General features: G+C 32.0%; 1 protein-coding gene across 1 annotated transcript; it reads right to left on the reverse strand.

Moving 5' to 3' along the window:
• Nucleotides 1-32,423: 32,423 nt before the first annotated feature.
• On the reverse strand, nucleotides 32,424-34,758 carry LOC101250709 (cation/calcium exchanger 4-like). The gene has a single exon (XM_004243654.5). The coding sequence runs from the start codon at nucleotides 34,492-34,494 to the stop codon at nucleotides 32,623-32,625; it is 1,872 nt and encodes a 623-aa protein (XP_004243702.1). The 5' UTR covers nucleotides 34,495-34,758; the 3' UTR covers nucleotides 32,424-32,622.
• Nucleotides 34,759-72,089: the final 37,331 nt, after the last annotated feature.

Below are 72,089 nucleotides of genomic sequence, written 5' to 3' on the forward strand. Positions count from 1 at the left end.
AGTGACTATGCTACACAAACAGAGTGAAGCCGAACTTTTTACGTACAGTTAATCAAGAGGCTCAAAAAGTTAGAGCGATTTCATGGTAACTAGGGTGACTTTGGGGAAGGCAATTGTTACCCAGAGACACTACCACCTTGCATAAAAGTTACTTTAAAGGGAAGTAATTTGCCATGCCCAATGATCTACCGGAGTACTTTCCTTCAAGCAGTGACAATGAGATTTTAGGTTATTTTTAAAATGAATTAAGTTTTTCGTCTCTGTCTTGTTCTAATTTTACTATTTTCTGTATATCTTTTATTTTGTTAGGTTGAGGCTGACTGTCTTTGTGGGAATAAACAAGTATCATCACGTCTGTTTTAAGACCATGACACTCTATGTCCCCCACTCTTTTCCATTTTTTTCGTTCCTTTTCATATAAAGGTATAATAGAGGGTAATAGCATTGTCATGGATAAAAAAAGATTGTTTTGCATGATATGAATTGTAAAAATTACTGATCTGGATATAAATCATATTTTCTTAAATGACTTTATAATATCACATCCCTTTTAGCGAAAAGAGTATTTATGAGTATATTTTAATTACCAAATACATTATTTGTATATTATTAATTTTAACGATTATAGTTAAATATAAATTAGTTATTTATAATATTCATTTGAACCTTAACAGTGGTTTGATACTTGGTTTGAAAGTGAGTAATGCATGTATTAGATTCTGCATAAGTAATACCACATTTGTTAGTTTGATAGAAGATAAGTAATTCATTATATTTTTAACGATTCCTTCCAGTCTTTATGTGTAGAAAAATGGTGAAAGAATTAGGCCAAAACTTTTTTGACTAGTAACTTGAAAATCTTAGCCTAGGCCAGTCTCAAATAGAATCTGAGTAAGGCTAGATCTAGGGAAATTCAGAAAGTGGTTGGAGATAACGTCTAAGTTTCTATTGGATATTCTAGTAGCTCGTACGTTAAGGAACTCATAGGGCTTTACAAAGATGAATTCTAGTGAGTAGAACTTCCGATATCAAATTTGAATTGAAAGAATTATTTAGAACGTCAAGTACTTCGAGGACGTGTTGCGAAATGTAGGATTTGAGAAAGAATGTGAGATTCTCCGTGCAAGCCGCTATAACGGAAGACATTCTGTTATGGCAGAGCCAATATAGTTGACATATTACGATGTAATGTAAAGAAAGTCTCAAAATCGTTTATTATTATGCAACTTCATTCTTCGAAAAAAAGAGAGATTTGGGGCTATTTTCCATTTTTTCATCAATCTCTTTACTAGAGGTATGTTAATTGTTACGCTAACCTGTAATTCGATTTTTAAGCCTTAAAATATATGATTGTACTTTCAAAGGCTTGTTTGAGGTAGGTGATGATTGTTTGTTTCTAATGTATGTAATGTTTACATGTTAAATATTTTATAGTATTTTGGTTGTGTAATACTGGCGGGAAAAACATAAGGGATGAATATGAAATGACATCATATTGATAATCGCATGCAATTAACCTGTTTGATTTACTTATGTCTACAAGTTTGGTTGTTCATTGTAAGTGTGATTGTGCATGTTGCTTGTGATTGCTAATTGGCTCAGGTACCATGTCAACATAGATTCTCTAATGGTTGGCTCGGATACCACGACTAGTGTAAATTACTAATGATCGACTCGGGCACCACGCCTTGTATGGGATATCATTTGGTTCACTCGGGTATCACGTCGGTACACTAACAATTAGTGTGTGGGTTCCATGAGAGAATTATTATACGTTATTATGATCATGTGATACTGGCTTTATGTGTTTGTTAAGTCAAGATTAGTGACTAAGAGTCTATATCTATTATGACCTTTTGATATATGTGTTTACTTGTATTGCTATATTTTGATTTAATGTTTACATTTATATCTTAAAATTGGTCATATGATTCAATTAGTGCACTGTAGTTGTGTATTGGTGTTGCTTTTACTCTTTTCTTGTTGAGTACAAAGCATATTCAGGCGGCTGATACGAGACATTGCCTGTGAGACCAGCGAAATCTGAATCCAAAGGTGAGCTACTTCCAAGCTGCTATGAATTCCTCCCAGTCTCTTTGCTCATCTATTCGGGCTCACACATCTCATAGTCCTTAGTTTATTGTTTTCGTCGTTGGGGTTTCGTCTATTTGCTTTAGACACTTTAGAACTTTGGTACTTTGACTTTAAGTTTCTAGGGGTTGTTTCTGCATATTATTTTAATGATAATTGAATAAATTTCTAGAAACTTTACCTTTTTCCATTGAAGCTATTTTTTTTAGTGTTATACATAATAATCTTGCTCCTTAAAATGGTTTGATGGCTTAAGATTAGGGTAGAAATTGATTCTCCCACTAGATCAATGTGGGTGTCATTCATGATTCTTTGGAACATGACATTTATGTATAAAATTTAATATGGTATTTAATTCATAGTTTAGAAACTCACATAAAAGATATATATGCATAAGTTATTAGAAAATCTATAAATTATTTTATGCGAGATAAAAGATGGAATAACTAATACTTGAAAAATTAAATCCTGAAAAACTAATGATTGCATAAAATAAGACATAAATTCTCTCATAACTAATTTATGTATATATTAATACCTCCATAAATCAAACAACCACTTAGGAGTCGTTTGGTAGCTCGTTTGGAGGTGAGATATGCAGGTATTAAATTCTGCACAAGTAATATCATGTTTACTAGTTGGTTAGAAATTAATGTAATCATGTATAAAATTCATATGATTTGATTCAATTTTAAAACCCGCATAACTAATGCATGTATAAATGATAAGAGAATCGGTATATTATGTAACACCCCAGAAAATTTTTGAGCTAATACTCCAACCGTCCTTCATAGTGAGAAAGTGTTTTTTAATGAATTAAAAATTTGCCACTATATGTAGCATCTTGAGTTCTAAAAGAACTAAATTGAAAGTAACAAAAATCTTAAATTTGGAGGGTTAAGCTAAGTGTAAATTTTGGGTCAAATTCGAACAATCATAACTAGCACAGGATGATTTAGGTGTTCTACAGGTTACCTTAGGAATGGTATTCAAATTATTTTTCCAAAGTCACCGAGTTTTTCAAGTTTCGAGTTCAGATGAGTGAGATATGACCTTTTGACATTAGGCTATTCAGTTAAGGAAAGTTAGCCGGAAATTGTGAAGGGCGTTTTGATTTTTTCCTTATCCAATCAGATTTATTTCCTTTTTAGTAATATTTTAGGGGTATAATCCTATTAGGTTCAGTTTCATAATCTTAATATACGCCTAGGGTTTTTTGAGAGATTAAGAAGAGAAAAGAAGAGAAAAAGGGGAGAAAAGAGGAAAGGATCAAGCATTCATTGATGTTCTTGCGTCTTTTTGCAAAATTTTGCCATGGGTTTAATCCTTAAGAGTATATAAGCTTCCATAATGTTGGATTTGTTCACCCACATGCCAAACACGATATTTTCAATAAAATTTCATTTTTGAAATTGAAATATTAGAGTTCTTGATGAGTTCTAGATAGGTGTTCTTGAGGTTCATTCTAAATTTTATTGTATTGGGTTTTTTGATGATTTCTTGAGATGAAATTTAGTGATTTGATTGTTGTGTTATTAGAGTGTGATTATGTTAAGTAATCTATCCAAGATATTGGGGAAAAAATCGTTTGATTTTGGGCAAATTAGGGTGAGAAAATGAGCAAAGAATTTTGTCCAGTCGTATGGGTTGGGGACTCGAGCTCCCCAAAGTATGCTCTAAAATTTAGGGCTGGATCCCGGCACCACCATAGCCCCAGGGTCGCCTGTCCCGTCCAGTTTACAATAAGTTGCTTTGTTTGAGATCTTTCCAAGGGTAGCTTCACTTTTTTTTTATTCTAACTATCTAAGCTACTTCTAAGCACCTGAAATCATTCCTAACATGATTATAAACTTGATTTCATAATTCAAATTCAAAGTAGAATTGAGAGTTATGTTTTGAAAATTCTTTCGAACGTTCTAAGAAAGTCTTGTGAGTCCTTTTATGGAGTCTTCTACAACTTCTAGTAACTCGTTTCAAGACTCGAGCAAGTGAGCATGAGAGTGAGGAAAATGTATTCATGAGTCTAATTTGTTCACATCATGAACCATAACTCTTGAATTCACAATTCACTTTCAAGACAGAGTTAAAGTAGAGTTCAAGAAAGGTTTTGAGTTCAATTGTGAATCCTTTGAGATCAACTATCAATTTGAGATAAGTTTTGAGAAAGTAGGTATGAGAATGAGAAGAGTCATATAAATGATTTCCCTATTTATTTTTTTACCCTTTAGTCGAGTCATTCATGCGTATACTTCCGCATGAACTCCACCAGTTGAGTACCTTTGAGATTAGTAGCATCTTCAAGTGCTAAGTCTTGAGTAATAAGTTTCTAACATATTTGAGTTTATATTTATAATCATGGTACTATTATATGTTACCCATGAAGTTCTTGAGTTGAATTATTCATGCCCATAATTTCGCATGAACCCGATAAGTCGAATAATCTTGAGATGAAAAGTGACTTTGAGTCCTGAAGTGGAGTAGTTCAGACTCATAATTCCGAGTAGAAAATCATGAAATAATCCATAGACATGAGATCATGAACCTTGAATACATACTTCAATTCAAGGAGAGTTAAGAGTCAAGTCTAGAATTTAAGGAGCAAGTCACAGAGACGTTTATAAAATTTTCAAAAGTCTTTCACAAATGTTTTAACTTTGTTTTAAGACTTAAAATTCAAGTTGAGTAAAGAGTAAAGAGTAAAGAGTAATGATTGAAGTTCATTTTCTTCAAAAAGTATATGCGGACTATGTATTCCCAAAGAGTTTCAAAATATCTTCACATTTGAGCAAGAAAGATAACATCGATTACAAGAGAGCTTTTAAGCTAAGTTTTAAGTAATTACCTCAAACTAAAGAAAGAAGTTTGTTTTAAAAACTTATGAGCTAAGTATATTTTGGGAGTAATATTAAGTGTTCTATATGACGACAAAGTATAGGACAATTCTGACATCGTGGACAAGACGTTGTATTACCACTTAGGCTCATAGTGATAGTTGTCGGTTAGAAACCCCCCCCCCCCCCACACACACACAGAAAGTATATTACTTTATTATACAAGTAAAATCTAGTTTGTTATTGCATTTCTTTAACAAACTAAGTTGTTTTCTACTGTTTTAAATTTTTTATATATATTGCATGTGTTTTATTGTTTTATATTGAGTTAAGTTATTCATGAGTTCATAAGAGACAAGGTAAATGTTTCTTTCAGATTCTCTTCAAGCTTATATTTATGCTTTAGAATTTTCCTTACATACTCATATATTCCATGTACTGAGTCATTGGGCTTGCATCTTTTTATGATGCGGTCATAAGTATTCAGAATCATCAACATGAGTTTCATTGATATGTCTGGGAGTTCGAGTTAGGTATGTGAGTTTTCTTGTTTCCGGTGAATTTCATTTACTTTTCTGTTTTGTCAGGATGTCATGAGTCTTGTCCCGACTTCCATCTTTGTCATTTAAAGGCTTCATAGATAGTTATTATAGTTGAGAAGTCTGTATATTTATTTTATTAAATTTTCTAAAGACTTAAGTTGCATATTTTATGGTGAGTTGAATACTTTATTTTATTCAGATTTTTCTTGTGAGTTAAAGCTTGTATTTAAGCTTTTCATGGATTTTTATTCTGTTTTAAGCTTTGTATGCTTAAGTTTGTCTTCTGTTTGTAGTTATCCATGATGAGGGTTCGCTTGGGAACTAACAATACTTTTTAAGAATCGGTCACGTCCAGGATGTAGGCTCGGGCTATGACATATTAGTTTATGCAAGATAAAGGATGAAATAACCAATACATGAATAACTAATCATGCAACTTACCTACGTACAAACTAGTACCTAAGCACTAGTTTGTAATATTACGAATCTACCCAAATTTTGATGTGTACAGATACATGTATCTCTTTATACACGAGGTCAAAATTAGATGCAAATTGTTATAAATACATAGTATCCAAGTGGATTCACATGTATCTAGAATACACAGATAAATCTCGTTTGCTTCCCATTCGCTCACTACTTTGATATCTCACTCGCGTATCTGGTATCCTAGGTACCTGTGAATCACATGAGATCCAATATACACATTTGATATCTCACTCACCTCTCTCCTCTCTCATATCTCGTTAACGTATCTGCTATCTCAGATACATAAGAACAACACTAGATACATGTATATAGTACGCATATAGTGTGATTTACATGTATCTGAAATACATAGATAAATTTTATTTCTTTCCTCTCATCTTACTCGTCACTCTCATATCTTACTTGTGTATATTGACTCTCAGTTACATGTGAATCATACCACATACATGTATATCATTTGTATCTAATGTGATTTACATGTATCTGACTTGAAATCTGATATGAAATTATTAAATAATGAAATAAAATGTAATTATTTCAAATTATAGACAAAATCAAAAAATATGGTCAAAATGTTTACGTAATTAGGTAGTTTCTCCTAATTAATAACTACATAAAATAATATATATAAATTCACTTATAACAAAATCTATATATTACTATCACGGTAATACCTACCTAACTCACAACCTCTTGATACTCATCGGCTACTTTTCATTTAACTAAATTAAATTGCCACTAAATGATTAGTTAGGTTAAGTTAATGGAATAATTGTAGGTAACATTGAATGGGGTAGTTGGCGTTTTTGTTGGACCACCATAATATCTCTTCATCAATCAAATCTTAGCTAAATTGGTTTTTTCTCGACAATGTGTAGTTGTTATTTGTGATCTTGGCTCAAAAACTTGCTTCTATTAGTCACTTCAATACGTCTTTTGTTCCAAGATAAGTGAACATGAAAAGAATGCTCATAGCTTATCTACGTTACGTCTTTCGTATAATTCCGAGACAATATGCTAAGACAAGACTAGAGGATCAAACATTATTCGGTTTCTCAATTTTATTAACAGTTAAGAGGATTATATTATGTCCAAATTGTTTTAGATCGTTAATATCCCTATTACTTGTGGGTCAAGTGTAGGTATTGTTTTAGGCATAAATCTCATAATATTAAGAGTTATTATATGATTTTTCTACTCTTTTAAAAATTACATAAATTCCTTAAAATTTGGATACAAAACTTCTGAATACATGAGACATCCGGATACGTATGTATCCAAGACCAAGAGACCACTCGTATTCCGGTAACTGCATTGAAATTCAATTATTTTGTATTTGCACCGGACCCCATTCAAGGGAAAGCGCTCCCTACCAACTATTTTTTTATATCAAGACTCAAACTCAAAACCTGTGATTAAGACAAGAACAATCCCACAACATATATGGTTATGTTATACATTTTCTTTTCATCAATCAAAACATATTTCAATAAATATTATGTTGATAAAAAAAAATCTTACATACGTACTAGACTTGGGCCAGAATAAAAGCAATACTTTGAGCAAGAAGTCGTATAATTTTAGACGGTCATAGACAAAAAAAGTTTAACAACTAATAACCATCAAATAAAGAATGATACGTAGCTGATTATTTTAAACATAATTAATAGTAAAAAGCAAAGTTATATATAAATATAAACAGATCCTATTTGATAGTATTACTTGGTAGATGAAATTGACGATCCATTTGATAATAATATTGTCCCCTCTGAGTTAGTAAAAAATAACACATTGGTTGAGGATGATCATCATTGTTCTGATCTAACATCATCATCCCTTGCATTCCTCCTAGTTGATTTTCAACAACATTTTTATTGTTATAAACATGACGAGTACTGTTGATCATCATCATCTCCGCGGGGAAATTCATCGTTGGTGGCACTAATTGCTGCTGTTGTTCTTCAATTATTTCGAGTTGTAAGCTGTTTTTCCTAACCAAACTTTGCATTAAGCATGGTTGAGGAGTTGTTATTGCTTGCTTTCCAACATATAGAATGACTCATTGCGTGCATCTCTTCTAACGATATTCCCTTCAACTATTCCATCCTGAAAACATTGTTTAACAAGTACTTAATATTTAGGACCATGGAGATCCATCTTAATAATAATCTGTGACACTGAAATTTGAACTTAACACGTTTGTCTGTTTTGATCATACCATATTTGAAAATTGAAATGAATCATATGACACATTTTCACATGATATATGGTGTGAATTCGAGTCTCAATGACCATACAACATGAAGATATAAAATAACAAGTTAAAATACTTCTAGATGATTATTATTATTAGTATTTATTTTTAAATAAGATTTAAATCTGGAGTGTTTAAAAAGTTGTCTAGGAAAAGTCTTTGTCCATTAAATAATAATAATAATGTATTAGGAGAGTCGGGTATACATAAATCTTATCACTAATTTAAGAGGTAGAGATTGACACAAGAAAAAATAGTTCAAACAATCATGACAAATTATTACTACTAGTACAAACTATGGAACAACATACCCTTTGCTTCATCATCAACATCTTTACCGCACCGCAACATTTGTAGCAACAACTACAGAAGACCAACCGAGGTTTTGCATAACCAAGTTTCCCAACATCAACACATTTCGTCAACATGTCTGCCGGGTTCTTTGCACCCTCTATCTTCTCCAAGCACATATCACCATCCTCCACTGCCCTGCGAGTGAAATGGTATCGCCTTCTGATGTGCTTTGTCTTCGAATGATAGACTGGATGTTTCACCAACTGTATGACACTTTGGCTATCTAAGTAAAGAATTTTCTCGCTCTGCTTCTTGCCCAATTCCTCCAAATAATCTGCCAGTCATATCATCTCTTTCCCAGCTTCAGCTATTACCACATACTCAACTTCAATAGGTGAAAGAGAAACACACTTCTGAAGCCTGGACATCCAACTCACTGTTGTTCCACCTATGGTGTAAATGTACCCGGATTTACTCTTGCTCGAGTCCACATCCCCACCAAGATCAGCATCCACAAAACCCTGTAGAGTCACCTTGCCTTTGCCAAAACAAAGTGAAGTACTGGATGTACCTCTCAGAAGCCACTTCATAGCTTCCCAATGCTTTTTCCCCGGGTTTGCCATGTACCTGCTAACAACTCCCACTGCATGTGCTATATCAGGTCTAGTGCAGACCATAGCATACATCAAACTCCCAACTGCTGAAACATATGGAACAAGTGCCATATGATCACGATCCTCGACAGTCTTGGGTGACTGCTCCTTTGACAATTTAAAGTGATTTGCCAATGGAGTAGTCCTGGGTTTAGCATTATTAACCCTGAATCTGCTCAGCACCTTCTCAATGTACAACTCCTGAGATAGATATAAAGTGCCAGCCAATCAATCTCGAGAAATCTTCATCCCCAAAATCTGCTTCGTTGGATCCAAATTTTTCATCTCAAACTCTGCAGACAACCTTGTCGTCAGATTGTTAATCTCCCATACTAGATCCAACAATCAACATATCATCCACATACAAAAGTAGAAAGACATATGAATTAGTTTATTTCTTGAAGTAACAACAAGGATCCTTTTCAGCTTTGCAGAATCCACTCTTGATCATGAAGGAGTCAAACTTCTTGTACCACTGCCTTGGTGCTTGCTTTAGTCCATATAAGCTCCCGGTGAGCTTGCACACCATGTGTTCCTTGCCTGAAAACAAAAATCCTTCCGGTTGTTGCATATAGATCTCTTTGTCCAGATCTCCATGTAAAAATGTTGTTTTTACATCCATTTGCTCCAGATGCAAATTCTCCGATGCAACAATACTCAACAAAATTCGAATAGAGGTTAACTTCACAATAGGAGAAAATATTTCAGCATAATCAATACCTTTCCTTTGTGAATATCCTTTAACCACTAAACGAGCCTTGAACCTTCTTTTGTCTTCTGGTTCAGTCTTGATTATGAACATCCACTTGTTCAGCAAAGCTCTCTTCCCTGCAAGTAACTCAGTCAACACCCATGTGTCGTTCTTCTCAAGTGACCTCATCTCATCATCCATGGCATGCTCCCACTTGATTGAATCCTCCATCTGTAGGGCCTCATCAAAAGACTCTGGTTACCCCTCATCAGTGAGCAATAGATTGTGTAATGTAGGTGAATACCTATCTGGTGCCCTGATGATTCTGGATGATCTCCTTAACACCTGCTCAGGTGTAACTTGCTCCACTTCAGATTCTTCAGTAGGAGTTGGTTGAGTATCTGCTTCGACATCTGTGGAGTTACTCTTCTCCAACTCAACCTCAACTCCCACTTGCTTTGTAATCTTTAGAACCTTCTGCTCTCTGTCCTTGTACAGGACAAACTTATCAAATGTCACGTTACAATGTCTCAGGATATTTCTGTTCTTGTCATCCCAAAACCTGTAACCAAACAAATCATAACCATAGCCTATGATGTAACACTTCACAGCCTTGACATCAAACGTGTCTCTCTTTTCTGGATCAACATGAACATAAGCAGTGCAACCAAAAGTCTTCAAGTGTGAGTACTTGAGTTCTTTCCCTGTCCACACCTCCTCTGGAATTTTGAACCCTAAAGGAACTGATGGTCCCCTGTTGATCAAGTATGCAGTTGTGCTCACAGCATCCACCCAAAATGTTTTGGGCAGCCCACAGTGTATCCTCATACTCCTTGCACGCTCATTCAATGTTCTGTTCACCTTCTCAAAAATTCCATTTTGTCTTGCCTTACCAGGAACTGTTCTCATCAATCTGATTCCCTCAGCTGCACAGAATGCCTTGAACTCCGATTTGTCATACTCTTCTCCATTGTCAGACCTTAGGCATTTGACTTTCAAACCATTCTGATTCTGAACTTCAGCTTTCTACTTCTTGAAAGTTGCAAACACATCTGACTTATGCTTCAAGAAGTAAACCCATACCTTCTTGCTTAAATCATCAATGAAGGTAACATAGAATCTGGATCCTCCAAGTAATGATACTGGAGATGGTCCCCAAACATCTGTATGGACCATTTCCAACCGCACTTTCTTTGGCTCTCTAGAAGTCTTTGTGAAGCTTACTTTTTTCTGTTTGCCCATAACACAGCTCTCGCAAAGACCCATATCAACAAGCTTCATGCCCTCTAATTCTCCTTTTGCAACCAGCATCTTCATTCCTTTAGCACTCATGTGTCCAAGTCTGTTGTGCCATAGACATGAACCAGAAGCACCTTCAGCAACAACGGCCATATTAATACACCCTGTAGTGGTGTACAAGGTTCCAGATTTGGTTCCACGAGATACTACCATAACACCTTTCACAATCTTCCACGAACCTTTCCCAAACTGTGATGCATATCCTGTGCTATCCAACTGACCAACAGAAATTAGATTTTTCTTGAGCCCACGTATATATCTGACATCCTCCAATGTCCACTGGTTTTCCGAGGTGGTCTTTATGCAAACATCCCTCTTTCCTTCAATCTCTAAGGCTTTATTGTCAGCAAGATACACCTTTTCAAATTTTCCAGATTTGAAATTTTGGAACAACTCCTTGCTTGGAGACAAATGGAAAGATGCACCAGAATTCAAAATTCATGATTCAACCGGGCTGTTTACACTAAGGATTAGAGCATCCTCAATGTCCTCTGCTGAATTTATAGAATCATTGTCATCTCCAGATTTTTGATTCTGTTTCTTTTTTGGCTTTGTACAGTTCGTCCGAAAGTGCCCTTTTTCTCCACAGTTCAAACAAGTCACGTTTGATCTGCTTGGAGATTTTCCTCGATTTTTTGATTTTCATCGACCATGTTGATTTTGGCCTTTCGTCTTACTTCTTCCCCTTTGGTCAACACTGAAAGCACTGCCCGATGAATCTCCCACTTCTCGTTTGCGAATACTTTCGCTAAGAACGACATCACGGATTTCATCAAACTTCAGTTTCTCATATCCACGGGAACTGCTAATTGCAACAACAACAGTATCTCAAGACTCGGGTAGAGATGACATCAAAATCAATGCCTTAATTTCATCTTCGAAATTAATATTCACAGAATTGAGTTAACTCACAATCATATTGAACTCGTTTATATGATCAGAAACAGATCCATTCTCAGACATCTGTAAATTGAACAATCTATGCATCAACTATGCATTGATCATTGCCGATGATTTTTCATACATGTTTGACAGTGCTTTAAACAGATCAGACGATGTTGAATGCCACATTTTTTTGACAAATTCAACCGGATCAACTCTAGAGCCTAACGATTCTTGAGCTTCCACTTCTCCTCCGTCATGGATTCCAGCTTCACCCCGGTCAACGGTTCGTGAAGATCTTTCTGATACAGATAATCTTCCATCTACATTTTCCAAAAACTGAAATCAGATCCATGAAAATTCTCGATTCCAAGCTTCCAACTAGCCATCTTCAGTGATCGTGTTGAATCTCTTAAGCTCTAATACCAGTTGTTAGGATCGAATCCACACACACACTTGATGATTTAAGAACACAAGAACTTTCAAGAAAAAGAGATAAGAGATCTAGAGAGAGAAACCAATATTTCGTGGTAACACCCCGTGAGTAAACTTCCACGGCGGTGGGGTATATATATTAATAAATCAGAATATTTTTGGTTACAGAGAATAAATGGAGAATATATAGTCCAGCCTAAAATTTAGGCCGGCGCTGCCCCGAACCCTTCCTTCGGATGAGGGGATCCCACCCCCATAACCCCCTGGCAACCTCACCGCTGAGGTTAAACCACGTAAACAGTAATATATGACAGTACATCAAATATTAATCAGGCTCCACAACCTAACAATAAGTTCCATAACAAATTTCCTTCGACCCATCTGACAATTAATACGTTCACAATATTTATACAAAAAAAAAAGGTTGGATAGTTCAGTATTCAATTTACATTGTAGAGAAAACTATAAGGAATTTGTGGTGCACAATTTCAAGATTTATTTTTTGCAAGGGGTAGTCTTTAAAACTCAATCTCTTATCGTTAGAATTCAACAAAATGACACTGAAGAAAATGTAGCAACTAATTAACAAAATAATAACAATATCAAAAAATATTGCTATGAGCGAAAATATAATAGACAACAAATGGTAATAAAAAAAATAGTGATACACTTAAAGAATAGGGTTAATACTTCGTACGACAAATAACCACTCCACTACTCTAATCTCATATTGTTAGAATAATTACGTATTTTAATGATTAAATAATACTCTAGCACCCAATTAGGCACGTTCAAGGGGTAAAAGAATATTGAGACATTTTCTTGAATAATAAACTCATAGTAATTAATATGCAAACATATAAATCAAGAAATTAATTAATTACCTGTTTGTTAATTAATCTCAACACCACACAAGGGTAGTCAGAGAAGTTTGCAGTTAGTAGAGAAAAGTAGACAAAAAGTTTGGTATTGTTATAAAATCAAACTTATAAGAATATAATCATAAAGAGAAAGAAGGCAAGAGAAGTAGATAGAAGAAGAGGAATTTTCTTTTTATTCAAGTATGTGCGAGTCTCGTATGTATATCATACACTAGTGAATGAACAATCCTATTTATAAGTTGAGAAATCACTCCAAAAGTCACCATATTAAGTATCATAATAAATAGATACATTCTTATTCAAAAAGGTTCATGAAACCTAGTGAATATGGATAGTTGTTCATGTACTTACTTTATGAACTATCCACTCATTCAATAGATTTATAACACTCCCCCTTGGATGTCCATAGATATTGTGTCTCGTTAAAATCTTACTAGAAAAAACTCTGTGGGAAAAAATTCTAGTGAAGAAAAAAGAGTACACATATCTTTTGATACGTATGATTTGTTGCCTCATTAAAAACCTTTACAGGAAAATCCAGTGGGACAAAACCTCGGTCAAGAAAAAAAGATTACAACGCGTATTATACTCCCCATGATTAAAAAATCACTTAATTTCTTGCGATGATGTCTCCAATCTTCGTACATTGTGGTTGGTATATTCTTTTTCAAAGAAAAAACACACATTTTCTGAATATGATGTGTCATTGATCTCAACCAGACGCACTCTCGACTTGCTTCATGGAGGGCTTTTATTTCTGCATAGCAACATTTGCTTCATTGATCACTAGGATATTATTGTACCTCCATATACAAACAAATAGTGTGTTTGAGCTCGTGCTTTATTCAGATCAGATAAATATTCTGCACCTGCGTAACCAATCAGCTCTGTCTATGGTCCTTCAAAGATATTCACATATATACATTACACCATTTCAATGTCCTTTTGTTGGGGAGGAACCGAATCTTGCCAGTAAATTTACTGCAAAACAGATATCTGATCGAGTGTTGTTAGCAAGATGTATTAGTACCCTGATAGCACTAAGATATGAAGTTTCATCACCAAGAAACTCTTCATCCTTCTCTTGAGATCAAAATGAATCATCATTTGTTTCAAGCGGTCACATAATCATTGGGGTACTCAATAAATGTTATTTATACATATAAAATTGCATCAAAACATTTTCGTGTATATGCAGTGTTAGACAAATATTTCATTTGTCAAATAATTAATTTGTAGGTCAAGACATAATTTTGTCTTACCAAGACCTTTTCATAAAAATACAAGGACAATTAGGGTAATTATTTTTGTACCCGTTGCTTCCTTAATTATTTCAATCCATATAAGGATTCTTGAAGGTTTATTGAAAAAGTTTCCTTCAAACTTTTATATGCTTCAGACACCTTGATTGCTTCAAGGATTTTCATATAACCTTCATTGCCTAGTTAGACATGACAATTATTCATTATATGTATGCAAGTTTTTCATATGTTGCCAGATCAAAATAAACCTCATTAAATTCACCATAGGAGAAAACATCTCCAATAATGTCAGGATTTTTACAACAAACCTTTATGCCCCAAGGCACAAACCGTATTTGATATTTTACACTTATACTATCTCATAATAATTTATTTGTACCTCACTGACATTATACCTTAATTTATGGACCATCAGTCCAAAACGTCAGTTTTCTAAGTGAAATAAAATATACTTGAATTATTCATTTTACGTGGCCAACCATTTATTTTTCAACACAATACGACAGATTTAAATCAAGATCCTCGCCACAATTATCATTGAGCGCTACATCATATCAAAGATACCGTCGACGGTTATTTGATATCTGTTCAATAACACATAACTTATTGAGATCTCTTCATTTTCATCATTTTTCAAGTACCTAAATCTTTTTCGAGGTTTTATGAAGTGTTCTGTCAATGTGCTCTTTTATAGCACTTGCCTCATTATGATGATCATATTGATCATTTGCTCCTCTCGTTCTTCAAGGAATTTTATATTTGAAATTGATTGGTCTATTACGCTTCTGGCGTATCATAGACTCTGTCCTTCAAGGACTTCATATTGGAGCATTTGCAACTAAATTATATTATAGAGTCAATACATTTATCTGGTATTTGATTTGCAACATTATGCAAATGAATTATCCCTTAAACTTTAAGTTCACATATATATTTAACGAGGATCTATATAATTCATAATTAACATCATACATAATTTTCAGCTGTCAATTATCCCCCCCCCCCTAATTTTAACAAATCTAACAATCATCCCAATCTTATTTGGGAATTCATCTTTGTGTGTGGTGGAACAATTAGATCATAACCGCACATTTAACATTTGAGATGAAAATTATATGGTTCCTAACCCTGAACTAATTTTAATGGGGAAATCTAGTTGGCTTGATGCATACATGTATTGCTACATGTTAAATAAATATCTCATAACAAATCTTATTTGGGAGTTTTGTTCTCATAACCATGATTTAGCTATAATTGGAGGCATACAATTTATGCTAAATCAATCAGCATTATCAATATAATTTCATAATTTGGAACTGTGCTCTTAATTTAACAATTCGAGCAAACAACCTTACAAACACCAATTTATAAGTTGAGTCCAATGCACATGCGATCATCGCATAGATGCATCTGTCATATAGTTGCAAATGATCCACATGATAGGTGAATCGGCCCATATCCATCTTTTTATATGTTTCAAAAACTTCAGGGAATTATAATCCCAACCTTAGCTGGTACAATGATCATATTATGAGGATAACAAACAACATAAGAGTATTCTTGAAGAATCTTTATTTCTTCATATAATCTACATAAATTTTCAATTAAATTTATATAACATTTAAACCAGAATGGTCAACCTAACATGCCAACTGATCTTTATTTCAGTACACTTATAATTTACTTTTACATGTGATTTCATCAGCATGTACATGTTGTATCCAATAAACAAGAGGAAAAAATGGGTAATCTTTTACACAAATATTTATAACCCGCTTCGGTTGTAGTAATTTAAAGATATCAAATCTTTTCATAATTTATAGTCTCAATATTTCTTTTTGATTCATCCCAAACTTAAAAAGTTTCTTTTGAGACTTACTACAACTCCATTATTATTCTTCTGGTAATAACACAACTCGTTAGAGCTTGCAATTAATTTTGTGTACTATCACATACCATCCATATGGTGAACATCTTCTTCAAGGAGAAATTATATTATTATTGTCATGGTCAAAATTATTACAAACAAGACATGTTTCTTGCTTTACTTTTGTTGTACCATAGGTACACAACCAATGACAAATTTATATTGTCACAGTATATTTGATCATGGCCACAACCTTTATAGGCAAAAATTACTTCTTTTTTTTTGCCCTTTCGGTAGTTCAAAGCAAACATATCATAATATTATGACGTATAAAAGCATACAATCATTGACCGTTCATTTCAAATAAAATTTATTTATTTCTCTCAAACCTCCCGTAGATGTGAGTTTGACATATATCCAACCATACATGAATGTAGTCTTATTTATACTGTTCCTTCATATTTTTTTCATATTCATTTTTCAAGAATAGGCAAACATTCACATGCTTATTACAAGTCACAATCTCTTCATGAGTTGACTATAACCATTTATACATGTCATACCTTTATATTTGGCATATTTACATGGTCTACCTCAACATCACAAAAGATAAAAGTGCAATACAACTTTATATTCTTTTATTTTGATGGATGATTTATAAAACTTGTCAAATTATTGGGTTGACAACATTCACAAGTCCAATGACCTTTCATACCATTTTGATAATAAAATTGTCTTCACATTTGAAGAACCCATAGTGTTCTTCCTTTTATAATTATTAGAACGATGACTATTATAATTCTGTCATTTCACGACCTTTCTCATAACGTTAATTATTTGTCATCTTTCAGACTAATTATTTATTGTTACCACATTCATACGATAGAATGGAGTAAGTGAACATCGAATTTCAAAGTTATCATATACTGCTATCAAATTCACTTTAGGGAATGGAGCAAATTCAATGAAATGAATTTCAAAAATTTTCATCAAAAATATATTATTTTTGCCTTAGTCATCATTTTATCATCACTATGGTGCATTGAGACTCAAATTCAATGTCTTATCCATACAAGGCACATTAGGCTATAATTCTATGAGACTCGAACTCAATATCTTATCATTATGGTGCATCAAAATTCATATTGATTTCCTATCCTCTTGGTGTGATAGAACATGAATCTACCGTCTCACCCTCAAACATTTTTTTTCTCATTTTGGTGCATCCGGACTTTAACCTGATGTATTACCCTTTTGGTACAATGAAACTTGAATCAATCGTCTTACCCTTAACCAATAGTATAATAGGCCGAAGTACAACATGACTCATCCTCTGATTTTTTTTCTTTCAAAACAATCAAACTAATATTCAAGAAGTTTTGTATAGCATGTCATATTCAACCAATAGTTGTATATGTCTTTGGTTCCTGATAATTGTTAGTGACTTAATACTATTTTACTCTAAATCATAAAATATTTTTGAAAATACATACCCGATTTTATGCAAATAATACCTTGATTTATATAACGAGATCAACCAAAATATGAGTTAAAGAAAAACTAAAACTCACTCTCAATTGGCTAGAGACTCGTGCTGATAACGTGTTATAAAATCAAATTCATAAGAATATAATCATAAAGAGAAGAAGGCAAGAGAAGTAGATAGAAGAAGAGGAATTTTCTTCTTATTCAAGTATATGTAAGTCTCATATGTATATCATCCAATAGTGAATGAATAACCCTATTTATAGGTTAAGAAATCACTCCATAAGTCACCATATTAAGTATCATAATAAATAGATACATTCTTATCCAAAGAGGTTCATGAAACCTAGTGAATATGGATAGTTGTTCATGTAATTTCTTTATGGACTATCTACTCATTCAATGGATTTATAACAGATATAACAATTTCTTAAATAATTGCAAAATTATATGAGATGATGACTTGTAAGTAATTATTTAAATTAATGAGTAATTATTATAGAATATATAATCCAAACAAAAAACAGAAAGGGAAATTCTAAACCGCCAGAAAAATATGGTCAGAATTTGACCAGAAATGAATAAAGACTATACTAACCTTTTAGTTTAAACTAAAGGAAAAATGCATTAAAGAAAAAATTTGGTTATTCAAAAAACCTTTGCAATTCCTAGTACAATTCTAAATTTCCGAAACTTTAGTATCCCAAAATAAATATGAAAAATATTTAATAAGCAAAAAATACATGGATTTTGAATAAAATATACAAAATGTTGTAAAGTGGCAAAAATAGTAATATAAAAATTTAGGTACTATGAAAAATATTTTTGTTTTTACTTTCATACTCTTATTCTTGGTTTTATTATTTGATTTTATAATATAAATTGAAATATTTGCGTAAAGAACAAAGGTGTCTGATCACTTTTTATCTCTTATATTATATCAATTAATAAATTGTAAATCATTATTTATATTTGTTACTAAAATGACTTCAAATTAACGGCATCATATAACTCAAATATTTATTTTAATTATAAATAATTTAACGTCAACATTTTCCTCTTGAATATAATTTAACATCACTATTATTCTTAGTTTATTTCCTCTTGAATAAATGTTAGTTTTTTTTAATTTAAATACTCTCAGCTTGTTATTAACTAGGGATATCACTTAATTATTTAAAGATGTAGTTTAATTTTTTAAAACATAATAATTAGCAAATATGCAAAATTACAACAATATGTGTAACTATTTTTGATTGTTAAACAGGATCGTCGCTTATGAACCATATGATTTTAAGTATTTCAACAATGTGTATATCTATTAATTCTAAAGTGTTTTGAGTTTTGATTGTCGTTATTGAAATATTCAAATTTTATTTTTAATTTTATGCATAGCTTAATTTTTTAAAACATAATAATTACTACAATTACGTAATTAGAGCTCATATTAGTAACAAATATAAATAATGATTCTCAAATCATCGAATTGGCATAACACAAGAGCACAAGACTATAATATTAATGCTTGGCTTTTTGATTTGTTATCTAGGGTTGATACAAATGAACTAGAGTATTTTGAGTTTTGATTGTTACTGTTAAACTATTTTACATTATATTAAAAAATTATGTAAAATATAATTTAAATTTATTTATATAATAACTACAATAAAATTATTTAATTTTAAAAATTCATAATTAGTTTCAAAAAATATTAATTTGAGGAAAAAAATATTAATATTATGACTATAACTATGTAAACTTAAAATATTTTAACATATCATTTTATAAAAAATATTTTTTTAATAAAACAACAAATAATACTAATAAAGAAAAATATATATGTAATAGTTCATGCTTAACATATTTGTGTTGTTATTATTATCGGAAAACTATATGAAGATTTTTTTTTGAAATGATAAAGAACTTTCTATATCCGTTCCGTATTATTGTAATTTTAAAATGAAGCGACGTCAACATTTCTATCCAAGAAAATATTTGTAAACGTCTCTTACACTCAAATAGAAAAAAAATTAATTTGAATGAAACTTTATTTGTGTATGATATGATTCATATACGATCGAGGATAGGAAGACAATTACATAATAGAATAAACATTATTGTAGTTTCAGTTTCTTCATATTTCTCTCCCATACATTCTAAGTATAATCAGATAAAATATATTTTTATTATTACCTTCTTTCTAGAAATTCGATGCATAACAACAACTCCTTTAAATAAATAGGAGTAATTGTTTTGCCAACTGATCAAGTTTAAATTTTTAATTTTGAATATATAAATATAATCTTTTAATATTTAAATTTAGGTATAATTTATCTTTTCTACATTATAAATTATAAACTAAATAGATCATCTACACTTTATTATACTTTTTAAATTTTCTCTTTTTATCACTAAAAATAAGAAATGGAAAATAAATAAACAAAAAAAGAATAAGTAAAAAGGAGGAATTTTTAAACGAAAAAAGAGGTATAGTTTTTTACTATTTTTTATTAAGTTTTTTACTACTATGCTTACATTTTAAATATTTTTATTATAAAACATATTACTTTCGAAAAAGGGCCTAAAATACCCTTAAAGTATTGAAAATGGTATAAAATTAACCTTCATCCACCTATTGGCTCCAAAATATCCTTCTCATCCACCTTTGGGTTCAAAATTGACCACTTTTTTAATTGTTTCAAAATTAAACTCTTTAAAGATTTTTTAAAATACTTGGCGTTCAACTATTGTTTATAATTTTAATTTATTAATATAATTTATAAACCAACCCACTACCCACTCATTACTAACTAAACCTACCCAATTAATAATCCAATTATAATATCAAAATCGTCATGAACACTACTAAAACACGATGAAATTATATATTCTTGAAAGTGACAACCAAAATTATTCGAGTCCGAATCGAAGGCCCAATTAAATTTAGGTTGAGCCGCTTATTTAGGAGGACACTTTCTTTCAAAATTGATTAGAAATTTATGACAAAAGGTAAAGAAATAATACATCCCGAATTGATTCATGCACTTTTTTCAAATATAATTTTATAAATATTTATGATTTGTTTTAAAACCTTTAATATATTATTTTAAAAAAGAGTTACCTATTAAGTATTATCACATAATTGAGATGTAAGAATAATTAAAATGAACATAGTCAGACTTTTAAGTTTATCGGTGATTTTTATTTAGACACTTGAATGTGTGATAATTTACTTCTATAGATATTTTTGCCTCAAATTTTTAAAAACACTCAATTGGCAGTAGCTTGCATTAATGATGTGACGGATTTATTAATTTAGAGGGGTTTAATTAATAATGAGTAGGTAGTGGATTGATTTATAAATTATATTAATAAGTTAAATTATAACAAATAGTTGAGCGCCACATATTTAAAAAAATATTTAAACAGTTTAAATATTAAACCGTTAAATAAGTGGTCAAGTTTGAACCAAAAGGTGGATGACAAGGGTATTTTGGACCCAATAGGTGAGTGGGAAGGGTATTTTGGACCCAATATGTGGGCGGAAAGGTATTTTGGAACTAATAGGTGGATGGAGAGTAATTTTGTACCATTTTCAACACTTTGAGGGTATTTTAGGCCCTTTTCCGTATTACTTTTTTTTAGATCTTGAAAATTTCAAGAGACGAGAGTGGTGAAACTTAATGTTTTGTTTGGTGAATTCTGGGGTTCATTTTTGATGTTTAACTATGAAATCATAAATAATAAATCTCATCAATTATTTTCAATGCATTGGAAATATAATTGAAGACTATATTCAATATTTTTGTTAAAGGACAAAAATGTTCAAAAAAAATTAAAATCAAATTTTTCTGGCCAAAAGGATTTTTTTCAAACAAAAATTTGCCCAAAAAATCAAGAAAGAGGGAAATTGGAATTTGAGAAAAAAGGATACCAAAGCCAATTGCAACTTTGCATGTATGAGGCTTCTCTTCTATCTCCTTTTTAGGTTTTTTTATATGTCATAAGTTGTAATATTGAGAGAAGAAAATTTATATTTTAATTTTTGGTTATATTTACTGCCTTCATTACTTTGGTTTGTTACCTTTTAGGTTCTTAAATTGGTTAAGTTGTCCTTTTAAGTTTCTTATATTGGCTTGTGCAATATACACACTTTAGTAATTGAAACCTTTTAGTTTTTATTTAATTTAGAGAATGCACAAGTACTCCCTCAATCTATGTCCGAAATTTCGGAGATACACTTATACTAGATTTCTGGACACACTTATACTATACTAAGATCATATTACTCTCCTGAACTTATTTTATTAATAATTTTTTACCCTTTTCGGCCTGCATAGCACTATCTTGGGGCCCAATGCTGGTTGACTTTTGTTTCAAGCTAGTGACACGTAGGCCAAAAAGGAGTAGAAAATTCCTTATAAAATAAGTTCATGGGGTAATAGGACCTTAGTATAGTATAAGTGTGTCTCTGAAATTTCGGGCATATATTGAGGGGGTACTTATACATTTTCTCTTAAATTTACGAATACTTGGAAAGTATCATATTTTATATAGGTCTACACGGTAGTTTATTTGGAAAACAAGAAAGGAAAATTTGTGATTTCAATAATAACATTCGTTTATATGGTAAACGCGACCCCGATTGGTTCATAGATTTGAAAGTAAATTTTATATTAAAAAAATAAAAATGAATTTTATTTGTACATGAAATTTGATGAGTTTATAAAGTTATCTTCAAAAGAATTTCAAGTTTCAAAATTTGGTCAAACCTAGTATTTGGGTGAAACTTCACTTTCTAAAACAAATACTTTTAACTTTCTATCAAGTAAAATACATGTCCAAACACACTTTTAACTTCAAAAAAAAAGTACTTTTCAAACACACCGTGTCAACATATAACAGGTTAAATCCTGAAAAAATAACATCTCACACACATTTAAGAGGATAAATATCAAGTTGTAATCATACTCTTTAAAAATAAATTACTTATAGCATATTATTATCATCTTATATCACATCAATTAATGAAATATTAATTAAAAATATATATTTAAAAATAAACTATTTATAGCATATTAACTAATAATATATTAATAAAAAAATTTATTTTATTATTTAACTAATGTTGTAAAATCAAGATTATAAGAAGAAGACAAGAGAAGTAGATGTAGGAGAAGACTTTCTTCTTATTCAAGTATATGTAAGTTTCATATGTATATATTACAATAGTGAATGAACAATCATATTTATAGAGTGAGAAATCACTCCAACGGTCACTATCTTAAGTATCATCATTAATAGATACATTCTTATCCAAAAAGGTTTATGTAAGCTAGTGAATATGAATGGTTGTTCATGTACTAACTTTATGGACTATCCACTTATTTAATGTATTTATAACACTCCCCCTTGGATGTCCATAGATATTGTGCCTCGTTAAAACCTTACTAGAAAAAAACCCTGTGGGAAAAAAAATTCTAGTGAAGGAAAAAGAGTACACATATCTTTTGATACACATTATTTGCTGCCTCATTACAAACTTTTCTAGGAAAACCCAGTGGGACAAAACCTAGACTAAGGAAAAAAGAGTACAGTGCAGATTTTACTCTGCATGATAAAAACCACGATTTAGATGGTTACATTTTCGCATTCCAATTATATGAACCATCTTCTCAAGAGTTGAGGCCGGTAAAGATTTGGTAAATAAATCTGTTGGATAATCACTCGAACGAGTTTTTCGCACAGCAATATCACCATTCTTCTGGAGATCATGTGTGAAGAACAATTTTGGTGAAATGTGTTTCGTTCTATCTCCTTTTATAAAGTCTCCTTTTAATTGAGTTATGCATGCAACATTGTCTTCAAAGAGTATTGTGGGTATCTTGACGTCACACTTCAAACCACATCTTTCTTTGATAGAATGTATTACTAATCTTAACCATACACATTCTCTACTTGATTCATGAATGACTATAATCTCAGCATGATTTGAAGAAGTAGCGACAATAGACTGCTTCGTAGATCGCCATGATATAGCAGTACCTTTGTATGTGAATAGATAGCTTGTTTGTGATCGAGCTTTATGTGGCTCAGATAAATAACCTGCATATGCATGACCAACAAGATATGCACTATCTTTGTTAGTATAAAACAGACTCATATCACTAGTTCCCCTTAGATATCGCAATGTATGTTTAACTCCATTCCAATGTCTTCGTGTAGGGAAAGAACTATATCTTGCTAAAAAATTAATAGAAAATGCTATGTCAAGTCTCGTAGCATTAGCAAGATACATAAGTGCCTCAATTGCACTAAGATAAGGTACTTCTGGACCAATAGATTCCCCATTCTCTTCTTGAGGTCGAAATGGATCCTTACTCACTTCAAGTGATCAGACAACCATTGGAGTACTTAATGGATGTGCTTTGTCCATATAAAATCGTTTCAAAATTTTCTCAGTATAGGCAGATTGATGGATGAAGACCCCGTCTGCTAAATATTCTATTTGTAGTCCAAGACAAATTTTTGTCTTTTCAAGGTCTTTTATCTCAAATTGTTTCTTTAGATATTGAATTGCCTTTTGAACCTCTTCTGGAGTTACAATGAGATTAATGTCATCAACATAAACAGCAAGAATAACAAACCTCAATGTTGTTTTCTTAATAAATATATAAGGACAAATGACATCGTTTATATAACCTTGTTTTATCAAGTACTCACTGAGGCGATTATACCACGTGCGCCTGATTGTTTTAAGCCATATAATGACTTTTGTAATCTGATTGAATACATTTCTCGAGATTTTGAACTACATGCTTCAGGCAGTTTAAGTCCTTCCGAAACTTTTATATAAATTTCATTATCAAGTGAACCGTCAAGGTAAGCTGTAACCACTTCCATTAGATAAATTTCAAGATTTTCATGTACAACTAAACTGATGAGATATCAAAAAGTTATTGCATCCATAACAGGTGAATATGTTTCTTCATAGTCGACACCGGGTCGTTGAGAGAATCCTTGTGCAATAAGGCGCGCCTTGTATCTTACAATCTCATTTCTCTCATTTTTTTCGTACAAAGACCCATTTATAGCCAATTGGTTTAACATCACTAGGCGTTTGGACTACTAGTCCAAAAACCTCACGCTTAGCAAGTAAATTTAATTCTGATTGAATTGCTTCTTGACATTTTGGTCAATCACGTCTTTGTCGACATTCTTCGACAGATAGAGGTTCAAGATCCTCATTTCCTTGCATAATGTTAAGTGCAACATCATATGCGAAAACATTATCCACTATGATTTTTGATCGATCTAAACGTATCCCATCACCTGTAGAACTTATTAAAAGTTCTTCATTTACTTGAGTCTCGAGTTCACTGATCTCTTCAGGAATATCAGGATTAATCAGATCTTGAATTTCTTCGTAAAATTCTTTTGTAGTGTCATTTTTTGTACTTTTTTTCTAGGATTTTTATCTTTTGAACCCAATGGTCTACCACGCTTCAGGCGTATTTGTGATTCAGAAACTATGACACTTGTAGATGGTCCTTTTGGGACATCGATTCGGATAGGCACATTTACTGCAGGAATATGTGACTTTGTTATCCATTTTAAATCAGTAAATGCATCTGGCATTTGATTTGCTATGTTTTGCAAATGAATGATCTTCTGGACCTCTTGTTCACACACAGGGGAGCGTGGAACAAAATGAGATAATGATGAAACTTTCCATGCAATTTCACTTTTAATTTTATTTTTCTCTCCCCCTAATTGCGGAAAATTTGTTTCATCAAATCGATAATCTACAAATCTTGCAGTGAATAAATCTCCCGTCAATGGCTCAAGGTAGCAAATTATGGAGGGTGAATCAAACCCAACATATATGCCTAACCTTTTTTGAGGTCCCATCTTGGTGCGCTGAGGTGGTGCTACAAGCACATATACAACACATCGAAAAGTTCGAAGATGAACAATATTTGGTTCATGGCCAAATACCATTTGCGATGGGGAGTATTTATTATAATGAGTCGGTCTGAGACGAACAAGTGATGTTGCATGTAAGATAGCATGACCCCAAATAGTAGTAGACAACTCACTTTTCATAAGTAGAGGTCTTGCTATCAATTGTAAGCGCTTAATAAATGACTCAACAAGGCCATTTTGAGTATGAACATGAGCTACAGGATGTTCAACTCTTATCCCTACCGATGCGCAATAAGCATCAAAAGCTTGAGATGTGAATTCGCCAGCATTATCAAGGCGAACTGTCTTAATGGGATAATCTGGAAATTGCGCTCTTAATCGTATCATTTGTGTCAATAATTTTGCAAACGTCAGCTTGCGAGATGATAAGAGGCACAGATGAGACCATCTTGAAGATGCGTCTATTAGGACCATAAAATATTTAAACGACCCACTAGATGGGTGAATAAGTCCACAAATATTCCCATGTATTCGTTCTAAAAATTGAGGGGATTCAATGTTAACCTTCATTGGTGATGGCCTAGTAATCAATTTTCCTTGGCAACAAGCAGCACACGAAAAATCATCATTTGTAAGAATCTTCAGGTTCTTTAATGGATGTCCATTTGAGTTTTCAATGATTCGTCTCATCATTATTGATCCAGGATGAACTATTCGGTCATGTCAAAGCACAAAGGTCTTTAAGTCAGTAAACTTCTGGTTTACGATAGAATGTGCTTCAATCGTACTTATTTTTGCATAATACAGGCCAGAAGATAAAGTTGATAATTTCTCCAACACATATTTCTGGTCTGAGACAATCTTGGTAATACCAAGGTATTCAGCATTCATTTCATTTGTTGTCTCAACATGATATCCATTTCGGCGAATATCATTAAAACTTAACAGGTTTCTTGGGGATTTAGACGAGAACAAAGCATCTTCTATGACAAGTTTTGTCTCCTTAGGCAGAAATATAGTAGCTCTTCTGTAGCCTTCTATTAAGTTTGAATTACCAAAAATTGTAGTAAAATTTGCTTTTCTTCTAAGCAAGTAGGAGAAGTATTTATCATCTTTGAATATGACATGCGTTGTTCCACTATCAATTATACAAATATCTTCATGATTGATCATTGAGGTATTCATATACACTTCGAGATAAAATATATAAAAGAAATAAACATTATAATATTATTACTAAACAAAAACGTTACACAACCTTTTAGTTATTTACAAGTCTAGGAAAAGTATATTCATACTAGTTCATATAAACGACGAAAATGAAATATATTTATATCATCACTGACCCATGACCTATCAGGTGATCTATCTTTCCTTCGGGATTCTCAAAGAAATCCGCTACATCTAGATGCATGGGTTCAACAGTATCTTCTGTGATAAAGTTGGCTTCTGCTTTATTTTTCACCTCCTTCAAGGAAGCTTGATATAACTCAACCAGGTGCCTTGGCGTACGACAGGTACGTGACCCATGTCCTTTTCCTCCACGTCGATAACATTTGTTTTCTGAATTTTTCTTCTGCACTACGTCACGTTTTTCATTCTTCTTTTTACACTGCTGGTGTTGAAGGTTATTATTTAGTGCAAGACGATCACCACGATTGAAATTTCTTCCTCGACCACGACTGGGGCCACAACCTTTTTCACGCCTAGATTGGTAAAAATTTACCGTATTTACTTCAGCAAAAGACATAGAACCAGTAGGTCGACTTTCATGCTTTTTCATCAGTAAGTCATTATGTTGTTCAGCAACAAGGAAATGTGAAATTAATTTGGAATACTTTTTAAATCTCATTTCTCGGTATTGCCACTGCTGAAGAATACTCGAGGCAGAGAAAGCAGAAAACGTTTTTCCAGCATATCATGGACAGTGATATTTTCTCCACATAATTTCAATTGTCAGATAATTTTAAACATGGAAGAGTTATACTCACTGATAGATTTAAAATCTTGAAGTCTCAAGTGGATCCAGTCATAACGTGCCTGTGGAAGGACGACCAACTTTAGGTGGTCATATCTATCTTTTAAATTGTTCCACAATACCAGATGATCCTTAACAGTGAGATATTTCATTTTCAAACCCTCATCAAGGTGATGACGGAGAAATATCATCGCCCTAGCACGGTTGTGATTTGATGCTTGATTATTTTCTTGGATGGTGTCTGCTAGATCGCATCAAGATGAATTTTTGCATCGAGTGCCCATGATAGATAGCTTTTTCCCGTATGTCCAGAGCAAGAAATTCAATTTTAGAAAGATTAGACATTATTTTTTTAAAAAAAGGAAATTCATACCTCCGAGGCTTTTAAAGTCTTTACTTGAACTGGAAGAGACTCGTGCTGATAACGTGTTGTAAAATCAAGATTATAAGAAGAAGACAAGAGAAGTAGATATAGGAGAATACTTTCTTCTTATTCAAGTTATGTAAGTTTCATATGTATATATTACAATAGTGAATGAACAACCCTATTTATAGAGTGAGAAATCACTCCAAAGGTCACCATATTAAGTATCATAATACATTCTTATCCAAAAATGTTCATGTAACCTAGTGAATATGAATGGTTGTTCATGTACTAACTTTATGAACTATCCACTTATTCAATGTATTTACAACAACTAATAATTATTATGTTTAAATAATTAGTTTTATTTATTCACTTACATTTTATCAACAAAATCTTTTAAATTATTACTGATTAATCAATTACCTTTTAAAGTTTTTAATATAAACAATAAATTATTAAATATTAATTAAGTACCTTTTAATGTTTTTAATATAAATAATAAATTATTATTTATTAAATATTAATTAAACTTCATATTATATAGTTGCCTTTTAAAAAACAAAATCTAAAAATTAGGGTTTTGATTTTAATTAATTTCATATTATATGGTTACCCAATAACTACCCACCCCATATCAAACAACATTCTTTTATCTTCTCCCAATACACTCAACATCTCCCCATTTATTAATAATTAAGAATTCTGACAACATTTATTAAGTTGTTTTTGACAGTGCATTTATTGAATGTTGCATGCTTGAGAATTTGAGGAGTTTACCTTTTTATTAAGTTAAATTAAAGCTAGATAAATTATTAGCATTACAATTATACTTCATTGCAAAATTTCTCTATTATTTGGAAATTTCTTTCAACGTATAATTCATTTTTTTTCTCAAAAATTCAAGATTATTTTCATAGCTGCATATTTCAGTTCTAATGGATAACTTTGTGTCAATTTTAATTAAACATGGTGTAAAGTGGAATTTTTCGGGTTAGTTTTTAGTTATGATTTATTTATTTTTAATTATGAATTGTTGGTTTTATTTAGTTTTGTTGTTTTTTACATTTAAAACAGTGTTAAATTTTTTTTTGTTAACTATATTATTTGTAATACAATTTGTAATTTTTTTTTGAAAGAAACAGTATGTTCTGTATAGCGTACATGAAGTCTGAAGTTTATTTTTTTAGTGAATGAAATGTGTATGAAACATGTATCATTTGTGTATGAAATTTTTTTTAATAGTACAAAATTTTGTTTTTCCACAATCCCAATATTATAGACACTCTCTATATATTGAGTTTCTCATTTGACAAGATGAAACATATCCAATTGAAATATTATTTGACTGCTTTTACATGCCCAGTTGAAAGTTTGATAGATCATTTGGCTAAAGTATTGTGTGATTAAATTGCAGGTTAAAATTCTACCTGCCAAATATGTTATGAAGACGGACGATGATACTTTTGTAAGGATTGATGAAGTTCTATCTAGTCTCAAGGGAAAGGATCCTAATGGTCTATTATATGGTGGGATATCTTTTGAATGGTCTATAATGTATCAATGTTACAATTATTTTTGTATGAATTTTGTTTGAAATAAATTGCAACTTTATAGAACTAGCTTAACAATAAATGCATGTATCACAATAGTTTATGATTGACAATATAGTTCAATGTATATTTTTAATATATAAACATTGTATGAATTATGAATGCCATATTGATTTTGATATATGTAACAGAAACCAATGATATATATATAAACATTGTATGAATATTGTATGAATAACATATAGAACACTTTATGAATGGCAGGACAGTACAGTTTTTATTTTTAATGTATAAACATTGTAAGAATTATGAATGACATACTGAACTTTGGTATATGCAACAGAAACAAATGATATATATGAACATTTTATGAATACTGTATGAAGATTACATGAATGGCAGTGTAGTTCAATTTATATTTATTATATATAAATATTGTATGAATTATGAATATCATATTGTACTTTAACATATGTAACATAAACAAATGATATATATATAGAAAACTGTATGAAACATTATATGAATACCATAAATGTCAATGATAACTACTGCACTCAATAAAACAAAATGTGTTTATAACATTCATAACAACATAATAACAAATTTAACATTACGAAATCATTGTTTTTGCACAGCATAATTTGAACATGTCTTTCTATTGTGTCCAACCTGACGGCATCTACTGCAAGTCATTTTCGTCCTTTTGAATTTCACGTAGCAAACACCTTCCATCTTTCAAGTTTTGGTCTACCCGTTGTTCTCTTTGGACCTGGTTGCAGCATTTTAGGCTCTGAAAACAGTAGTGTAAACTTACTTTGATGCATTGCAACGCTCAACACGAAACTGAACTTTTCAACAAGTCCAACATGCCTCATAACCTCCTTCAGTGTTTCCTTACTGTTGTAAACTTGATCCTCAGCAACAAATAGGCTTAAATGGTCACTTATTATATCATCACCGCCTTCATTATTCTCATTGATAACTCCTTCTAAATTCATTCCGATTAAACGAATAGAATTATTGGAGTATAGATCAACGTAATTATTTGTCAATCTAACATCACAATTTATTATATCAGTATTAATAACACAATGACATTCATTATGCATCTCATGATCTACCAAAGAGATGCACAAAGGATATTTTAAAAAGAAATCCAAATTAACCTTTTTCTGATCTAGAAAAACCTTTACCCCAACATCATTATGAATAGTAATAGGGGGACACATATCGTTAATAACGTATTTTATCTCAATAGAATTTATATTTTCTTCTATATTAAGTTGAGTTATTATTGCATTAACTAAACCAATATAGAGAGTAGACCCATCATATATGATGCCCTTCATCTGAAAATCAACATATTTTCCTGTTTCACAACATTAAAATAATATTTTAGTAAAATAACATGCATAATTGCTATATAATTCATACACACTTCATACATATTTACTATATGATTCAAGTAACTATATACTAATCAATTCATATAATTCATACACATTTAATTATATCATTCACTAACTTATACAATACTCCAATTAAAGATACACAATACATTTTAAAAACAAAATTCATACAACAAAATACTTTATAATTTAAATAGAAACAAAATTTTGTACTATTAAAAAAAAATTCATACACAAATGATACATGTTTCATAGACATTTCATTCACTAAAAAAATAAACTTCAGACTTCATGTACGCTATACAGAACATACTGTTTCTTTCAAAAAAAATTACAAACTGTATTACAGATAATACAGTTAACAAAAAAATTTAACAATGTTTTATATGTTAAAAAACGACAAATCTAAATAAAACCAACAATTCATAATTAAAAGAAACAAATCATAACAAAAAATTAACCCGAAGAATTCCACTTTCCACCATGTTTAATTAAAATAGACACAAAGTTATCCATCAGAACTGAAATATGCAGCTATGAAAATAATCTTGAATTCTTGGGGAAAAATATGAATTAAATGTTGAAAGAAATTTCAAAATAATAGAGAAATTTTGGAATGATGAATAATTGTAATGCTAATAATTTATCTAGCTTTAATTTAACTCAATAAAAAGGTAAACTTTTCAAATTCTCAAGCATGCAACATTCAATAAATGCACTATCAAAAGCAACTTAATAAATGTTGTCAGAATTCTTAATCATTAAAATTAATTGCTCATTATCACTTTATCTACTTAATTTTTAATAACAATTCTTTTCAATAAATTATAATTAACAATATAATTACTAATAAAATGCTATAGAGTGAGATATTAAATACTACAAAATGAAATTGAAACTCTAATGCATAACTTGATAATAATACTACATATAATGTTATATGTGAAATTTACTCCTAAATCTTTTGAAGAACATTACAAAATCAATTTGGGATCAAGAGTAACTGAATTGCAACATTTTATTTTAACAGGTCAGGGTTATTACCTAGGACTCTTCACTTACGATGCCACCTGTGTCAGATTTCTCCAAGAATACACTACTTTTAGCAAATTCAACACGTTGACATTTTTGAAAAGTCCGAACAACATAGGTCGCATTTATATTGAACAAGGCCAAAGGGGTGGGGGAGGAGAACAAGCAAGAAGATAGAAATGCTTTGTTTCTGCAAAATGAATGAGAATATGCAAATAACTAAGTACTCCTATATACTTTTTTTCTTGTATATATACATAAGATATCTTGCCACTTTGTGTTGCAACAGTACATAGAGACAATTTCTATAAGGAGCATTTGCAACATCTTACACATAATAGTTCCAATAGCTATGCCCAAAAAAAAAGGGATGAGTTACTGTGGAACTTTTTCTACTTAAATTAGCTCATACCATGAAGTGAACCATCTCCTATGGCTAGCATTGCCCTGCTTGATAGAAATACTACATATATGGTCATAAGTCCCAATCCCAATGACTTGCTAGGCCGCATATCGTTCCGAGGTAGCACAATGAGTGCCCAAACAAGTGCCAACATTAGAAATCCCATTGTGTAATACAAGCTATCATCTCTTGGAAGGATAAAAGGTTCTGGCCTACTCGACAAGGCTCCAAGGAGCATGGAGATGCCTAAACCAGCAAGGGTGTTGAACATAGGACCTGCATAACATCCTGACATGGCAATCTGCACACCATCTGCACTATTATTTGCTATTGCAACATTTGACATTAAGTCACCCATAGAGTTTCCCCATGCCAAGACGGTTAACGCTAGAATTGATGGATTGACACCAAAGATAACACCAAATGCCACTAGCAGAGCCACTAGTTCATTTGCCACGATATAGAACCAAATAATACTCATAAAGAAGCCTCCCAAGAGCCATGGAAACAAGAATCTTTTAGGCGGATGATCAGCTGAGGTATAGACAAATGCAACACCTCCAAATATACCACCAACTACAGCACCAACAACATATGCAGTGGTAGCAGGGCAACTCAAATTGTCCCGAGTGTTCCAAAGGAATGCTAAAAGCAAGGGTGCCAAAGAAGCACTAGAAACAGCATACAGTTTTGACCATCTGTCCTCATCAACAATGGGGATGGTTAACCTTCTTGGGAGTGTCAATGGTATTTCTAGCAGTGCAAACAACTTAGAACAGGATAAGGAAGAAGACTGGACATCGACATCATCATGTTCATTCCAACCCCACAAATCCATTGGACTATTTCCTACAGAATTATCCTTCACAACTTCATCAGAGAAGATTGCGACATTTGAAGACCACATCCAATGTGGCAGCGGAGCTTGTAGCTGCAGCAATCCATCTGCTGATTCCGGCCCACCTAAAGAAGAATCGCTCTCTCCATCTATGCTACTCGATGTAACTGGTAACAAAGGAGCAATTAAATCCAACTTCAAACTAGTCTCGCGATCCCTAAGCATCTCATTTGCAGCAACAAAAGCAGCATACACCAAATAAATAGAGATAAAGGCAACAGCACCTAAAACCGCCACCTTGCCTAGACTCAGAAGAGCAAGAAGTGAAAGGAGAGCTATAATAAAGAAACAGACATCCCTAATAAAGCACTTCTTATCAATCTGTATACATTGTTCTGCAACACACAAGGAAACAGTACCAACTACAATACATGTAACAAAAACAGCACCACCAAGAACACTATTCAACCCCACCTTCCCAGAATCACTACCCATAAAAGCAGCAATACTAGCGAACACATCAGGCGCCCCATTCCCTAAAGGAAGCAGAGTAATTCCTGCTACAGTTGGGGGCAATTTCAACAAATTTGATAGCTTTTCAAGACAACAACAGAAGTAATCAGCAGCAGTATTTCCCAAAAGATAGAACAAAGAAATCAACCAAATAGCAAGAGTGACATATCCAAAAATACTAAAACCTTCACAGGTACAGTAAAAGAAGAAAAGATAATTCAAGAAACCCCCTGAATTACAATGAGGATTTGCCTTCAAGTAGTCACATTTTGTACTGTAACCTTGATGTTTATACAACCCACCACATAATTTGATATCCCTGCTTTCACCCAAATGATGATAACTCAAACTCGTTTCCTTTCTAACAGCACTAATTTTGAAAGATTTCTTGGAAAGTGGACTTTGAACAACATCTTCTCTACGGAAGAAGAAAACAACCAATACCGACAAACAAAGCCCATTGAAAATTCCACGAAACCTGGACCGTTTCCGACAGTAAAACCGATTGTCTGTATCCATTTATTGAATTCTTGAAAACCCTCCACAAACTAAACAGGGGAAAAGGACAAAAAAATCTTTGAATCTTATTGATGGAATTTGGAGAAAATTTTTTCAAGTGGGGTTTGAAGATTGAGGAATTTGTAGGTAAAATTTTAGGATATTCTTTAGGTGTGAAAACAAGACATGGTAAGAGATGAAGAAGAGAGCAAGAAAATAGGGAGCCATGGAAGCGGTCGCTTTCTACAATAAATGGGCCACCACTTCCTTCAATAAACTTTGCTATACGATGCCCAATCATACATACAATACATAATACTACCAAAATTAAATTTCTCCAATTTCTTTAATAAAAAAATTAACATTAAAGTGATAATTTTATTCTTTGATTTTATTAGTCGTTTCAAAATAGAATAGTACTTACACAAGTAAAGATGTAGGCCGAGTATATAACCTATTGTCTTTTGTACAACAATAATTATTTACTATACAATTTTCTATGTCCAACAATATTCTCTCTTTTATAAAATCAATGAATAATTTCACGCTACTTAATGCACCTTTTATCATAGTTATATTCATTTTATATCACATAATTCAAGACAATTATATTTATTATACATTTCCTTCTATTTCTTTTTTTTTTACAAGAATAAATTTTAAAATTTTATTTTTTTAAAAAAAAAATTTGTGTCAAGCCAAGCTGAAGACGAGAAAAGTAAATTGTCTCAATATAACACATCCTTTTAAGAATAAAATGATTAAAGATATAATTTTTTACCTTTTAGATTATTTTTTATCTTAAAAATGAAAGATAAATCTAAATAATTTATCTATTTTGAATTATAAAATAAAGTTTTAATTATTCATTGAATATAATGATTTATTTACTTTAAACTATAAAATAAACGTCAACAATTCACTCTGAAATATTAGTATTAAAATTCAAAATTCCTTTTTTTTTCCTAGTTGATATTCTTTTCTTTTCCACTAAGACTTTCTTGTAATTGTCTTCTTTAAATTTAAGTTTGCGTGTGTCGGTTTTGAAAACAGTGGGAACAAAAAGGTTTTTTTTAATTATTATTAAATAAAAGTAATACTAAAGCGACTTGTTGTCTAGACGGCAAGATACAGACATTTTTTCCAAAAATAAATACTACAAAATAGTCATACATTTTGCTATGATTACGTATTAATTCAGTTTTAATTTGACTTCATTCAACAAATTATACGTCAATAAATATAAACCTAATGTAAAAAGAAATTGAATTTACCATGATATATGTGGCCTCGTGGAAGAAAAATCAACAGAAAAAAAGGTAAACTAAATTTCTTTATATTTTTTGGATATTGAAAAATAATGTGGCCGAGAAAAAGAATATATTCTTATTATTTTATATTGATAAACGTGAATGAAGAGTAAACAATTAAAAAGTTAAAATGAAAATTAACCACGTGTTATTTTAGAATAAGATATTTATATTTAATTATTTATGGACCTTTTTTCGCTTTTCCTTCATTTTTTTCCCACTCTTTCTCTCCCACAAACAGATTATCTACGTATATAATTTTGAGCCCCTTTTTTAATTTTATTCTCTATTATAAATTTTGTTTATTGGTTTAGCTTTTTATTCAAAAGTGATATTTTTATTTTTAATCTATCAAATGATAATAAATTATTTCGATGAAAACACTTTCACTTCTTTTTACTAAATTTGTAGAACAGTTGTAAAATTTGAGAAAGAAAAATTTATAATAACAATAATAATGATGATGATATCTCATGATGACTTGTAAAGAAAAAGAAGTTGGGAGTGGTAAGATTGTAGATTATCTAGTGATAGACGATAATGAAATGACATAAAACAAATCGATAAGAATGGTGTGAATATGATTTTTTTTGGTAAAATAAGTAAAGGAGAAATATAATGATTTTATAAGAAATAAACGGATGTGAATCATATTATACATTTTAAATTAATATTAAATTTATTTTTAACACGTATAAAAGTATAATAATTTAATTATCAAATTAATTTGAATCTAAAAGCAACTTTTTAAATAACTTCAAAATATGAACATACGAAAACTTATACTATTAAATTCCTATCTTCAATATTACTCATCTTAATTATAACTCTTCCAATAGAATATTTAATGTCTTCTTCCAAAAATTAACAAAAGGATTTCTGTATGTGGATCAATCTGATGGAACAAGCTCAATATGCTATGAATTCTTCAAATGTGTAAACTTGTGACACACTTTTGCTTCAACCAAAAAAGGGATAATTTGGTAATACTTTTTTGAGAAAAATTAGTATAATTATGAATAAAAAATATTTTTTAATTTTTTAAATTATATAATAAAATAATTTATTTATTTATAATATTATGATTAAATAAATGTGCACAAAGGATGTTACATTCCTTTTTTTTTACCGGCATAAGGATTTTTTCAATTAAAATGACGATATTGACTAGAAATTACTTTTATCTTTTAGAGTCGTATCTTAAAATTGAATTATGGTGTTCCAAGTCACATTTTTTTTTAATTCCCCATCATACTAAAATAACTCTTAATGTGATCTGCGAACTAGAAATTCAAGTAAGGAATTATATTCACCGAAGGAAAGGTATTAATCACCTCTCAAGTCTCATGGTTCTAGCGGGATCGTTTTTATTGACTTATACTTTTCTTAACTATTTTTGGATATATTTTATATACAAAAGTTTCGCTAATATTTTTATTGTAGAACTTTTATTTGGTCTCGACTTAGATACGTAACTGCTTTTTTTGTCATGACATTTAGAGACATAACTGTCTTCTTCGCATCACACCTAATAATTGTCTATTAGTCTTATTTTAAATTAATAAAGTTATTTATATTTTTGAACAAGATGAGTCACTGCATCCTTGAGTCTCTTTTACTATCTAAAAAAAGATGTATAATCTTGAAATAAATATTTTTAACATTCCTATAACTCATCTAGTCATTTAAAACAATTTTTTTTTACATAAAACCAAATAAAGTCAAATAAACCTAAATATTGAGTATACAATATATAATTCTGACATCATTTCTATATCTTTTATCTTATATTTTTATTACTCATAAAATTAATGTTAAAATTAAGCATACACTTTTTAATCCAATAAACTAATAACAAATTATTAAAATAATTTAATTTGTGTTTGATTAAATAAAACAATAATAATTTATATATTTATTTTTTATCCTAACTATCCTACTTTATTATTATTATTATTATTATTATCTAAATCAAGATAATAATAATGTCATGACCCATTCATGTTTAAGGGATCACAACTTACGAATAATAACAAAATAAATAAATAAAAATAATTATCAATTAAAGCTAACTTCATTAATTAAACAGAGACATAACAGTTAACAAATTATTCATTTCAATCAAGTTATCAATAAAACAAAATATAAGAAAACTTATCATAAGTTATACCAAATTTTATTAAAAAATTTAAAAAATAAGGTGAAATTGAGTATTACAGTATCTTAACTGAAGCCCGATTAAAACACCCATAAAACATTTGTAAACTGTATGTAGGTATATATATATATATATATTGTACTTGTACTAAAGTAATAGAAATGAAAAAAAAAAAAGGTGAATGTTTTATGGTTGTTTTGAAAGAAAAATGATATAAAATGGAATGTTTCCTTTTTTTCCCCCTCTTTTCTGGCATGATTTTTTTAATTTTCTATGTGTTTTGTGTTGTTGCAAGTGATGCTGATTTTTTTTTCCTCTCCCGTTTGTTTTTCTGTATGTGTAGGTGTGTCTGTTATCCCCTTATTTAGAAATGAGAGTGTGGGTGTACCAACACTGCACTCTAGAGTTGTACAAGAAATTCTGTTAGTTGTACTGAACCATTTGAGTCATATTCACTAGAAAATAAACACATGTACTACATATGTCAACCTCCTCTATTTTTCAATAATTTTGCTTTGGTTCTTTTTTTTTACTTTTTTAATTTTTAATTCTCACTCTTAGCAGAGAAGGAGAAGAACAGACTTGGAAATGGAGGTATTACATTTTTGGAGGGGAAGAGTGATTGGTGGAAAATTAGAGGTGAATGATTCTTGTCCGAGCTGATGCATCAATTTGATGACGAAATTTCAAAGACCAGACTTTGTCCGTGATTGTTTCTGCTTTTGTGTTTTATATGCAGTATAGTTATATATTCTGAGTTGTGATTCTTTTGGTATTTAAATTCTACTGTCTTTCATTATACATTTTGTAGTTGCTGAGATTTGATATTTTCAAACTAATTATCACTGATTTTGTGTTATATGCATTTCATTTAAATATTCTTACTCGTGATTGTTCTTTTACCCGATTGATTTTTACCTTTATTGTCTTCATTATGCATTTTGTAGTTGTTGAGACTTGAAATTTTCACATTATTTGCTACTGATTTTGTGTTTTATATCCAATTCAGTTATATATTCTTGCCTGTGATTGTTCTTTCTGTTTGTTTGATGTTTAGCCTTGTGCAGTACTGTAGATAATAAAATTCGCGTCGAGAAAACAATAATCAAGAATGGAAGATTATAGCAATAATCGATGTTATTATTTCAAATGCGAGTGTTACAATCTCTATGATTCCTCTGAATTCGTCTTTTCAATATAAATTCAATGGCTTTAAAGCTTGTTCTTGAATCTCTAATGAACTTGAACTTGAACTTTATTTTGATCTTGACTTTTATTTGAATTCAAGGGCTTTGAGCTTGTTCTTGAATTCGATAGTCTTGATCTTGATCGTTCTTGAACTTGAATGCTTGAATTCTTAAACTTGTAGCTTTGTAGAGAATTAAATGGCATTTGTATCACATATTTTCTCTAGCTTCTTGTTTAGAATTTTCTTTCTTCTCTTTTTCTGAATTATGAGACCTCTATTTATAGTTTTAGAATAGAGGAGTTGTGGTTGGAACAGGACTCCCTTCGGTCAATCAGATTTAAGTGAAATATCATATGGGCTTTATGGAGCAGACTTTAATTAAATTCATATTTATCTGAATTTAAATAATTAAATCAATTATATTAATCCATAATATTTATTTGAACTAATATATTCATTAATTTAATATAATCCAAACAACTTTATAAATTTATATTTAATAAATTTAAGTGACTATAAGTACAATCAAGAAAATACATGCTTTTGATGAGCTAAGCATGACGATTACAACATTAATGTCTTAAGCATTGAACACATTTACTTTAGAAAATCTGTCAAGTATAGGATAACTCACTATATTGTAAACTGCCATTAGAAGCCTTTTCAATGTGAGGACTCACTGTGCTAAGTATAACTGAAAAAGTAGAATGTATATGTCAATTTGTTTAATTTTATATAAGTTTAAATGTCTACTTGTCCACAATTAAAGTTGAAGGTCATATTTATGTATTATGCTTATTTATATTTCTTTCTTGAAAGCTACATATAATGAGTTCTTCCATATCTTGGTCATTTGATTTATTAGAATACCTTACATGTAGATGATTAGTAATTGTGATTTTAGGAACATCCAACATGGTGACATTTATATAGATAAACTAACACAATGGTTAATGGTTATAAATGTCAACTTAAATTTCTGGATTTTCAATCCTCCGTGATCTTACATTGGACTCTATAATTACATGGTGAGCATGATCTAGCGAAGGATGATTGCGGATGAGCCTCAAAAAGTCGAATTGTTATTTATCAAGAATTAAGAGTTATATGATGGCCTTTTCATTGTAATTGAAAAGGTAAAATGGATGTGTTACATGTGCAAGATGATAGCAATTAAAGAAATTATTCATAGTAGTATATAGTATCATCTACTTTGAGTCTTAAGTGTTAAATTTGGAGTCTTTTTTTGAGCTTTTGCTTTGTTTTTCGTGTTTTCTCGATCATGTAATTATGTCTATTAGTATTTGTCATTATAAGTGATGTCGCATTATATAAAATATCTTTATTTTATATATGTTGCAACGATTCAATCAATAACATTTATAACGTAATTAGTCTATTTTAGTTTATGTTAGCCTTATTTAGAAATGAAAGTTAGGTGTGGGATGTACTATTTATTGCATTGCAAGTATTTTGGTGCCATATGATGATTCACTCTATTCAAGACACATGTACAAGCATAACACATGTCTTCCTTTGATTACTCAGAATTCACTTTGCCTTAATTTCATCGTCGTGGCTGCGGAGCGTTCTTTTAAAGTTCACTGATGCCGCTTGTGTTTACAACCTTCTTTTTTTCTCAAACGTGAGTTTTCAATTATTCTTTCTCTGTTAACAAACATTAGCTTTGCTAGGTCTATTTGTTCTTCTACATTCACAAATTTGTTATCTGCGGATGCATGTTTTAAATTTATACTCTTTTTTTTTTTGGTCTTAAGTCATCGATCGCCCCTCAAAGTTGTCCGCATAATTTACTTAGACACCTCAACTAAGACTTGTACCTATTGAACACCTAAATTGTTCAAAACATGTACCTATTAGACACAAAATGTTGATATGACAAAAAATGTGTTTTGCACTTTCCTGAAGTGCATGAAAAAAAACATAAAATAGTGTTTTTTTTTACATTTTTTCTTCTTTTATTGGCAATTGACATTATAATTAACTTAAAAAATATTTTTCTTTCTTTTATTGGCACTTTTTTCAAAAAAGAAAAGCATTCCAGTCTCTACCTATCATCTTCTTCATAGTTTAGTTTACAAAACTTTCTTCATTTTAGCTCCAAAATTATTATTTTTTCTTTTTTATATACAAAAATTTATATCTTCCAAATATGAAGATAAATGAAAATCAACTATGAAGATTCAGATTTAAAAAAAAGTCTCGTATGATTTATTTCAAATTTCATAAAAATAAGAACAAACATGAAAAAGATGAAAGAAAATAATGATTTTTACGTATAAAAAAAGTTAGCCGATATTTATTTATCACAATTTTCGAATAAAGATTTTGTTATCGATGTAGAGTTGAATAACCACCAACAAAATTTTATATATATATATATATATATATATATATATATATATATATATATATATATATATATATATATATATATATATATATATATATATATATATATATATATATATATATATATATATATTAGTCTTAAATTTATTTGAAAAGAATAAGATTTTGTAATTTGAGAAAAAATGTGTTTTCGGGAAGAAGATGAAAATGAAAGGGGGTTGGGGTGGGGTGGGGTGGGTAGAATAGGTTGGCATTTTTATTTTTTTTATTTTTTAAAAATTTAGATATTAAATGTGTGTGTTTTTATAATTTTCGGGGCCCAATGTCAAATGTTATTTTTTAATTAGTCATTTTGCCACGTCACCGCTTGTGTATCACAAACTCTTCACATTTTTTGCTGATTATAAATAAATGTCTAACAGGAATGGTTTTTGTATAGGTAAAAGTGTTCAATTGATACTAGTCTTAGTTGAGGTGTCTAGGTGAATTATGCAAACAACTTCAAAGGTTTGTTGTTGACTTAAGCCTTTTTTTCTCTAAATTTGAACATTATATTGCTACAAACTATTTTATTCTATTATATTCTTCACTCAACTTAAAATGAATTGTTCACTGTCTGAGTGTATTTGAAGCTCTAAGTTTGCAGGTATGGGAAAATTAAGTAAAATTTAAAGATAAATGACTTGCCAGTATTTAACGACTTGATTATAATTCATTTAGCTCGAATAGTATGAATTACACTCTTTTCAATATTATAGATATTTGATGCATAAAGTGTTTTTTGTTGTGCCAGAAAAAATATCACATTCAGTTTTTTTTTTTTTTGCCTTTTGATTGATGTTATTTTACAATATACTCATCAGTCATTATAAAAGGCTGAATTGTTAATTATGAAGAATTAAGAGTTATATGATGACCTTTTCATTGTAATTGAAAAGGTAAAATGGATGTGCTAGATGTGCAGGATGATAGCAATTAAAGAAATTATTCATAGTAGTGTATAATATCATCTATTTTGAGTCTTAAGTGTTAGATTTGGAGTCTTTTTTGAGCTTCTGCTTTGTCTTTCGTGGTTCTCGATCATGTAATTGTATATTTTAGTGTTTGTAATTATAAGTGATGTCGAATGATATAAAATAGGGAAAATGTATAAGTATCCCCTCAATCTATGCCCGAAATCTCATAGACATACCTACACTATACTAAGGTCCTATTACCCCACCCCCCACCCCCGAACTTATTTTATAAGTAATTTTCTTCCCCTTTGGCCTACGTGGCACTAACTTGAAAAAAAAAAGTAAATCAGCCTTGAACCCACAAGATAGTGTCACGTAGGCCGAAAAGGGATAGAAAATTATTAATAGAATAAGTTCAGGGAGATAATAGGACCTTAGTATAGTATAGGTATATCTCTGAGATTTCGGGCATATGTTGAGGGGCTACTTGTGCATTATCTCTATAAAAGATCTTTATTTTATATACGTTGCTACGATTCAATCAATAACATTTATAACATAATTAGTCTATTTTAATTTATTTTAGCCTTATTTAGAAATGAAAGTTGGGCGTAGGAACAGAGCTATTAAAATTTGTACTATTTGTTGCATTGCATTGCATTTATTTTGGTGCCATCCGACGATTTACTCTATTCAAGCATGTTCAAGTATAACACATGTCTTCCTTTGATTACTCAGAATTCACTTTGTCTTAATTTCATCATCATGGATGCGGAGCGTTGTTTTAAAGTTCACTGACTTCTCTTGTGTTTACAATCTTGTTTTTTTCTCAAACGTGAGTTTTCAAAAATTCTTTCTCTGTTAACAAACATTAGCTTTGCTAGGTCTATTAGTTCTTCTACATTCACAAAGTTTTTATCTGTGGATGCCTTTTTTGAATTTATACTCTCTTTTTTCTTTCTAAATTTGAACATTATATTGCTACAAACTATTTTTATTCTATTCTATTCTTCACTTAATTTAAAATAAATTGTTCATTGTCTGAACGTATTTGAAATTCTAAGGGTGTGTTTGGTATGGAGGAAAATGTTTTCCATGGAAAATGGTTTCCTAGAAAATGTTTTTCCTGGAAAACAAGTGGATTTTTGACTTATTTTCTCATGTTTGGTTGGTGAGTAGAAAATATTTTCTGAAAATGATTTTTAGTGTTTGATTTATGAATGAAAAATGTTAATTTTACTAGAGTAAAAAATAATTTATGACATGAAAATATTTTTTAAAATCAAAATTATTTTTTTTGGGGGGGGGGGGGGGTGGGGGGCGGGTGGAGGGGGAGGAGAGGGGATAGGAGTGAAAAAATAAAAATTTGAAGTTGATAGTATTGTTAAAAAACAAAATTAATTTTTTTGGGGATTGGAGTGGTTGGGGGCTGGTAGGGGGGCTGGCCGGGAGGGGGGGTAGGAGTTTAGAAATAAAAAATTGAAGTTGAAAATATTTTTAAAAAGCAAAATTTATTTTTTAGGGAGGGGTTGGGGTTGGTGGGGCTGGCCGGTGGGGGGAGGGTCAAGGATCAGGTGAAAAAATAAAATTTTGAAATTGAAAATATTTATTTAAATTGATGTTTTTCCCAAAAAAAAAATGTAATTTGAAATTGGAGGAGAGATGAAAAATGTTTTCCTTAATTTTTGAAGGGAAGTCATTTTCCTTAATTTTAAGGAAAATGAGTTGATTTGAAAAACATTTTCCGAAACTTTTGTCCCAACCAAACATGAGAAAACTACACTCTAAGTTTGCAGGTATTAAAGTAAAAGTAAGTAAAATTGGAAGATAAATGACTTGCCAACATTTAACGACTTGATTATAATTCATTTAGCTCGAACTGTATGAATTACACTCTTTTCAATATTATTTTTTGAGATATTTGATGCACAAAGTGTTCTGTTGTTGTGCCAGAAAAAATTATATCACGTTCAGTTTCTTTTTTTCCTTTTGGTCGATGTTATTTTACAATATACTCATCTGCCATTCATGTATATTATTTACTTCTATTGGATAATATTGATATAAAAAAATTTATGAGACATGTGTATTTTTGTTAGAAAAATATTGTCCCACTTTTCACACACCTTATTTTGAAAAATATGAAATTTATAGGTATCTACTTTTTTTGAAGGGGGATTATTTTAATGGACATTGATGCTCTTTTCAATGGGTGTAGGGTGTTAGGTATCATGGTCTAATTTATTAATTTTCTTACAGATGCATATTGCAAAAGTTGAGCCAAATAACAAGTTGTTTTGAATAATTGCAAGGAAAGTATGATGTTAAAAAAACGAGACTTGTTCTGTTGGTATGAGGGTGCCTTGAAAATTCTTGATGTTCAGTACTACTACTCGGTCGAAGGTTGTATTTATTATGTGGTTACAGATGCAAGTAAAGTTGCTCACAAAAGGCAGGTCGCCGAAATGGGGAGCCAGGTGGAGCCACAATGTCTGTTATGCTAAAATGAAGATGAAACGCGAGATCAATTGTTTGTGAAGTGTCCTTATACAGAAGCTTATGGGATGACCTTGCTATTTAGGATGCTGATGTCCTATGCCATAGGTAATGACTTGTAGCAACACCATGCCTGGATTCTGAAAAATGCAAAGCAGAGAACTATAAGGGCTTAGAGTTTCAGAATGATTTATGCTGAAGCTGTCTATGCGCTATGGATTGAGAGGAATCAAAGAGTGTTTGAGCATAGGACAAAAGGAGTAGATAGAATTATTAGAACTATTGCTTTTATTTGTAATGTTAGAGCATCCGCAAAGGTTAGGCCTTTAGTTCAGGCTTGTATATTATAAGAGTTAAAATGAAGTTTTGTGTAGAGGAGAGTGAGGGTAGTGGTTTTTTAATATTTAGGATCTAATTAACTATGGATGTTGGCTGCGTTGTATAGCTTTACATGTGATTAATGGAAACAAGTTAGTTACCTAAAAAAGTGATTTTTATGATGTTTTTGAGAGTTTTTGATAACCTTCATTTGTTAACTTACAGGAAAAGCAATGTGTTGCCTTATTTTCAGTTGTTTTAATAAAAGAAGGGGTTACACCTGAAATGCACTTGACTCTCTAATTCTTACAAAGTCTAACAAAAAAAAAACTGTATTGTAATTTATCTCTTGATTCATGTTATTAGTATGATCATTGCAGTTAGTAAAATAGTAGTTTTCATACCATCTTGCTTTTATGATTTTGTTTTACAAGCCTTAAATTTCCCTCTCTATCAGAATATTTTGTCATGTTGATCCGACTCCCGAGTCTAAAAGAGGCTTGCGAGCCTCACATGTTAAATTTTTCTTTTTAAAAAAAGAAATCATGAGTCTGAAATAGTACTAATTCTATAACACTAAAATTTCTGCATACATCTCAATTATTTTTCAATTTTCTCAAAAATGATGTATAAGGTTCAATTAAAGAGCGCGAATGCACTCTTCATTCTAATTTTTCAGGTTTGAAGTTTCTCACTCCATCATTCCCTCTTTCAAGTAAGCAATGGAGAGAGGTAGAAGGCGTAGAAGTGTCGAGAGAAATAATTATAGTTCGGATGAGCTTACTTCATTTGATATGATTTGAATTTTTTTGGTTGGTATAAAACCAGCAATGATATCAATACTTCTATTTACTCAACTAGATTCTTATCAAGTAAAACGAGTGATGATATGCATAATTCAGAACATAAAAACATGTCAAATCAACATTCACTGAAATTATGCACAGAATTAAATGAGCGAACGAATAAGCAACTGACAGTGAAAGTTGGTTTGCTATGTTATGCTTGTATGGTTTTTATACAGTGTCTTTAAATTGTAAAAGAAAGATTAATGTACCAGCTTTCCAGAGAAAGAAGTCTGGATTGATCTAGCTAAGAAGCTCGAGGAATTAGGAAGACCTATGGAGTAAAAGTTGTTGAGAAGCACAAAAAGACACTATTATTTGGTTTGTATCACACTTGTACATAATTTTTTTGTAAAAAGACTTGTATGTCATTTTCGAACATTTCACATATATGATTTTTACTATACCAATCATATAAACTTATGCAATTTTAACTGTATGTTCTTCATGTGTTATTTTAGTCTTTTTTTTAATTACTTTGATGGTTATCGTCTGACTTGTCACCAAATAACTATATAGCCATTCACTACATGAAATATTTAAGTGTCGGGCTCGTGCTGACACGAGCGGTGTCTATCTAGTAGTATTAATATAGTAGTGTATGTGTGTTGTGTTGTTGAAATTTGGATGTACATGCGTATGGAAGTGGGGTGAGGGTGTGTTGTCTAATTGTGTGGAGTGTGCGCGGTAAGTGGACTGAAGTGGGGTGAGGGTGAGTTAGGGTTGTGGGATAGTTTAGGCTATTTTTTATTTTCTAAAATATATATATTAATTAGTTTGAACTAAAAAATTTAATAGCCAATCGAAAATTAAGAAATATTGGCTTATTTAGTAGTCATATCTAAACTAAAAGAGTCGCGACCCGATTTGGGGTCCGTCGTGGGTTCCGTCATCTCAGCCAGTTTTTTCAGAAATAAAATCTGCTGCTCAAAACGACTAAACAGGTCGTTACAATAGATACCAATTTACCCATCGTTCGTCCCCGAACGATCGTAAGAAGAAAAACAAGGGCGAAAGGGAGTACCTGAATCTGTAAACAGGTGTGGGTATCTTTCTTGCATGTCCGCCTCTTTCTCCCAAGTGGCTTCTTCAACGGGTCGATTCTTCCATTGTACTTTAATGGATGCAATCTCCCTTGACCTCAATTTGCGAACTTCTCTATCTAAAATAGCCACAGGCTCCTCCTCACAAGACAAATTTTCATCAAGCAGCACTGAATCCCAACGAATGATGTAGTTTCCACCCCCATGGTATCTTTTTAACATAGACACATGAAATACCGGATGTACTCCGGACAGCCCTGGAGGCAAGGCTAATTCATAAGCCACCTCCCCTACCCGCTTAAGTACTTCAAATGGTCCAATATACCTTGGGCTTAGCCTACCTCTTTTACCAAATCGCATCACCCCTTTCAAGGGCGAAACCTTCAGCAAGACTTGCTCACCCTCCATAAACTCCAAGTCTCTAACCTTTCGATCTGCATATTCCTTTTGCCTACTTTGCGCTGCTAAAAGCTTTTCTTGAATAGATTTCACTTTCTCCAATGAATCCCTTAAAAGGTCAGTACTCCAAGGTCTAACCTCAAATGCCTCAAACCAACCAATGGGAGACCTACATCTCCTCCCATACAATGCTTTGAATGGAGCCATATCAATACTTGAGTGATAGCTATTATTGTATGAAAACTCCGCTAAGGGTAAGAAGTTATCCCAATGGACTCCAAATTCTATCACACATGCACGAAGCATATCCTCCAATACTTGAATTGTTCGCTCAGACTGACCATCGGTCTGAGGGTGAAATGCAGTACTAAGGTCCAACCTAGTACCTAATTCAGCATGCAATGTTCTCCAAAACTTAGAAGTAAACTGCGTACCTCTATCTGATATGATGGAAAGTGGAACTCCATGTAATCGAACAATTTCTGAGATGTAGAGCCTGGCTAACTTCTCTGCATTATAAGTCACCTTCACCGGAATGAAATGAGCAGACTTACTTAATCTGTCCACAATTACCCAAATAGAGTCAAACTTCCCCAATGTCTTTGGAAGACCAACCACGAAGTCCATTGCAATTCTCTCCCACTTCCATTCAAGAATGGGCATTCTCTGAAGTGTTCCTCCGGGCCTCTGGTATTCATACTTTACTTGCTGACAATTTGGACATTTGGCAACAAAATCAACAATGTCGCGCTTCATTCTACTCCACCAAAAGTGTTGCTTTAGGTCACGGTACATCTTGGTTGCACCAGGATGTATAGAATATCCGGAACTATGAGCCTCTGTAAGAATAGTGTGGATCAAATCATCAACACGGGGCACACATACCCTTCCCTTAATTCTCAAAACACCTTCCTCATCCATTATTGCTTCTTTAGCCTCTCCTCGCAACACCGTCCCGAATTCGGCTTAGTTTCTCATCATTAAACTGTTTTCCCTTGATCTTGTCAAGAAAAGAAGATCTCGCCTCCACACAAGCCAACAATCCTTCCTTCTCATTTACTTCTAACCTCATAAAGTCGTTAGCCAGAGTTTGAACCTCTCTAGCCAATGGACGTCTAGAAACTTGTAAGTGAGCTAGACTTCCCATGCTCCCTGCCTTTCTACTTAAGGTGTCTGCCACAACATTAGCCTTTCCTGGGTGATACAAGATGGTAACATCATAATCCTTCAGTAGTTCCATCCATCTTCTCTGTCTCAAGTTCAAATCTTTCTGAGTAAAGACATACTGTAGACTACGATGATTTGTATAGACTTCACACTTGACTCCATATAGATAATGTCTCCATTGCTTTAATGCAAACACTACCGCAGCCAACTCCAAATCATGGGTCGGATAATTACGTTCGTGCACCTTTAATTGCCTCGAAGCATAAGCAATTACGTTCTTCTCTTGCATTAGCACTGCACCCAAACCCGAATAGGATGCATCACAATAGACAATGAAATTCTTACCTTCCACTGGCAGGGTAAGGATTGGTGCAGTAGTCAACAAGGTCTTGAGCTTCTGAAAGCTTTCTTCACATTCATCCGACCATACAAATGGAACATTCTGCTTAGTCAAGTTCGTCAATTGGGAAGCAATGGAAGAGAATCCCTTGACAAATCGACGGTAATAGCTAGCTAAACCAACAAAGCTCCTTATTTCTGACACATTAGTAGGTCTTACCCAATTCTTCACTGTCTCAATCTTAGAAGGATCCACTATCACCCCATCCTTAGAAACTACGTGCCCCAAGAAGGACACTGAATCTAGCCAAAACTCACACTTAGAGAATTTGGCGTAAAGCTTTTTCTCCCGCAACATTTCCAACACAATTCTCAAGTGCTCCTCATGTTCCTTCTTGCTCTTTGAGTATACCAATATATCATCAATAAATACGATCACAAAGAGATCCAGATATGGCTTAAAAATCCCATTCATCAAGCTCATGAAAGCAGCAAGGGCATTCGTAAGCCCAAAAGACATCACTAAGAAATCATAATGCCCATACCTGGTCCGAAAAGCAGTCTTGGGCACATCTGCTGCCCGTATTTTTAATTGATGATAACCAGATCTCAAGTCGATTTTTGAGAAGGTACAAGCACCTTGTAACTGATCGAACAAATCATCAATGCGAGGAAGAGGATACTTATTCTTAACCGTTACCTTATTTAGTTGTCTGTAATCTATGCACATCCGAAAGCTTCCATCCTTCTTCTTCACAAACAAAACAGGAGCACCCCAAGGGGATGCACTCGGTCTAATGAAACCTTTACTTAACAACTCTTGAAGTTGGGCCTTTAACTCCCCTAACTCTGTTGGAGCCATTCTATAAGGAGGTATGGAAATGGGGCGAGTACCCGGTTCAAGATCGATGCAGAAGTCAATATCTCTATTCGGTGGCATACCATGAAGGTCTGCAGGAAACACATCTGGAAACTCGCGGACTATCGAAACCGACTCAATTGAAGGTACTTGGGTAGTGTCATCCCTGAGGTGTGCCAAGAAAGCTAAACACCCTTTACTAACCATTCTCTTAGCACGAAAAAAGGAGATGATAAGAACCGGATTGGAAGTGTAGTCACCCTCCCACACTAACGGATCTGTCCAAGGCTTGGCTAACGTCACAGTTTTAGCATTACAATCCAAGATTGCAAAATTTGGGGAAATCCAAGTCATACCCAGAATTACATCAAAGTCAACCATTTCTAAGATAACCAAGTCTACATAAGTATTGCTCCCCACAAAAGTCACCAAACAAGACCTATATACTTTTTCAACTATCACAGACTCACCCACCGGAGTAGACACACGAATAGGTAGGCCAAGCAATTCACAATGTAAATTAAGACCAGTAGCAAATGAGGAAGATACATATGAAAATGTGGATCCAGGGTCAAATAATACAAAAGCCATGCAATCACAAACCAAAAGATTACCTGTGATGACAGCATCTGATGTCTCCGCTTCTGACCGCCAAGGGAAAGCGTAACAATGGGCCCTATCACCTGTCTGCCCGTTGCCTCTACTAGGCTGCGCTGCAGTAGTTCCCATTTGTCCGTCACCCCGACTGAAACACAGTTGGGTGGCATACCTGGAGAGTGCACGAAACTTAGCCTCATATGCACTAACCGACATCCTACCTTGCTCTAGGCTCAAGAACTCATCTCTTTTCCTATCCCTCAAATGCCGGGGGATATACTTCTCCATAAACAAGCTAGAGAATGATGCCTAAGTCATAGGTGGTGCCTCTGTTGGTTGACACTCAACATGTGACCGCCACCATATTTTGGCGTTCCCTTGAAACTGATAAGTCATAAACTCAACACCAAACCGTTCCACTATACCCATCTTGTGTAGTAGCTCATGACAGTCAACCAGAAAATCATAGGCATCCTCAGATTCAGCACCCTTGAAGACTGGAGGTTTCAATTTCAAGAACTTACTGAAAAGTTCATGCTGATCATTTGTCATTATAGGCCCTGTAGTCAGACGAGGAAACGTGCCTATTTCCAATGAGGCATCCATGCGGGGAGCCACAGTAGTCGCATGTTGTACCTCCGGAACCTGAGGTGCTGGTGCAGAAAACACTGGAGACGCTTGGCCTTGATCAGATAACCCGCTAAGATAAGCAAGAACCTGATTGATCATCTTTGGGGTAGGTTGGGGTGGTAATTCCTCATTCTGTACTTGTTCATTTTCCCTATCCTCCCCTTCTCTTATTACTTCCTCAGTCGGTGGAGGAGTCACCGCCCTAGTATCAGATGGGCTAGGTGCTCGTCCTCTTCCTCTAGAGAACGTCCTCCCACGACCTCTACCACAGCCTCTTGTCGCTACTCTTCCTCTAGCTACAGCCCCAGTGGCTGGTTCAGACGCACCCTGTCCCGCCGGTGCTGGTGTTGGCGTAGTTGTTGCTCTAGTTCTAACCATCTGCGAAATAGAGTGAAGATGGTCAGATACCAATTTGTATCACCTAGATACCAATTGGATCCAAGTAATAGCACGAAAGAAAGAAAGAATGGAATTTTCCTAAAGTCTTATAGCCTCTCAAAGAAAAGTAAAGGCGTCCCCCTACCGTTCCTTAAGACTCTACTAGACTCGTTCTTGTGTGATGAGACCAACGAACCTAATGCTCTGATACCAAGTTTGTCACGACCCAAATCGGGTCGCGACTGGCACCCACACTTACCCTCTTATGTGAGCGAACCAACCAATCCAAATCCCATCATTTCAAACATAATAAATAGAAAAACAATGCGAAAGACTTAAAACTCATTAACAAAATCAATAATCAACTTCTAAAGCTCAAACTTATCATTTCCTCAAAATCTGGAAGTCATCATCACAAGAACATCTATCCTCAAATTACTAAAGCTAAGAGTATCTAAGAAACTAAACATAAATAATAGCTAGTCTATGCCAGAACTTCAAGGCATCAAGACATGAAGAAGAAGATCCAGTCCAAGCTAGAAGCTTTAGCTCACCCTGAAATCTGGTGTGACGAAGACTGGCTAGAGTTGCGGTTGAGTTGAAGATGACGGTACGTTTGCTGCACTCCACAATTTAACAAAAAGAAACATACAAGTAGGGGTCAGTACAAAACACGGGTACTGAGTAGATATCATCGGCCAACTCAAAATAGAAAACAATATATATCAAGTAATAATATAAAATCAACTACAATACTCAATCTGTAGCAACAACAAGTACTATAATCGTTAATAAGTACCGCCAAGTTCACACATAAGGACTCAAGCCTCAATACCATACTCATTTGGGAATTAGGTTCATTAGATTGAGTATATTAACATCTTTCAAGATTCATCACCTTTATTCTTGTGTCGGTACGTGACACCCGATCCATATTCTATCCTGGTGTCGAAACGTGACACTCCGATCCTCATATACTATCCTGGTACCGGAACGTGGCACCCGATCCATATACTATCCTGGCGTCGGAACGTGACACTCCGATCCTCATATACTATCCTGGTACCGGAACGTGGCACCCGATCCCCTAATCTCACTACTTTCGTTCATCAAGCCTTCTTTTATACCAAGGCATCATCATTAACAAAGTAGATTAGGATTTCTTTTTCAAGATTTAGGATTCAATAGCTTCATCATGCTTATTTTATCACAATTATATAATCACAACATGCAAACACATAATTAAGCATATAGAAGGGTTTACAACACTACCCAATACATATCATTCACTATTAAGAGTTTACTACGAATAGTATAAAAACCATAACCTACCTCCACCGAAGATTAGTGATCAAGCAAGCAATTTCCCCAAGATCTTTGCTTTCCTCTTCGTTCCTCTCTCTCTCGATCGTTTCTCCCTCTCTTTCTGTTCTTTTCTTTTTCTTATTCAAACCCTCTTTCTTTTACCCTAATTAGCATATAATTAAGTATGAAAGATGATGAATTTAACCCATTAATTAATTCAAGGTTATCTCTTTTAACCCTCAAGTAGTTAAATTATTAACATTAACCCACTAAATTTATAATTATAGCAGGAATAGTCCAAAACGTCCCTTAAAACAATTAACAGAAATCCGACCCAGCCTGGGATTATGCAGCCTGTGACGGGCCGTCGTGCCTGCGACGGTCCGTCCTGCTGCTCCGTCACAGAGTTCAGAGACTCCCTTTCATTATAGGGTCTGTGACGGTCCGTCGTGCCCACGACGGTCCGTCCTTCCATTCCATTACGAAGTTCAAAGAGTCGATTTCAGTACCCAAATTTCAGAATTCTAAGTATTTTGGAACAAGACACCCTCGACGGTCCGTCGTGCCCATGACGGTCCGTCGTGGGTTCCGTCGTCTCAGCCAGTTTTTCCAGAAATAAAATTTGCTGCTCAAAACGACTAAACAGGTCGTTACAAAAAGAATACATATTTTTTTTAAATTTTCATTTCTTTTTTAAACACGTGAAAATAAACTTACTTTAAAAAATGATTCTATTTTTGTTTTTTCAAATCTTTTAAAATAAATTTAACAAAATAAGATTAAAAAAATACTAATCTAGAGTTATAAAATATTTAAGCTCTAAAAATTGTGTAAAGCGATAAATTTTGATCGGACTTTTATTTGAAAGAAAAATATGCGATCGAGCCCTTGTTTTGAACAGCCTACATATCCCGGGCTATAAGGGAATCAACTTACATGTAATTTAAGGAAATAAGGTGATGAGTTGGAAGTTAAGTGAGGCTCCAGGTCGCGACTCCTATCCTTACATAAAAAAAATGAAAGCTAATAGTCAAAAGGAAAATAAAAGTACAAGCTCCTATCTATGCAGCTTCTCTTTAGTCTTCACTTTCAGATATCACTTTGATTTTTGGTTTGAGTATCTTGATCTTGAATTGAATTTGATACTTAACTTTTCATTTAAAGTGAATTTTTGGCATTCTTCAAAATGACAATTTGAATATGTTCTTTTATGACTATATTTTCTTGATCAGAAGTTGTAAAAAAAGAGGTGAGGAAATCAGGCTGCTACATGCATTGAATAAGCTGATTCTAGCTATCATGGGATTCATCATTTTGAAAAAGAGTTGAAACTTTGTTCTTGAATTTCAAATCCATGTTTCGCTTGAAAAAACCTGAAAACCATCAAAACAAAAGAAATAAATAAAAATTTTGCCCAGGTATCACTGAAACTTTTTTTGTGAGTTATTAGCAAATGTGAATTTAAAAATAAACTCATATTAGAAAGTGTTTATCCTAGGAGAAAGATGAAAATGCAAGTCTCAGACTAGAAAGTGTTTATCCTAAGAGGAAAAAAATAACGTCTCAGACCAGAAAATGTTTATTCTAAGAGAAAATGAAAATAAAGGTTTCAGACTAAGAAGTGTTTATCCTAGGAGAAAATAAAAATAACAGTCTTAGAGTAGAAAATGTTTATCCTAAGAGAAAATAACTAGTTCTCATTAAGTAGGAGAGTCTTGCTAAACTAAATCTCATTATGTATGAGAGTCTTTCTAATCTAAATCTCATTATATAAAAGGGTCATGCTAAACTAAATCTCATTATATAGAAAGATCCTGCTAATCTAAATTTCATTATGTAGGAGAATCCTGTTAAACTAAATCTCATTATGCAAGAGGATCCTTCTAATCCCATTATGAGGAGGGTCTTTCTAATCTAAATCACATTACGTGGGAGGGTCCTCCTAATCCCATTGTCGAGAAGGATCCTGCGAGTGTCCCGTTGACACAATCATCAAATAGAATCACAAAAATATTATTATTTTTAGCCCGATTTGCACCAGAAAATATTTTTTTATGAGTTAGTAACAAAAAATAGAAATACTTGTTATAGTGTTTGTTCCGAAGAAATATAAGATGGCAGAGTGTTTGTTCCTTAGAAACGGTAGTGATTGATTTATTTTATTTTCATATCAAATAAAAACTTGTCTTGAATTTTGAAACTGAGAAACTTTGAAATTCTTTTTAATTTATATTTTTTTTAATTTTTTTGGTTCAACTATGATTACATATTAATTCAATTTTAATTTGACTACATTCAACAAATTATAGGTCAATAAATATAAACCTAATATAAGAAGAATTTGAAATTTAAAATGATACATGTGGTGACGTGGAAGAAAAATCAATGGAAAAAAGTTAAATTAAATTTCTTTATAATAGAAAAATAATGTGTCTGACATAAAGAATATTCTTATTATTTTTATATTGATAAACGCGAACGAAGAGCAAACAATCAACATTAAAATGAAAATTAACCACCTGTTATTTTAGAATTAGATATTTATATTTAATTGTTTATGGACCTCTTTTCGCTTTTCCTTCATTTTTTTCGAATTAGATATTTATATTTAATTGTTTATGGACCTCTTTTCGCTTTTCCTTCATTTTTTTCCCACTCTTTGTTCTTTAACTTTCTTTTTCTCCCACAAACACATCAATCTACATATATAATTTTGAGCACCTCTTTTTATTTTATTTTCTATTATAGATTTTTTTCGTTAGTTTAGCTTTTTATTCAACAGTAGTATTTTAATTTTTAATTTATTGAATGATAATAACTTCCGATGAAAACATTATTTTAATGAATTTTCATTTTTTTTATTAAATTTATAGAATCATTATAAAAAATGACAAAATTTGAGAAAGAAAAATTTATAATAATAATGATGATATTTGATGACGACTTGCAAAGAAAAAAAAGGAATGCGGAGTAGGGGGTAAGATTGTGAATTTACTAGTGATAGAAGATGATGAAAAGAATGGTGTGAATATGACTTTTTGGTGAAATAAATAAAGAATGGATATAGTGATTTTATAAAAAATAGATAAATGTGAATTATATTATACTTTTTAAAAGAATATTAAAATTACTTCTAACACGTATAAAAGTATAATAATTTAATTGTCAAATTAACTTGAGTTTAAAATAAATTATTAAATGACTTCAAAATATGAACATACGAAAACTCATACTATTTAATTCCTATCTTCAGTATTATTTTATTGGGATAATGCACAAGTAACCCCTGAACTTATGTTCGAAATTTCAGAAGCACACTTATACTAAATAAGGTCCTATTATCTCTCTGAACTTATTTTATTAATAATTTTCTATCCTTTTTTGGCCTACCAGACACTATCTTGTGGGTCCAACGTTGATCATTTTGTTGACTTATACTTCGACCTAGATACATAACCGCATTTTTTATCTTGACGTTTAGAGACAGTTTTCTTCACATCACACCTAATAATTGTCTATTAATCTTATTTTAAAGAGAAAATACACAAGTACCCCCTCAACCTATGCTCAAAATTCCAGAGACACACTTATATTATACTAAGGTCCTATCACCCTCCCCCCCCCCCTCCCTAACTTATTTTGTAAGTAATTTTCTACCTATTTTCGATCTACGTGACACTAGCTTTAAAAAAAAGTCAACCAGCGTTGGGCCTACAAGATAGTGTCACGTAAGCCGAATAGGGATAAAAAATTATTAATAAAATAAGTTCAGGGGTTGATAGGACCTTAGTATAGTATAAGTGTGTCTTTGAGATTTCGGGCATAGGTTGAGGGGATACTTGTGCATTGTCTCTATTTTAAATTAATTAAGTTATTTATATTTTTTAAAAAGCTGCGTCACTATACTTTTATTGTCTAAAAAATTATATATAACCACATTCTTAATTGAAATAAATATTTTTAACATGTTTATAACTCATCTAATCATTTAAAACAAATATTTTTTCTTTATACATAAAACCAAATAAAGTAAAATAAAAAATAAAAAATAAAGTAAAAATAAACTTAAATGTTGAGTATACAATATATAATCCTGACATCATTTCTATATCTTTTATTTTATATTTTATAAAATACTTTCATTACTCTTAAAATTAAAGTCAAAATTAAATATACACTTTTTAATCCAATAAAATAATAAATAAATTATTACAAAAATCTAATTTGTGTTTGATTAAATAAAACAAAAATAATATATTTATTTATTTCTTAACCTAGCTATCCTACTCTGTTATTATTATCTAAATCAAGACAAGAATTTCACGACTCGGATTCTGGGATCTGGATCGCAACCGGCATCGTTGACTTCTCAGAGGTCGCAGGCAAGCCTCATCTTGCATTCATCACATTCATCTAGTTAAATTTGCGAAAAATTTAAAACTTTTTCTATGTATGAAGTATACATAGACTTCATATAATTATTAACTAGATACATCATATACTAAGCTCAACATAAGAGAACAACCATCTAACACAAAAAAATCAATTTGAAACTGAAGATGAATATATCATAAATAGTTTTCCAAACACGACCTTATTACAAAGCTTCGGAATGAAAGTACGAAAGAAACGCTAGTGACAACATCCACTAGATTTGTCTAACACTAAGGTTAGACTAAAACTGTAGCATCCTCGAAATTAAGAGGACCTACCAAATGGTCTGGAGAAACGCTGGTGTCCAAACCTTGGCAAGAGTCGTCAATATGTCCCTTAACCTTCATCTATAAAATAGTAAATAGTTGGGGTTAGTACACCACTTGTACTAAGTATGGGTGTATGCACACATACACATAAGGCTATGCATGATCAGGAAAGCTCTTCCTAAACAACATGCTATTTCTGGAAAGCCTAGTGACTAGACTTTCCTAAATCGTTAGATGTGAATTGTGGTATGAATATGATGTATTTAAATGCATTCAAAGAACACAACTCATTTTATGTATGATTACAAAACATTAGTATCATCCACGTAATTTTAGAACAACTCGAGCGAAGATTTGAAAATTTGATAGTCCAAACCCGAGAGCCCTATTTTTGACACTTAGATTATTTTTCACACTGTTTCTCCTTATTATGTAGTTCAATGATTTCCTTTAATCTTATGTTTCACTTACAAGTGCAATGGTTCATTATAGTCCCATACCTACAATGAATCGAGTAAGCAATTCACATGACGAAGGAGATGATTTGGCTGCTCTACTTTAGATTCTTCATTCTTATTTCCTTTGGGTATGATTATATATATATGTCAATATTTATTGGTTATGCCCATTTTTAGTTGATTTATAATCCATGCTCCGTTATTGTCTACCTTACTTTCAAGCTAATTATTTCATTCTTAAATTGGGTATGAATATATTTATAAGCCAGTCTTTATTGGCTATGCCCATTAATTGGTTATTAACCCTGTTTATATACCTTGAGACATCTATTCATACTCAAATATTGGCACAAACTTAGTTTATTTTTCAGTCTTTTTCTTCTTCTTGTTGAGTAGTTCAATAATTCTTTTGATCCTATGTTTTACCTACAAGTGCAATGATTCATTATAGTCCCATACTCACAATGAATCAATGTAAGTAATCCAAGGACTAAGGAATGATTTCCCTACCTTATAGTGAGTCATTCTTTATACTATATATTCATTACCTTTCATAAGCAATTCTCGATTGATCATGCCATTGATTTCATTACTTTCATGTTTTATATATTATACATTTCATATAGATAAGACATCTCAAGTGAGGGCCCAACATATGGGACCTCAACCCGAGGGTCTTCTTTAGCAAATACAGAGTCTGCTTCATTCATTCATTCGTACTTCACATTATTTATTTCATTCATTCGTTAGGCTGATGTAAACACCAGCTATACCTAGGATGAAGTTTAAGACTCTCATCGAGATCATGAAGTGCAATGACCAAGAATGACCTAATGTCATTACTTGAATCTGATTTCACCTCCTGATTGTCTTGCACAAACACCTTCGGTATCGTTCATTTCATTATCTTTCATACTTTGAGGAACTCCAACCTTAACCGACATAGATCACGTGAGCATCATGAAATCCAGTGTCTACCCCACACCGAAAAGAGGTGGAATCACCAGCCAAAGTGACCCAAAACATGCTAGCGTACATGTGAATTGAACCCCGCCAGATCCCTATATTGGCTGTATAGGTTCGAAGACTAGGAGATATAAGGAGACCCATACCCGGCATGCTGGACAGTCTCATCTCATGAGAGTTGCGTGAACCTCCGCCCTTCCCGAAAGAAGGCATCACCGCTCATAGCTAGCCTATCGGTGCTCAGTATAAAGTTTCATTACATTCAACTCATACGTCATGGAAGCTGGCTTCTAGTATGAGGACATCATAGCTCAATAGATAATTTCTCATCTCATCATTAGTATTAAGTATACATTAATCTCAATACTTTCGTTAGAGTGTTCATAGAGACCGGTCTCTTCTTTAGCTTTACACTCTCATAGGTGAGTATGTTTTGGTAACATTTACTTAGGCTCATTTGAGATTGCTTTCGTCTTTCACATTAGCCTCTTATCATGTTGTCACCACATTATTAGAAAATTTGCTTTTCATAGTCACTCACCCCTTTACGTGAATGTTCATTTCTTCATTATCTTCTAGTATTGACTCAAGCATTATGGGGGTTTGCTTCTAGATTGAGATTTACTTACTCTATTGATGGCGATCATCCTTACTTTACATTGATGAAATGTGAATTTCCCTTACATATCATCCTTTCTTGTTAATGAGACTGGCTCACACCTTCTAACACCTTCATAGGCGAGTTTTCTTTTGACATAGTAACTTAGGTGTAAGTGAGGCTTGTCTCACTTCCTTTAACACCCCATTCTGGTCACTTACACACTTTAGACCCCTTTAATGACGTTATAACTCATGTTACTTTACTTAATTTAGTGTAGTAGATTCATATCATCGTTTATGGATGATGAACACTTCATTCAATGAGTTTCATGAGTTCATATGTCATTCTTTTAGAGCATGTTGGGAGTTGTCCCAATGAGTGGCATGCCCTTTGATTATTGGTTCATTGAATTAGTTTAGAAGTGCTTATATTATCATTTGATACTCTAACTACACAAGGTTGACATATGATTAGTATTGGCCTCAACCTTTGAATATTTAAACCACATAACCATTTTTGTTGGCATGTGTCAATCCTACGTATGTTCATATTTAAATTTAATATGTATGAACCATTAGTCAATCTTTTAATTATTTGACATAATATTATAGCCATTTACATATATCACTTTTTAACAATGTATTGTTAGCCATTTTATTGGCATACGATTAATATTAGCATAAATTGTTGGGCATAGATTTCATAACCATATTTGTTGGCATAAGCCAATTTTCATGCGCAACATGCTTAAGTTTTTATATATTATACATTAGCCAATCTTTTAATTATTTAATATAATATTATATCCATTTACATACATCACTTTTAGACAATGTATAGTTAGCCATTTTATTGGCATACGATTAGTATTGGCATAAACAATTGGGCATAGATTTCATAACCATATTTGTTGGCATAAGCCAATTTCCATGTGCAACATGCTTAAGTTTTTATACTTTATACATTATTTCATCAAAAAACCATACACATTAAGATCATCCAGCACCACATACCAACAACATGATTGCTAACCTATTCAATATTAAAATGGTAACAAAGATACTAGGGAAAGGAGTTTGACAAGAACGACGGGAAACAACCCTGGTTTTCAAGATCTTTAAATCATTCAAAAGAAAGTTCTCTTAGAGAAAGAAATCCAGGAGAGAAACCCATACATTATGTAGAACTTAATCTACGAGGACCACCTTGAACAAAACCTTGAAGAAACCTTAAAATCGCCCTAGAGAAATCGATAAATTTTTCTATTTTTCTTTCGTTCGTTGCTTGCTGTTTTTGCGTTGCCTTTTCTATGAGTTTGAACGGATTTTTTTGGTTTAAAAACTGATATTGAATTATAAAACTTAGGTTTAATAAGTTAATTTAATAAACTAATTAACCAATTACCAAAAAGTCCCTCGTAAGTTGATTAAACATAAGAGAATATAACACTTAGTCAAATCTGAAAAATTGGTGTTGACTACGGTTTTGGTCAACATTTTGACTTTATATTAATTAATTAAATCTTTAATCTAATTAATTTAGGTACCTAGGGTAAGTACTAAAGTACCCCTAAGTCATTGGAACCAAAATTAAGCTTTTTGGACCATCATAGGTTAAGTACTAGGATGTTTCTTGAGTTGTACTAGGTTAGTGTAAGAATTTCGTTTTGATCATTTGAACTAATTAATTAAATTGCTAATTTAATTAATAAGGTGACCTAAGGCAATTACTATAGTACCCTTAAGTCTTTAGGACCATAACCAATCCTTTGAACCATCCTAGGTTAGGTACTAGGTTGTCTTTTTCTTGTTTTAACCGAAATCTGGATATTGCTTGGTGATTTCAGTTTTGCCCCTTTAAATTAATTAATTGAGTTTCAAATTAATTAATTAAGTAGCCTAGGATAATTACTAAAGTACCCTTAAGTCGTTAAGACCATAACTAACCTTTTAGACCATCCTATGTTAGGTACTAGGTTGTCTTTTTAACTAGTACTAGGTTAATGTCAATCCGATTTTGGTCCTAGGTTGTCGGGTGCACTAATAGGTCCAATTCGATTAGTCCTAGGTTATTTAGTTATTTAGGGCAGTAGGTTAGAGTCTAGAATTTGTAGGGAGGTTAGGCCCCACATGGAGTGGTCCCTTGTGCACGTTTTCCCTTTAACTACCCTAACCGAATTCGGTTAGGGTGGTCCCCTCTTCACATGTCTTGCACATGGGTTGGTTGCACTTTCCTAACTAACTATTATTTTATTGATCATTTGGGAATGTTTACTTATTGTTTCAAGAATCCTCGCTATGTCCTTGGCACTACTTACTCTACATGATCATTTTAATTGATCATGTGACATGGTATCTAGGCTTAACACTTGGATGTCTCATACCTTTCTGTGAGTTAAGGAAAAAACATTTTAATTTAGGGGATTCTTTGCAGGTACATTTCTAAATAAGCTTGGACTATATTTTTCTTATTTGGGTATATATAAAAATTGGCTAACACCCCTAAGCCATTTTTCTATACTATGCCCAATATTTCTCAATATTGAGAATTGAAATGCCTATACATCCCCAATACGTAATCTAACGGACTTACTGACTCTTCACTAGACATATGATTTTCCAAAATGTTACAAAGAATAATGTCATGACTCATTCATCTTTAAGATTTCACAACTCACCAATTGAAACAAAATAAATAAATAATAAATAATTATCAACTAAAGCTAACTTCATTAATTAAATAAAGATATAACAATTAACAAATTATTCATTTCAATCAAGTTATGAATAAAATACAATATAAGAAAACTTATCATAAATTACACGAAATTTCATAAGTAAGTTTAAAAAATAAGGTAAAATTGAGTATCGCAGTATCTTTATTTAAGTCGATTAAAAGACTTACAAATTTTTTGTAGATTGTATGTAGCTATATGTATTGTACTTGTACAGAGTAATGAGAAATGAAAGAAAAAAGGTGATTGTGTTATGGGCTTTTTTAAAACAATTGGGAAAATACATAAGTCGTCCCTTAATTTATATTTGAAATCTCAAAGACATACATATATTATACTAAGATCCTATTATCTTTCTAAATTTATTTTATAAATAATTTTCTCTCCCTTTTTTATCTACGTGATACTAGTTTTAAAAAAATATCAACACATGTTGGGCCCACAAGATGATGCTACGTAGACCGAAAATGGATAGAAAATTATTTTAAAAATAAGTTCAGGAATAATAAGCTTAGTATAGTATAAATGTCTCTGGAATTTCCAGCATATATTTAGGGGGTACTTGTGTGTTATCGTAAACAAAAATAATATAAAATGGAATGTTTCCTTCTTTTCCCTCTTTTTGGCGTGATTTTTTATTTTTGGGTTATCTGTGTGTATTTTTTGTTGTTGGAAGTGATGCTAATTTTTTTTTTCTGTACGTGTTGTAGTTATTACTAATAATAGAGTAGGGTATGTGTGTGGTTGTGTTGTTGAAATTTGTATGGAAGTGGGGTAAGGGTCTGTTGTCTGATTGTGTGTGGTGTGGGGGTGGTGAGTGGATTGAAGTGGTGTGAGGAGGAGTTGGGGTAGCTGGGTAATTTAGGCTATTTTTTGTTTTCTAAATTATATATATAAATTAAATTAGTTAGTTTGAACTAAAAAGTTAAATAATCAATCTAAAACAAGAAAGAATGGCTTATTAGTAAAATCTAAATTAAAAGAATACATATTTTTTTTTTGTAAGTTTTCATTTCTTGTTTTAAACACGTGAAAATAAAACTTGTCTTAAAAAGTGATTCTATTTTTGTTATTTTCAAATCTTTTAAAATAAACTTAATAAGATAAGATAAATGTCAAAATATTTAATTTAGATGTAAAAAATATTAAAGCTCTAAAAATGGTGTAAAATTTTATGTTCTGTTACGTGTCTACAAAGGAAGTATTACATAGGAACATAATGGGATAAAATTTATCCGCACCGAATTTTACACCAAGCCAATATATCCATGTCATGTGTTTAAATTTATAGCACGTAATAATGCATTTTGCATTGACTTAGTGTAAACACCCGATACGAACAAATTTTTTTCAACATAATGATAAATACTTATTTGTGTGAACACACATCAAAATAATAGCAATTTAGTTATTGTTCTTTGAATCAGGTCAACATCTCCATGATCTTGTTTTAATTAATATATGTATATTTATCAAATTAGATAACTACAATAAATTGCTATCATTTTGATGTATAAACATTCAGTACGGGTAAGTTTTTTCAACATAAATGATAAATACTTATTTGTGTGAGCACACATCAAAACGATAGCATTTTTTTGTAGTTATGTAATTTGATAAATATACATATATTAATTAAAGCAAGATCGTGGAGATATTGACCTGATTCGAAGAAAAAAACCCCTTCACTTTCTGTCACGACCCAAAACGGGCCGTGAGTGGCACCCACATTTATCCTCCTATGTGAGCGAACCAACCAATCTAAACCCCATCATTTCAAACATAATGAACTAAATACATTGCGGAAGACTTAAAACTCATTAACAAAATAAATCAAATAACTTCTAAAAACTCAAACACTTATTATTATCCCCAAAATTTGGAAGTCATCATCACAAGAACATCTATCCTCAAATCACTAATCTAAGAATATCTAAGAAGCTAAAATACATAAAAAGCTAGTCCACACCGGAACTTCAAGGCATCAAAACATGAAGAGGAAGATCCAGTCCAAGCTAGAAGCATTAGCTCACCCTGAAATCCGGAGTAATGAAGACTGGCTAGAGTTGTGGTTGAGTTGAAGACGACGGTATGTTTGCTGCACTCCACATATAACAAAAGAAACATACAAGTAAGGGTCAGTACAAAACACGAGTACTGAGTAGATATCATCGGCCAACTCAAAATAGAAAACAATATATATCAAGTAATAATATAAAATCAACTACATTACTCAACATGTAGCAACAACAAGTACTATGATCGTTAATAAGTACCGCCAAGTTCACACATGAGGACTGAAGCCTCAATACCATACTCATTTGGGAATTAGGTTCATTAGATTGAGTATATTAACATCTTTCAAGATTCATCACCTTTATTCTTGTGTCGGTACGTGACACTCCGATCCCCTAGTTCTACGTGTCGGTTTGTGACACCCAATCCCCTAATTCTACGTGTCGGTTCGTGACACCCAATCCCCTAATTCTACGTGTCGGTTCGTGACACCCGATCCCCTAATTCTACGTGTCGGTTCGTGATACTCGATCCCTTAATTCTACGTGTCGGTTCGTGACACTCGATCCCCTAATTCTACGTGTCGTTTCGTGACACCCGATCCCCTAATTCTACGTGTCGGTTCGTGACACCCGCTCCACTAATCTCATTCTATTAATTCATCAAGCTTTCTTTCATACCAAGGCATCATCAATCTCATTACTTTAGTTTATCAAGCCTTGTTTTATACCAAGGCATCCTCATTAACAAGGGGTTTTCAAGATTTGGGATTCAATAGCTTCATCATGCTTATTTCATCACAATTATATAATCACATTCATGCAAGCATACAATTAAGCATATAGAAGACTTTACAACACAACCCAACACATATCATTCGCTATTAAGAGTTAATTACGAATAGTATAAAAACCATAACCTACCTCCACCGAAGAATTGCGATCAAACAAGCTAATTCCCCAAAGCTCTGTTGTCCTCTTCGTTCCCCTCTCTCTCTCTCGATCGATTCTCTTTCCCTCTCCTTGTTCTTTCTATTTTTCTTATTCAAACTCTCTTTCTTTTACCCTAATTAACATATAATTAAGTATAAAAGATGAAAAAATAACCCACTAATTAATTTAAGGCTATCTCCTTTAACCCTCAAGAAATTGGATTATTAATATTCAACCACCAACTTTATAATTATAAGAAGGACTAGTCCAAAACGCCCCTTAAAAGCATTTAAAGAAATCCGACTCAGCCTGGAATTACGCAGTCTGTGACGGGCCGTCGTGACTGCGACGGTTCGTCCTGCTTCTTCCGTCATAGAGTTCAGAGACTGAAATTTACTGAAGAGTCTGTGACGACCCGTCATGCCTATGACGGTCCGTCCTGCCACTTCGTCACGAAGTTCAGAGAGTCGATTTCAGTACCCAATTTTCAGAATTCTAAGTATTTTGGAACGAGACACCCTCGATGGTCCGTCGTGGGGTCCGTCGACCAAGACAGCTTTTCCAGAATTAAAATCTGCTGCTCAAAACGACTAAACAGGTCGTTACACTTTCTAGATACATTTCATTAGATATATGAAAAGTGGGGGTTATATGTATATAGGGTAAAATCTATGTTTGGCTCATGAACGAACTAGAGTACGATATGTGGCTAATCCAAATCGAGATGTTGGTCATTCTTACTTTGACTCTAGACTATTGGGAAGTTGGATAACATGTAAGTAGTTTAATGTTTGATAAAGTGAACTAGGTTCACTATTTGTAATCTTATATATAATACTCTATTAGGTGAACCAGATCCCACGGACGTGAATTCTCATAGTGTATACAAGTATGGAGGTGTAACATCTTGAAAATTTTTAAGTTAAGACTCAATTTATTCTTCGTTTTTGAATAAGATTGTATCGAGTGATTCTAAAAGAAATTAGGTGTTAAGGTCACTAGATGTAACACTTAAATTTCAAAAAGAGCTAAACAAAATTTTGTTCAAGTCACCCATCTATTTTTAGTTTTTGGTCAACTTCAAAATCAATCATATTTTTCATCATATAAAGAGTTAGATGGCCCATCACCTACCAAACTGGAGAAAATTAAGGGAAAGGTGTCAAATAAGTCTCGTTTTTATTTTTGGTGACAGATTGACCATGAGCCGATCAAATCCTCTTTAAAGTAATTAAGTAAATATGAGACCAAATTAATATTTTAAAAACTTTTTAATCTTTTATAAAATACAAAAAAGCACACTTTTATAATTCAAACCAATCATTTAAAAACAAAAATCTTTTCATCTTCCCTCCTCTCTTCTCTCTTCTTTTCTTCCTCCCTTGGGGGATTGTTCTTCTTCCTTAGAAATTCGAAAATTCGTTGTTACTCTTTCTCTCCATTTGTTACTCTTCCTCTCCAGTCCTCCATTACTCTCTCATTATTCTGAACTGTAATCGTGTTTGACTAGAAATGAGTAAGTTATTTTTTTGAAATACTTTACAATTTTTGAAAATTTTTTCTTGGATTAATGAACAATAAAATGTTCTGTAGATGTAAAAATTGAATAATCGACTTAATGATGTGTATTGTTTATTATTTTTGAAAGAAAATCAATCAACTCAAAAAATCCTCATTTTGAGAAAATTTATATGTATTGTTATCATTTAGTGAAAAGTCATTTTTTTTGTTGTTGTTCTTTTTATGGTCATTCTGTTGATATGATTTTAGAAATATAGTGTTGTTCAGGTGTCCAAAATATATTTCATTTGTTGAAATATTTAGCGTACATTATAACATTTTAGTGATATGTTGGTGCATATTCAAACAGTTATCATATGTTGTAACATCTCATTTTATGTCAACAAAATGGTCATCTGTTGCCACATAAGATTCAAATGTTGCAGTAATCTGTACATTTGTGTAACCATATGATTCATCTGTTGCTACATAAGATCTATATGTTGCGACAGAAATTTCATGTGTTGCAACAGCAGGTACATATGTGGCAACATAATGTTAATTTATGGCAAGAGACTATCCATCTGTTGCAACATACTGCTATTATTATTTTATAATGAATTGTAAAATCTCAATATTTTTTTAATTTACCTTGTAGATGAAATGATACAAGAAGCTTCATCCATGACAACAACTCAGTCTATATGTGCCCCAACAGAAAGGATTATGTGGCAGCATATGTCACAGAAAGAAGATATGTGGCAACATATGTCACACAAAAAAGATATGTGACAACATATGTCACAGAAAAAAGATATATGACAACATTGTCACAGAAAAAAAGATATGTGGCAACATATGTAATAGAAAAAGATATGTAGCAACATATGTCACAAAAAAAGAGATATGTGTCAGCATTTTATTGTTACCAATGTGGTGTCTGTGACAACATATATAACATTTGTTGTAAAAAAATTATAAAATTATCTGCATTTACCCCAACAGAAAGGATATATGTGGCAACAGATATCACACTATGAATTATCAAAAAGAATTAAGAAAACAAAATATGAAGATATAAAAAGATCGTTTTGTTTCATATTTCAAATTTAATTTATTTTTACTAATTTTCATTTTTTTTCTCTCTTTCCTTTTTCTCGTTTCATATTTCTTTATAATTCAAATTGTTGTTATGTTTTTCACAGCATCAGTGATAATATGTTGTGATTTTCTTTTACAACAAAGCGTTGTTGCCCTCATCATTTCTAGTTTATCGTTGATATTTTCTAATATAAAATATAATAGTTATTGATATTAAATCAAGACTTTTTAGTGTTTTTTTATCACTTATTTGTTTGTAGGATGGTTAGGTTGTTATTCCTTTTGAAATATTATCTCGAAAAAAGTACATTTTAAGATGTACATGTTGCCACATATGACATGTCTGTTGCAATTTTTCCAACAAAACGTGCATATGTTGTCACATATGTAACTTCAAGGTTGACTTAATCGATAATTGAGTGATTTAGGAATGAAAAATGTCAAATTCAATCAAATTTTAGTGCTTTGGACCATAATTAAGCAATAAAATATGATATAATACTTGGAACAACGATTTACAACGATGTTATATAACTATCATATGAAGTTACTTGATCATTGTATGATGAACTAGTGATATAATAACCTTTGTAAAAGTAATTGATAGAATTGAGAAAGGTTGTTATATTATAGTATAATTTTGTACTTAAACATGTTGTAGGACTATATATTAATGTTACATGTTGAATTAGGTGACAATTTAATTGAATTAACCTCTCAATGACCATTTTATGATATACATATGTTTCCATATATGACATTTTTGTTGCAATTTTTCCAACAGAGCATGCATATGTTGCCATATATGTCACTTTAAGAATGAGTTAATCGATAAATTGAACGATTTATGAATGAATTAATATCAAATTGGACCAATTTTAGTACTTTGGAACATAACTAAGCAATAAAAATATGTTATAACAGTTGAAATAACGATTTATAAGGGTGTTATATAACTATCATATGTAGTTACTTGATCATTGTATGATGAACTAGCGGTAAATGATAGTCTTTGTAAAAATAATAGATAGAATTGATTAAGGTTGTTGTATTAGACAATAATTTTGTACTTAGACATAGTTATAGGACGATATATTAGTGTTACATGTTGAATTAGGTGACAATTTAATTGACTTAACTCCAAAACATCATTTTATGATATACATATGTTGCCACATATGACATTTATGTTGCAACTTTCCCAATAGTGCCACATATGTCACTTCAAGGATGACTTAATCGATAAATTGAGCGATTTAGGAATGAAAAAATGTCAACTTGGACAAAATTTTAGTACTTTAAACCATAATTAAGCAATCAAAATATGATATAACACTTGAAACAATGATCTACAAGGGTATTATATAACTATCATATGTAGTTACTTGGTCATTGTATGATGAACTAGTGGTAAATGATAGTCTTTGTAAAAATAATTGATAGAAAATTGATAAAGGTTGTTGTATTAGACCATAATTTTGTACTTGGACATGTTATAGGACTATATATTAGTGTTACATGTTGAATTAGGTGAAAATTTAATTGAATTAACCCCCAAAAGATCATTTTATGATATACATATGTTGCCACATATGACATTTCTGTTGCAATTTTTCCAACAGGACATGTATATGTTGTCACATATGACATTTTTGTTGCAGCTTTTCCAACAAAACGTGCATATGTTGTCACATATGTCACTTCAAGGATGACTTAGGGCCCGTTTGGATGGGCTTAATAAAGCAGCTTTAAAAAAGTACTTTTGAAAGTTCTGAAACATATTTTAAAAATAAGCAGTTATGCGTTTGGATAAAAGTGCTGAAATTGCTATGTCAAACGTCAAAAGGGAAAAATGGAAGAAAGAGATGTTAGGGTTATATGGGTAACTTGGAGATTGTATAAAAATATTAAGGGCAAAAAGATAAAAATGTGGTCAACTTAAAACAGCTTATAAGCTAAAAAAAAAACACCTCTACCCCAGCTTTTAACTTTTGGCTTAAAATAAGTTTTTTTTAACTTAAAATAAGTTATTTTGAGTATTGCCAAACAGTTAAATAAGTCAAAAATCAAGTCAGTTTGACCAACTTTTAAGTTGAGCCAAACAGGCTCTTAATCGATAAATTAAGAAATTTAGGGATGAAAAATATCAAATTGGACAAAATTTTAGTACTTTAAACCATAATTAAGCAATAAAAATATGATATAACACTTAAAACAATTATTTACAACGGTATTATATAATTATCATGTTGATTGAGACATGCAAGTCATATGTTGCTACATGTCTAGCTTATATGTTGCAGCTTGTGTAAGTTATATGTTGCAACATCTGTCAATTCTGTTGCTGTTGAAATAACCTTTCTGTTGCTACATATGGCTATAATTTGTTTCAATAGTCAATTGTTACGACATATAACAATCTGTTGGAAACGCGAATGCAAATTATTAAAAAATTGCAGGTGCGCAAATGATGATGAATGATTTCAAAGAACTATTAACTCTACATATCAAAACAATGGTGTGTGACCCTAATCATTTATGAAGTAATTTCAATTGAGAGCAACCAAAATCTAATCCATTAATTAAATTAGTTAAATTTGATTCAAGAAGAAGAAAAGAAGAAAGTTCAAGGACTAGCAACCAAAACCAATACTGTACGAAAAGAAGAAGAAAAAGATAAAGAGAACGAGAAGAAAGATAAGCAAGCAAACAAAAACGACGAAGAAGAAGAAGAGGAAGAAAAAAAATATGATGAGAGGTGGGAGAAAATATTTTATTTCCCCTTTTGATACAGCTTGTTGGTGGCTTCCTCCAATTTTAATTCCCACCAAAATTGGTTAAACTAGATTTTAGTCAATTTACCCTTTTATCTTTCATTTAATTCAATGGACCAAACTGTCAACTTATAAACTTGAGGGCAACTCCACAATCTTTAATTATTAATCACATAATTGTCGTCTGCACCCAATACTTAAGACTTATGTCACCACCTTTTATTTTGAACCCTTATTGTCACTTTTTTTTTAAAAGTCCCACCAAACTGAAAGTCTTTGAGTCATATTTCCAACACTATCAAGTTTGTTTAATTTCGAGCTCGAAGTAAAAATTTTATGCCCGTTTCATTAAAGTCTCTCTATTTAAGGCATTCCATCGTTTTTAGAAAAGGATATTATGGTCTTTTCCTTTTTTCACTAGGCTTAGCACATTTTTCATCACTTAATTATGGGTCTAATCAAATGCTAAACAATTATTTTGTCGTTCTTAAACACTTAGTAAAATAAGAGAAGAGTTCAAGAGAAGAAAGAACTAGGTTTTAACTATTCATCATGATCCCCTCTATTTTCACCAAGAACATCGTCCTTTCCAAGTATGTAAGGCTTGCCACAATGATGGACTTGTTCGTCCTCACGTCATACATATAATTTACATAGTTCTTTATTTTTTTTCAATTCCTTTATAATGGAGGTCGTGATTTCTTTTGTATTGTAAATCGTTGGTAAGAGTCATGTTTCAAGGAGGTTTGTATGAGTTTTTTGTGAATTGGTGTTGGGTTTGAGAAAAAAGAAGAGCTTAGGAGGAATCATTCAATTCTAAACGAGTCAAGAACCTAAATTGGGAAGAAAGAATCATCGATTTTCTGGGTCGGGGTCTGAGGTGGCGCGCCACCCATAGCGCCAAGGCTGAACGTTTGAAGTTCAAACCCCGGGGCAACGCGTCAACAGTATGCCAATGTCGTCCTCGGGTCTTTCTTTTTTTCAGGTTTTCCTTTGAATCATGACTACATTATATTTTTTATTAGCTCCTAAATGCTCCATTAATCCGTGAGAGATCCTTCATGTCATAAACATATGTCTTAGTTTACTTTTCAAATTAAAGTGAGTTTAAGAGAAAAGTTCAAGAGCTTTTATTGGAACGATTTGAGTTCTTGAGTTTCTGATCTTTTTTGAAACTCTATTCCAAATTTTTGAATTGATATATGTTATGCATTGATGTTCTTGAGTTGATTTATTTATGTCTACATTTACGCATGGAACGTATGAATTGAGTATTCCTGCGATGAGTAGTATCCTTGAGTTCTGAATTATAAGCATTGAGTTATCTATATTGTTCTTGAGACCCTTGAATTGATTCCTTCATGTCTATATTTCATAACCTTATTTTGATTCATAAATCTTTGAGAATATTTTAAAGTTAACATTTGTGTTTTAAACTGAGTTTTTGAGAAAATCATAATGAGATATTT

The sequence above is a fragment of the Solanum lycopersicum genome, chromosome 7, assembly GCF_036512215.1.
Source record: "Solanum lycopersicum chromosome 7, SLM_r2.1".
Lineage (NCBI taxonomy): Eukaryota > Viridiplantae > Streptophyta > Magnoliopsida > Solanales > Solanaceae > Solanum > Solanum lycopersicum.

Coding starts and splice junctions, on each gene's coding strand:
- LOC101250709 (XM_004243654.5), bottom strand. CDS start 34,494: ATGGATACAGACAATCGGTTTTACTGTCGGAAACGGTCCAGGTTTCGT.